We start from the raw sequence: 72,089 nt of genomic DNA on the forward strand, positions 1-72,089 counted from the left end.
TTATAGCATTATAATGCAGAAATAAATTACCTTAAATAGGTGGGATCCTGTATGAGCATCCACAGCACTAAACGGATCATCAAACAGATAGATGTCAGCATCTTGGTACAGAGCACGCGCAATTTGGACTCTTTGCTTCTGCCCACCACTCAAATTGATTCCTCTCTCACCTATGACTGTCTGATCCCCAAATGAGAGAATTTCCAGATCCTTCTTCAAGGAACATGCTTCAAGGACCCTCTCATACTTTTCTCTTTCCATCTCCTTACCAAACAATATGTTCTCTTCAATCTTTCCACTTTGTATCCAAGGTGACTGAGCAACATATGCCTTTGTCCCACACAACTTAACAGTCCCAGATATCTTGGGTACTTCTCCCAGGATACAGGAAAGCAAACTTGACTTGCCTGATCCGACAGTCCCACAAACGGCAACCCTCATGCCTTGTTGCACTTTCAAATTTATATCTTTTAATGTTGGATTTGAGGAAGATAAGTCCCAAGAGAAATTCCCATCAATAAGCTCTATAGCTGTATCAGAACTACCTCTTGGAAGCCTCTCTATCACATCAGACTGCAAGTCATCAAGACGAAGGTACGATGCAATTCGATCAAGGGACACTTTAGTTTGAACTATCATTGAGATTGTGTCAGGAAGATTATAGATGGGCTCCTGGAGAATTCTAATTGTTGCGAGTGCAGATAAGATCTTCCCCGACTCAAGTGGGATTCCCATCAACATACAAGCACCAAATGTGACCACAGACACAAATGTGGGGGCACCCCAAAAGAGAAATGAGGTCATTGCATTAGTGTAAAGGTACTTCTTCAACCACCCTGCCTCGGTCTTCCTGAGCTCCACGATTTTAGATAGAAACTTCATCTCCCATCCTTGAAGCTTGAGAATCCTCATGTTCCTTAAAATCTCAGACGTCATCTTCATCCTTTTGTCTTTTGATTTCATTATCTTGTCTTGAAAATTCTCTAGTAATGTCCCCAAAGGAACATTAGCCAACATAACAAGTATGGTTGCCACAAAAGCCGCAATTGAAGCAAGCCCAAGATTTTTATACAAAATTAACAATGCAATAATAATTTGAACAACAACCATCCAAAGGTCATGCATATACCAACTGAAGTCGCCGACCCTCTCAGCATCAACAGTCATGAAATTGATTATCTCCCCACTAGTGTGACCCTGCTTTGACTGGCTTGAAAGGGTCAGACCTTTATTATAGACCATTGCGATCAATACTGATCGGACCCCGATTCCAACCCGCTGCACCTTAAAGAACCAGTGCCTCTGAGAGAGGCATTCAACAAGTTTTGCAGAAAAAAACACTGAAACCAGAACATAGCCCTCATTCTCAAACTCCCGTCGCCCATTGAGGTATTGAACAAAAGTATCAATAAGATATGGTCCAACATAGGAAGACAATGTGTACATCATCACGAAAAGGGCTGTCAAAAGAAAATCTTTCCATGCCAAGGAGATTAATGACTTCACTAGCTTCAGTGTGGTCACTCCATTAATTGTACCACACTTTGCCTCAAGCTTATTTCTAAAACTTGCAAAGCCCACAACTACACTATCACTGGGATCAAGTTGAGGAACATCCTCAAGGTCTAAAGTCTTCTTATTGCCAACAGAAATTAAAGGACCCATCCAAGAGAAAGTAAGAATGCTGAAAAATCCAGCATTCGAATAAGGTGTTACATTTTCACCCCCCTTAGACTTATTTGACTCTGCTTTATTGCATGCACTAGAATCACCATTCAAAAGAGGCTCTTCAAGAAAGGCATTTCCACCCTCATTTTTCCCAAAAATTCCCACACAACATAGGAACAGACCAGTGACAACAGAGAAAACATCGGAAACTATATACTGAACTGGTAAATTGACATGTTTCCTATAAAGAACAACATCTATAACAAGGCCATAACAAGAAATAATGAGATAAAAACCCCACCAAACTCTCAACAAAATTGGGTACTTTTGTTCACCAGAATTAAACAACTGGATACGCAAATAAACACAGGCTGCACCCCAAGCAAGTGTCCTAATCGCAAAATCGAAAAGGGTCACTAACCCTTCATCAGACCAACCATTTCTACACCAATAAAAGTAACTCAACAAGCACAACACTAAACTAAACACAGAAATACCCAAACAACAAATTTGAGCTAGTTTATAGCACAAACACCAGGTGTTCTTAAACCTTTGCTTTGAAGCTTGCCTTTTACCCACCATAAATTTCTTGCATACCCATGAGACAAACAAAACGAATAACAAGACCAAGTGTAATGAGCCAGAAAACCCATGTAAGAAAACGGGTTTAATGAGAGAAGAAGTACCTGAGTACAACAGTGATGAGTAGTAATTTGAGAATAAACTTGGCAAACCGTTCTCTGTGGATTCAAGAAGCTCCATATTTAAATTTTGTCCAAGCTTCTGTGGGGTTTTAGACGAGATGGGTGTGAGTGTGCGCAATTAGATTCTATGTCAGAGTGAAAGATCTTCTTGTGAGTTCAATGATATATATACAGGATTGTTGTTCCAAAATGTGTGTGTGTGTGTGTGTGTGTGTGTGAGAGAGAGAGAGAGAGAGAGAGTCAAAGGTCGCTTTCCTTAGGCCGTAGGATTAAGATTACGTGGTGGGAAAGACTCAAAGTTCGGAGATTCCAGACGAATAAGCAGGCAATGAGACAAGTTGAGAGAGTCGAAGTCGAGACTTGAGACAAAAGAAAAGGTTGGGTGGCTTTCCATGATTGGAACTGTATGGCTGTATGTGTGTGTTATTTACTATTTTATAACTCTTGCTCTGGATTTTTCCTTTTCTACCATCTCTGCCAAAATCATGCTTATTTTGTCTGAAGTTACAACGAATGTTTTTATCTAATAATAAGAACCAAAGATGGCAAACTCATAAATATAAATTGTCAGAAAGTTTTTGCTTATTTCAAATAAAGCAAAGGTAAAAAACCAGCTTATAATCACTTTCTAAACTCAGTCTAAATGAAATTGTAACGTGAGGGGCATAGTGTGAGTCTATTCTAAGCTAGGGGTTTGTCGATTATGGCATTAGCTTATATTGTTTTTTAGCTAATTGTGTTTTACTTACGCATAAGGTTTTAAAAAGTTATACATAAGCAAATTAAATGAAAATAGCCTATAACTAAGCATCTCTAAGGGTGTGTTTGTTTGGAGATGAAACATGGTGGATGGAAATTCATTTAACACTCCTTTTTTTTTTTTTTTTTTTTTTTTAAAATTTGAGAAACACACACACATATATAGGGGAAGAGGGATAAAATAAGGGAATACACTCACACGCCAACACCAAAACTGCATGCAACAGTTAGTGTCACGGAGCAAGTGATAAACCCTTTCTCAATATCATACCTTACCGATATGGGATGACTCGACAACACTGAGTATCTTTTTTTATTTGAGAAACACACACACACACATATATAGGAGAAGGGGATGAGATAAGGGAATGCACTCACACGTCAACACCAAAACTGCATGCAACAGTTAGTGTAAGTGAGAATATTGATGTCATATCAAGTTGACATTTCTATTGTATAACAAAGATACAATGGTGCATTTGCATTAAGTAGGCACTTATATTTGTGCCAGGAAGAAAATGTGAATCATTAGGCATTCCAATTATACAATTGTGGTATAATGATGCCAGGTTAAAAAAAATAAAATTGAGTCTCTTATTCAATGGCAGTTCTAGAAATTTTTTTAGGGTGGTTGTGGGGCCAGAGAATTCGTAGCCCAGGTCCACTCTACATTAGGGCCCAAGGCCTAAGCCGAGGAGAGCTATTGCTGAGGACGCATAATGAAAGCCCAAAAAAGGCCCAAGGATATGGCCGAGGACGATCTTATGCTCAGCACCTCACAAAACGCCTGAAGAAAATGACAAACTCAGTACAGGGGCAGGACAAGGGAGAAAGCTGCTAACATCGTAGTACAGAATCCTGTATCTGACAGGCCCATACTCCAAACCATGCTATTTAATTTTTCCAACCACCCCCAACCACTCTAGGTATGGATTGATGGGACAGGTCTGCACCCCAGAAAGTAAAAACTTACACGTGGACACTAAAAGGGAGGTGAACACTAATATAAAAAGGAAAGAGAGCGAAGGGGAAAGGGATACCCCGGAGGGAGGGGAAAATCCTACAAAAGGGAGAAAGGGAAGGATACTGTGCTCCTCGGACTACTACGTCCGAGGACTTAAATCCTACCATCCGTAACAATGGAAGGCTGAGCTAGTCAAGCCAAGTCCACACATATATAAGCTTCCATAAAAATCACGACTAAACCGCTGACCTGTGACCAAGGTCCTGCCTTTCAAGCCCACTCTCTACAAATCATATTGTTAGGGCCCTTTGCATACGAGCCCAATGTCATTTTTGGGTCGTTAAATAATCGTGTCCCTACAGTGGTCATTAAAAACACTTAATTTAAAAAAAAAATTATATATATATATATATATATTAATAATAAAACTTGAATATATTAACTTCACAAAATAAAAACATATTCAAATACATAAAATTTTAAAATTTTCTTTCACAAGTTTTCATATTTTAAAATTGTTGTGTGATATGATAGTTTCACTATTAATATTATCAGCTACATCTTTTTCAATATACAAAACCAAGTAATTATTAAGTTATTGATCTTCTATTCAATTACTAATGCCTAAATAAGTACTAAGATAAACAAAATACATTATCTTTTTGAAAAAATATATCACATAAATCCAACAAATTCGGCTAAAGATTAAAACAAATACTAACAAACTAGCTATTTGAAAAGTGTGCATTTTTTATGTTAAAAAATAGCAATTTTAAAATATGCTAGCTGAAACACAATTTAAAAAATCACAATTAAACGATTGATTTGAGATTTTAGGCTAATATGTTTGTTTGAACCATTTTTGAGAAGTGTTATGTTCACAGCATTTTTGAAATAGTTTCACAACTAAACCTAGGTTGTAAGTTTTTACTGGTTCTAATTTGAACTTACCATTGAAATTATTTTCTATTCATCAGTAACAACCTATTATTTAGGATTGATACGAAAATATTGTGAAAATGTTGTGAAAATAACATTCCTTGCAATTTTTTTTTCAACATTCAACGGACAAGAATGAAAGTTCAATTAATGTATAAAACACAATTGAACGTTTAGACCCCCAATTATAAAATAACCAATTCAAGCTATATGACAAACAACTAGTGTGTGGAAAATGAACACAAGCTATAAACAGAATTGATAAACAATCTAAGCCAATTAAAATCACATCCACAACATAAAATAAAAGGTAAAGATTAAGGGAAGGAAGATGCAAACACAAGGACAACACACGATGTGTTATCGAAGAGGAAACCGAAGCTCTCGGCGTAAAACCTCTCCGCCGCCTTCCAAGTGGTAAGTAATCCACTAGAAAATGTAGTTGGGATACATGAACAACAATAGACCCTCCAAGCCTAATCTACCTAGTGTACCTAAGCCCTCCAAGCTTCTTGCTCCAACGAGGTTGCGCCGAACCTATTTCTTTTCTAGCTTCCCGGATTCCGCTACTTGACCATAGCATTAACCAATGTAGATTGGTTCCTTCCTAACTACTTCCCAGAACACCAAACAGCCCTCTCACAGTAATGGATATGGTGAGAAAAGGTTTTGGTAAAAAACCTCTCAAGGATTTAACAATGGAGAGGAAGAGAGTTGAGGAATTTGAAGAGTCTCTTATGTGAAGATTGTGGATGAATCAATCTTGTTTTACTCTAGGGTTTTGTCTCTCAAAATTCTCTTTGGAAGCTCTCTTTCTTTTGTGGGTATAAGGGATATTTATACTAAGGTGAGAATGGAATGTGAAAAGTCAGGTTTTTCAAAATAGGACTGGCTCGCGGCTTGACTGAGTCGCAAGATCCAGCCGCGAGATAACAGAACGGCCAGTTGTCCTATTTTGTCCTGTAGTGCTCTAGCTAGCATGATGCTTCAACTTCTGGCATGCCTGGCACGTGTACATCTTTTGGCGGCTTGCAGCCGCGAGTCACCCGCGAGATCCAGTCGCGAGTCTCTGTTTTCTTGCACACTCTTGAGCATTTCATCACACTATCTCACTCACTACCCTCACAACAATCCCACCTAAATACAGGGTTACTAATTGCTGAAATACAAGTAAATTTGACACGGAATAAAGCCAACAAGATGATTGATTAAATTCAACCTTACAAAAGTTTTTGGAGAGATTGAATTTTATTTTTAATGGGCTCAATTGTTATTAAGGGTGTTCAAGTGTTTTTTTTTAGGGTGGTCAAGTTTTTTTTTCTAGATAATTAAAAACTCAAAATTTTTTAAGTTATATTTTTAAAAAAAAAAATCAGAGTGGTCCTGTGACCACCCTGATTAACACTTGACGCCACCAATGCCCTTATTCTTGTGAAATTATGAATATTTTTTTCCTTGAAAATCATTCCTAATAGTTAGAGGTTATTGACCTATGTTGCTTCTTGTCATACATGTATGGGGAATAAATTATATCATTATATGCTAAAATAATTATCAAGGGCAAAATGATTTAATAGATATATAGAATATACTAACTACATGATAGTTGTTGTTTTTTTTTGGAGAAAGTACATGATAGTTGTTAGTATGGTCATCTTGCAACCATGCGCATGAAACGGACGCATGGGTTGCAAAATTTTCATATACATTCTATGTGAATCATATGTCAACTCAATTCCACATTATGTGCATGAGACGGACGCAAGAGATATATTCTTAGGTGACTCATTTTTACTCTTTTTCCTCCTTTTATTTTAGATGAATTGAATCATAAATTCAGGTTTTATAATGCCTAATTTAACTTATCTTACATTTCTACATGAACTGTCTTTAGGCTTTTTAGGGCTCATGTCAGGGGAGGCGGTGCATGGGCATTTTTCCCTTGAAAGATGTTATGCAAAGCAGTCCACTCTCCAAGCGTAGAAGAACATTTTCCCAACTACTGAGAATATATTTTACCAAGATAACATCCAACACATTCTCCAAAAAAAAAAAAAAAAAAAAATCCAACAGATATTCAAATTCAATTTCCAAACCCAAGTACCCAACCCAGAAACCATCCTTCTCACCTTCCCATTTCACACAAGCCCCTTCATTTCCTTGGCTTGATTCACATGGCTCAAATAACCCAAAAGCTGAAACTTTTTTCCAAAATAATCAAATGTAATTTCCTGGGCATAACCAACACAGCTCGGTTTGTGCATTCAATTGCAAATTCTGACAATTCCATCGAGTTTCAACACCAACCGACCATTTTTGTTCAAAACCTCCTCAAGTTTAGAAGGGACAAACTGGTGGAGATAATTGAGCAAGCTCTCGATCTCAATGCGAGCTTACGCTGACTGAGGACTTGGTCCTGAATGGGCTTCAACGACATTGTTCAGATTGGAGATAAGCTTGTGTATCTTTTTCAACTGGGTTTGTAGAAAGGGAGGATAAGGAAGTGGGGCATTCACTTGGGTGTAGTGTTTACAATGAGACTCTTGTCAATCTTCAGGAATCACAACGTTTCGAGGAGGTGCTCCAAGTGCTCAATGAAATGTCAAAGAGAAAGGTACTTGTCAATGAAGGGACGCATGGAATTTTGCTTAATAGATTTGCGGCTGCTCATAAAGTGGAGGAAACAATTGGTGTATTCAATAGGAGAAAAAGAGTTTGGATTGGAGAGTGACTTGGTTGCGTTTCAAAAGTTTTTAATGTCATTATATCGGTATAAGCATGTGGAAGCTGTTGAAACTTTGTTTCACTCGAACTGAAAGGAGTTTTGGTTGCAATAGCAAGACGTGGAATATCATTCTCAATGGCTGGTGCGTGTTGGGGAATGTATGAGGCAAAAAGGTTTTGGAATGAAATTATTGTATCTAAATGTGAGCCAGATATGTTTACACGTGAGACATTTATAAAAGCCTTGACAAAGAAAGGAAAATTAGGCACAGCAATTAAGTTGTTTTGATCCATGTGGAAGAATGATTTTTACCCATATTTGGTGATCTGCAATTGCATCATTGATGCACTTTTTTTCAAGAAGAGGATTCCAGAAGCTTTGCAAGTTTTTAAGGAAATGAAGAAGCAAGGTTATCCCGGCCCCCAAATGCAGCAACTTACAACTCATTAATTAAGAACCTTTACAAGATTCGGAGGATGGAAAAGGTTTATGAACTTTCGGATGAAATGGAATAGAAGAAAGGAAGATGTTTGCCAAATGCTATAACTCACGACTACTTGCCCAAGTCCTTGAAGAATCCAGAGGAAGTACCCGAGCTCTTGGAGAGGATTTAAAGAAATGGGAGTAGGATGACTGCTGACCCTTACAACTTGGTCTTGAAGTTGTATATGGATTGGGATAATCAGGGAAGAGTAAGGTATACATAGCAGGTGATGGAGAGAAATGGGTTGGGACAAGACCGACGATCTTATAGCATTATGATACATAGGTTTTATGGCAAGGGAAGAATACAAGGTGCTTTGCTCTTTTTCAATGCTATGACATTAAAGGGCATGGTGCCAGAACCAAGGACCAAAATATCGGTATATGACATGAACATTAAGTTGAAGGAGAGCAGGCAAAAAAGAGGAAACAATGTTAAGGAATAAGGATGGATGATTGTTTATGACTAGCATTTATGGGTCTCATCCTTTCCACCATTTGACAAAAGAGGTAATGCTTCCTCTGACTTTGAACTTCACGTGATTTGGTAAATACTTTCATAAGAAAGGAAAAAAATTAATTCCTTAAACATTTTAGACATGCCAGAGTTAGGCATCTGATGAAAACTATCTTTGGTGAAGCATTCTTAAGTGGTTAATACTTGAGAAATAACATAGACAAGATTATTACATTGAGCTTAATTGTCAATTGATCATGAATTTGCAATAGGAAGTAAATTTACTCTCCAGACTTCTTGCTAATTTTTTTCTAATATATGTTTATCAGGATTCTAACTGTTGTTGAAAATATGACCACAGTATGGAATAAGTACTGAATAAAAGCGCTATATGGAGAAAGTGCTTGATGATTTCCATGTAGAACCGTATACATGTCATTGTCTCATTAAGCTTTTGAAAATGTAAAAGGGTGTATATGGTTGAAATTTAGATCAATATCATGGCATGGATTCAACTTGAATATCTCAGTATCAAGCTTCATTGTATTCGGATCTGGGTATTAATTGTATTGATCTGGACCCTTACCAACAACCTGTTTTCCTTACTGCTTCTCCAAAAATAGCATCAAAAGTAATAAGATAAAGTTATATAGATAAAGCTATACAGAGCAAAGTATGGCGTGCGATTAACTGAAAAATGATGATTAAAAAACATGATTATAGGACAAGCCTCTCAATCCGCATGAGTTCTTTGGTAACACCCACCATAGTTGGTCTTATCTGCGATTCTATTTTTCTACATGTGAAGGCAAGGTCTACCACTGCTTGCAATTGTTGCTCTATGGTACTACCTCTCCCTTCCCCTGCCAAGATTGTAGGATCCACAATGCAACGACCTTGAGCACAATTTTGCATACATACTACTAAATCCTAATCCAACACACTCTTTTTTTGGTTTGGAAAGTCCACACATTCTCCATTATTCAATTGGGTAAAATCATTTGAATTTTGACCAGTTAAAAGTCCTAAAAGAAGTGCGCCAAAGCTATAAACATCAACTTTCTCTGTTACCTTACCTGTAGCAAAGTATTTTGGGGACATGTACCCTACACACCAAGACAAGATATCAACTTGAACGTGAGTTTCACCTTCGGGGACTGATATAGAAAGTTCGAAGTTGGATAAATTGGCAACATCATGTTGATCTAAGAAGATATTCCACATATCTATATACCTGTGGATGATGGGTCTAGAGAATACAGTATGGAGATATGAAATTGCATGAGCAATCTCCCTTGCAATCTTTAACCTGCTTACCCATGTTAATGGCTGATGTTGTTGACTGCCACCAGGGCCCTGAATTCGATTGGCAAGGCTACCATTTGCAGCAAATTCATGTACTAAAATGGGAGGTTGAGTCTCGAGGCAGCATCCTATAAGCTTTAGTACATTTTTGTGAGCGCTCATCTTTGCAGAAATCACTAGATCATTGATGATGTAGTTGGACAATCCCCGGCCTTCTATAATGTGTACACCGCCTTCAAATTTCCTAATTGAAACAAGTCGGCCGTAGAGAGAACCCTTGTACCATTTCCAGTATAACTCATCTTGGACTATAACAAGACGAGCATCATAGTTGTTGGTTGCCTGCTTGAGCTCTTCATCGGAGAAGCTACGAATGGGAATGGACTTGCCATTACAAATGGCAATCAGCTTTTCCAGTAGCATGCTTCCATTCTCAAAAAATGCTCTTTCTTTTTCCTTTCTATCATTAGTCATTCTAAATAAATATTCTTTTTTACCAACTTTGCACAGCTTGAACCTCATTTTATCCTCATAATTTCTCCTACAACGCCCCCACCAATCTTACCTTAAAATTTCGTCCATAGGTGGAGCTTTTATTATTAGCCTCGTTGTGACTTTTGGAGTTTTTAGAAGACCGCCACAGAGGGTCAATGGCCTACGCATTCAACACTTCACATGATGAATGCATGAGATCAACTCCTGTGTGGTGCTTGCCACCTTATAATTGAACTTAAACAACGGAATGTATAACACATGAAAACGTCCTAGTGCTTATGATGAATCAAACCTTACTACTTGTACTATCAGAGATATAATAGAAATATAAGAAACCAACTATGCTTTGAATTTATTTTATCAATGCACACAATCCAATGTTGCACTCGAATCAAATTACACATCAGACAACTATATACATTATGATGATCATACAGGCATTTAGCATGGTTTAGTTAGTTAATAGTTAATTCATGTGGTGTATTTGGATAACAAGATTTGATCTTGTGGAGTTGGATTTGAGTGATTAAATCCAATTACTTTGTTTGGATAGTTTTAAAAGATCTAGGATTTGGATTTGACCAAATCCAGGGGCAGCTTGATGCATTTGGGGGCCCAAGGCAAAAATTGATTATCTTATTTTAGATGCAAAATTTATACTAATTAATATGAACTGCGTAGAATTTTTTCTTTTTTTTAAGAAATTTTATAGATAGAAAAAGTTTGACAAAATTTTCCGTACTTGTTGTGACAGATTGATAGTGGTAAGTAAAAAAACGGTATTAGTGGTAAATTTAGATGAGAACTAGTAAAAGTTTGCAAACTCAACTCTTATTATTATTATTATTATTATTATTATTATTATTTAGAAATGCAACATTCACAATATTTTTTACAACAAATCCTAAGTTTTAAGTTGCTTTTTGTTTTCTATTTGAAAATATCACTATAATTATTTTTTTTGTCATCAATAACAACCTACTACTTAACATTAATTGTAAAAGTGTTGTGAAAAATATTGTGGACGTTGCATTTTTCTCTCTCTTTTATTTGTTTTTTATCTTGTAAAAAAATATTATTTTATTTATTGATTATAAAAAACCTTATTGGTTAAAATTTAGGGGCCTTTTTTTTACTTGGGGCCTTAAGCGACCGCTTTTTTTGCTCTAACATTCAGCCGGCACTAACCAAATCTACCAAGGAATATATATATATATATATATATATATATATATAAGCATATAGCATTTATTGTTACTACACTTCTGTTGAGCCACTTCTCCTGCCACATCATTATTTTTTTTTTCTTACTTATTTTTAAACTTTAATTATTTTTGAAAATATTAAATATATAAATAGATTGACTTTACAAATTTATCTTAAGCGTTTTTAACTTTACATTATCATCTATATTAATTTTGGTGCTATAAATAAATGATAAATTAGTGAAAAATCTATATCTATATATTACTAAAAGTTGAAGTGTGGCATTTATTGCTGCTGAGCTCCTGTTGCGCAACCTCATCGCCACATCATTAGCCACATAATTATTATTTATTATTTATTCCTTTTTTTTACAAATATATATATATATATATATATATAGATTATTGATTTTACATATTCATTTTTGTCGGTTTTAACATCTATATATATTTCTTTTTTATTTCCAATTTTCCTATAATTTTTTTTACATTCACTTATTTTTTAAATATTTACACTTTCTTCAACCTTTCTTCTTTCATTACCTTTTCATCTCCCCACTACCCTCTACTTTAATATTGCTATTCATATTTCCCTTCATCTTCTTTTATTTGTCTCTTCTTATCCCTTTTCTCTTACTATAAATTTGTCACTATTTTCTATTCTTTACATAGTTTTCTCTCACAAAAAGGTTCTCTCTCTCTCTCTCTCTCTCTCTCTCTCTCTCTCTCTCAATGTTTTGGTGGATTTTTATTTTTTTATTGCATCTCCGCTTTAGATTGATAAATTTTTGTGTTTTTAAGAACTCTAATTTAGGTTGATACGATTTAGTTTCGTGTTTTAAGTTATTATTATTATTATTATTATTATTATTATTATTTTGCTATTTGATTGTTAAATTTGATCCAATTACATTATAAAAAATTAAATATGGTAGAAAAAAATAAAATAGTATTCCATTACATACCATAATTTGGATAATTTAGTGTTTGTTGTTATATCTTTTAATTTTTCTTATTTTTTTCTTCTCTTCTATTTTACTCAATATTGAAATTCAACCACATCCTCCTTGTCATTAAATTATTTTTATTTTCTCTCTCTTTTTGTTTTAAAAAATAAAAAATGTAATTTATTATTGTGCTCATCAAATTGTACTAATTTTTTTTTTTTTAATTTACACTTTCTCCAACCTTTCTCCTTCTCTTTACCTTTTCATCTCCCCAAACATTCTACCTTGATATCACTCTTCCTCTTTCCTTTTTTCTTCCTTTATTTTATTTCTTTTTATTATCATCCTCTTAGTATAAATTTGTCATTCAATCTTCCATTCTTTACATAATTTTCTCTCACAAAAAGGTGGTTATTTCCTACTCTTTCTCCCTCAATTTTTTGGTGGATTTTTATTTTTATTTTTATTTTTCTTGCATCTCTATTTTAGCTTGATAAAGTTTTGTATTCTTTAGAACTCTATTTTGGTTGATGGGATTTAGTTTTGTGTTTTAAGTTTTTTTATTTTTATTTTTATTTTATGACTTTGATTGTTATATATTAGCATATTGCATTATAAATAATTAAAAATAGTATATAAGAATGTACTATTATTATATTACATAGAATTATTTGGATAAGTTAGTGTTTATTGTTATGTATTTTGTTTTTTTTTTCTCATATCATTTTATTTAAAATTTAAATTCAGCCACATCCACCATTAAAAAAAGAAAAAAGAAAAAAACCTTTAACATACTACTAACATAACTACATCTATAACTATTTAAGCCATCCATGATATCTATTTCTTATTAATAACCATAAAATTTACAACTAGCAAGGGAACATACAAAGTAATAAAGAATAAATGAAGGAAGAAAAAAAGAAATGAAATCAAATGTCAATTAATAATTGCTATTTGGAAAATAAAATGGTGGTAAGGAGGAGTAAGAAATAAAATAGAGATGACTACACAGAGGACATTAAAAACTTTATAGTGCAATCAAATGAACAATTAAATATAATAATACAAAAAAAAAAAAATCTTTATAAAGTCTAGGGACTAAATTAAAATATAATATTTTATTTAAAAAATTATCACACGCAACGCACGGGTCTACGACTAGTTATATCTAAAAGTTGAAGCGTAACATTTATTATTACTACAAATCTGTTGAGCCACCTCACCTGTGACATCATTATTTTTTAACTTTAATTTTTTTGAAAATATTAAATATATAAATATATTGACTTTACAAATTCATCTTAGGCATTTTATTTTTAGAAGAATCTTAGGCATTTTAACTTTACATATTCATCTACATTAATTTTGATGCTATAAATAAATGATAAATTAGTGAAAAATAAAAATAAAAATATTGTCTCTACATTTTTATCTTTGGCGATTTTAACTTTACATATAATTTTGTCTTTACATGTTCATACTTTAAAATAGACTTTTATAACTGAAAAATGAAATCAATCAAGAATAAATGTCTATAAAAAGGTATTCACAAGTCTTGCTTTATTTTTGATAGTGACAAAAATGCAACCTAACAACTGCACCATAGGAGTGGTCCAAACCAAGCACATTATAGATCTCCTACTAAAGGTTTGCACCCCCATTATCCTATTATTTGGAAAATGACAAGATAATCTGAACAATATAATGAAGAAAGTTTATATAGTTGAAGAAGATGGTCTTAATTTGTGCAGTTTCCTTTCACTATTTGTACATATGTTATTTAAAAAATAGCAACAGATTGTTATGTCTTTTTTATATGGCATTCCTAGGTACTTGAGTATTTTTTTAAGTTTACTAATATTTTATATTGCTCTCTATCATCCTATCTCATTAGTGTATTTTTTAAGATTTAAAAAAAAAAAATCAATTTTGTGTTTGATATTAGTTATTTATCTATTCATTATTCACAGGTTGGATTAGATTATGAAAGTATTTACACAATACTTCTTCCTTTTTCTAAAATTTTTCTCTACTTTTTTCCTCTTTGGTATTGTACTCTTGAATTAGATTATAATCATCATGTATAAAGCTACAAGCCTACAACCATCACTTTTACTTGGGATTAGCCACCTGTTTCTATTGTGTAACTTCAAAGTGCTGTTAAAAAAATTGAATTTGATTTTGCATTGGATATTTAGACTTGATCACATCACATTTTATGTTTTACATATTCAGGAGAAGGAGTTTGACTTTGATGTGAGTTCTATTTTTCTATTTCTGTTTTTATTTTGAATTGTAGTTTTGTCGAGTTTTATAAATTTTTGAGATATATTTTTTGGTTTTTCAGAATGTAGGGTAGGAAAATTTTGAATGATAAACAAAATGTTATACATAAATTTTATTTAAAAAAAATGAATTTTTCACTAACTTACTGATGATGATTTGATCGTCAGTTGATTATGATCGTCCAGATGGAAGTCGTTCCTTACCCAATCAATCCTCTGCAACCCGTGGACGAACAAAACTGAGTGATTCGCCGGCGTTGTGCCTGCAAAAAGGTCTCCGATGCCAAAGTCAGGAAGATTGACAAAGGAGAGCAATGAGAGTATTATGCTAGAATGTTTTCTTACCCCACCCCTTTTGGGGTTCAGTCTTTATATATGTGTGCTTGCAGTTCCTTTCTTCTAGCCGTTGGTGGAGTATTGATGGAGGCTTTAATTTAGCCTGGTAACGTTCTCGTTGAGTGTTAATGATGAGCGGCCATCCCCAACGGTCCGAAGGTTGATTAATGTCCTGTAACCGTTCCGCGAAGAGTGAGAACGAGTGTTCGGATCTTTGAGAGACGACGTTTTCCTCAGTGGACGATTTTGGTAAGATCGTCTTTATCTCGTATTGCATGGACGATTACCTTTTTTGTCGGGCTTATCAACTGCCCCCTATTCCATGGTCGTCCATTACTTGGACGATCATTGGAATATGAAAAGATTGTTATTTTTTGATTTATTTATTTTTCAGTAATGGCGCTTGGGGTTCTGCTCCGCATTGATTGCGTAGTGGCGGTTGTGGCTCCTCTCAGTGCCACGTGTTTGATTTCTACTGGTGGGAGTACCTCGTTTCCGGTGAGTGCCTTTTCAGTTTTTCCCGCAATTTCCAAGGCAGAAACCTTTGGTTTCTTTTGGCTTTTCTTTTTTTTTCATTTCCCCCCTCTTTGTGCAGTTGATCATCTCTTACGCGTATTTTGCTCCTCACCTCCTCAGTTTTCTCCCTAATTTCCAGGTACGCCCACCCTCATTTACGCTTCTATTTCCTTTTCGGTTTTTCCTTGTACTTGTGTCGCTTAAGTTTCCTTTTCTTTCTGCACTGGTTTCTCTGAGTAGTGGCGTTAGTTTTCCTTTTCTTTCTTCTTTAATGGTGGACACTTTCGAAGTTAGACGTAACTTCCCTTCCGTAGCTTTTCTACTTGCCCGCCTAGGTTCTTTGGTAGAGCTTTCCGGTGATCTATTAGGTGCGCCTTCCGCCGCCGGTTCGTACCCAGTAGTTGAGGAATTTGTTGATAGGGGTACCGGGTTAGGTCCGGCGTTGGGTGTTTTATACCCTCTTCTGTTGGAGTCCCAGGCTTGGTTTCGTTCTATTAGAGGGCACTTAAGAGAGGAAAATATGGGTTTAGAAGAAGGGTTGGGTGATTTGGAGAGAGGATCGTCCTCAAACGTGGCCGAGGGAGAGGCCGGGATCAGTGCTACGATCACTACTCCTTCCCGTGCTCCTTCGTCCTCCCATTCCCCTGCTCCATCGACGGCTCGTCGATTTCATGCCTTGAAAGAAAATTGCTCATTGAAAGTTGAGGTTTTTAGTAAATTTAAGGACAGATTCCAATTCCCAGAGGGAACTAAGGCTCGTCTGCCCAGGAAGGGTGAAAAGGCCTGTGCTTTCGCCCACGGAGAAGTTTGCTTCTATGAGGCTGCTTTTTCGTGTGGCCTCCGATTTCCCGTCCATCCATTCATAATGGAGCTTCTTTACCATTTTAACCTTGCGCCGGGGCAACTTATGCCTAACTCCTGGAGAATAGTGATTAGTTGTATGGTGATCTGGACGACCGTTGCCGACAGGGATATGATCTCAGTTAATGAGTTCGTCCACTTGTATCGTCTGAAGGAGTCTAGAGAGTTTGGGTACTATGAGTTCGTACCCTGGAGTAGGAAGGCTCGCCTGATAGCTGACCTTCCATCGTCCTTCCGCTATTGGAAATCGAGATATTTTTTTGTGTCTGGGGACGGTTGGGAAACGTTGCCTGATGATTTGTGGGGGAACGTCCCTAGGTTGCTGCGACGATGGGAGACCCCTTTGATTGGTGCGTGTATCCACTGTTGTTGGACCCTTTTCTTTTTTTCTTTTTTTTATTTTTATTTTTTATTTTAATGATCGTCCTTTACAGTGAAAGAACGTCCAGAGCTAGAGGCCAAGTTTGCTGAGCGAGTGCAGGCTGCCATCAGGTACGCAAGGACGATAGAAGATTTTGGTGAGTTGATTGATCCGCGCACCTTAGCTCGTCATTGTCTGGGCCCGGAGCCTTCCCTCTACGTACTTAGTACTCTTGATCGTGAGGAGAGAAAACGTAAGTTGCACTTTACGTCTTTTCTTCGTGTTATCTGAGTTCTTTTTTATTCGTCCTTTCATTTCTTTAATTCGTCCTTTCATTTCTTTAATTCGTCCTTTCATTTCTTTGTAGAAATGACGTCGAAATTCAACAAAGAGATGTATGACAAAATTAAGGGTAAAAAGAATGAGCCCTTATCCAGCATAGGCCAAAAGAGGCTCAGAATCACGGATAAAGAGAAGGAAAAAGAGGTGGTGGAGAGAGGGTCGTCCACACCTACGCTTGACCTGGACGAGGGTCTGGTTGCGTCTCTTGGGATTTCAATTGAGGAGGTCGCTCGTCCTTCAAAGAGGCAGAAGGCTGCTAGCAAAGGGAAAGGGAAGGTTGACGCCAGCGTTTGGTCGGACGCAGGGACGGCCATGGATCGTGCCACCGAACTTTTTACTCCTGGTGAAATGAGGGAAGTCACGAGCATTCCCTCACACGAGATGGTGAGCCGCCACGTCCACAAACTTGTGCAGGTGAATCTTTATATACCTTATCCTTTTCTTCGTTTTTATCTGCCTGACCATTTTCGTTTCATTGAGCTAATTTTTACTAACTCTGTGTTCGTCCATAGGTGTTGGGGGAGACCATGCACATCACCACTTAGTATCTAGCAAATGAAGAGAAGGCCGTCGTGGCCAACTCGAAGGTAGAAGCTCTGGAGGCTGAGGCTTCTGGCTTAAGGAAGGATCTGATCTCGACCATGGACTCTCTCAACGCTTCCAAGGAGCAAGTCCGTGTGCTGACGGAGCAATTGGACGTCGAGAGACAATCCGTGAAGCAGAAGGACGAACTTCTGGCGGCGGCTGCTCAGAAGATGAAGGTGGTAGTGGCCAAGGCCGTCACTGCTTTCCAGACGACTGAGGAATATAACACTATTCTCTTCCAGTGGTACTTTAAAGGATTTGAGCTGCTGCGGAGGTATTTGATCAAGCACGGAACTGCCGTGAGTCTCGATGATCTAGACTTTGAAGCCGTCGATAAGGAGATCGAGGAGGACGAGGCGGCTCAAGCAGGGGCTTCTACCGGCGATGATCCACCTCAGGCCACTCAGGACGATGACATTGTTCCTCCAGCATAATTTGCCTTAAGAAAATTTCTATTTTTTTTTTTTATGCACCAAGTCAAGAACAGTTGTTATTTGGATACCCCTCCTGTTTTTGGGGCCTCATATTTTGGTTCTAGAACAATTTAACTTTATGCTTGATTTTATAAACGTCTGTGTTTGCGTTCGCTCTTTTGGTTTTGGAAAAGTTTCCCATAATCTAACTTTTTGATCGTCCTGTTGATCAACTTGAAGGATTTGGCCTTCTTGTTCTTCTGTACAGACGTGATCATGTTGCGTAATGCATATGGCCATCAAGGAAATTTATTTCTTGATACGGCGTGCACCTACACAAGGAGCTTCTGTCGTCGTTAAGCTTTAACGCAATTTGTTTAGAGAATTTTCTCCGTCACTAATCTTTAGAGACGATGTACATCCAGTTAAGCTTTTCAGTGACGATGTTCATTTATTTGAGGAATTTTATCGTCGTTAAGTTTTTCAGGGACGATGTACATCCACTTAAGGAATTTTGTCGTCTTTAGGCCTTTAAATGGACGACGAACGTCCATTTAAGGAATTTTATCGTCGTTAAGCTTTTCAGGGACAACGTTCATCCATTTAAGGAGTTTTATCGTCGTTAAGCTTTTCAGGGACGATGTACATCCATTTAAGGAATTTTATCGTCTTTAAGCTTTTCAGGGACGATGTACATCCATTTAAGGAATTTTATCGTCGTTAAGCTTTTCAGGGACGATGTACATCCATTTAAGGAATTTTATCGTCTTTAAGCTTTTCAGGGACGATGTACATCCATTTAAGGAATTTTATCGTCTTTAAGCTTTTCTTTGAAAATTATGTCGAATGATTTGCTCAATGACACTCAAGGGATGTTGGATAATTCTCATAATTCGAACAATTGCTTACATAAGATAGAAGAATCAAATTGGTTTTACAATGAAGTTCATGGTTCCTTTTCGTAATACCTCTTTAGATGTTCGACGTTCCATGGACGAGGTAGTCTTTTTCCTTCTGAATCCTCCAGGTGGTAGCTGCCCTGACGCGAATATTGGACGACTCTGTAGGGTCCTTCCCAGGACGGTCCCAATTTACCATGTGCTGGGTCCTTTGTCGCGGGGGTGACTTTTTTAAGGACGAGGTCACCAATGTTGAATCTTCTCAGCTTCACTCTTTGATTATAGTATTCTGCTATCTTCTGTTGGTATTTTGCCATTCTTTCAGCTGCCTGATCTCTAATCTCGTCCAGGCTGTCTAAGTTTTCCTTCAATTGATCGTCATTGGTTTGCTCGTCGAAAAATTCCCTCCTCAAGCTTGTGAGACCAACTTCGACTGGTATGACTGCTTCTGTGCCGTATGTCAGACTGAACGGCGTTTCTCTAGTTGGTGTCCGTGCTGTCGTCCTATACGCCCATAAGGCGCTTGGCAGTTCTTCAGGCCACATTCCTTTTGCCCCCACTAACCGGGTCTTGATGATCTTCAGCAAGGTCCGGTTGGTTACTTTCGTCTGTCCATTGGCCTGGGGATGGCCTGGTGATGAATATTTATTTTTGATGCCCAAGCTCGAGCAAAATGACCTGAAGCTTTGGCTGTCAAATTGCCGACCGTTGTCTGATATGATCGTCCTTGGTATACCGAACCTGCAAACAATATTTTTCCAAACAAAACTTTGTACCTTTGCTTCCGTGATTGTTGCCAGAGCTTCTGCTTCCACCCATTTTGTGAAGTAGTCGATAGCGACGAGCAGAAACTTCACCTGTCTTTTTCCCTGAGGTAGGGGACCCATGATGTCGATCCCCCACTGTGCGAATGGCCAGGGAGACGATATTGTGGTCATTTTCTCCCCGGGGATTCTTTGAACATTCCCATATCTTTGGCAACTGTCACACGTCCTCACGAAGTCAGCTGCGTCTTGTTGCATTGTCGGCCAAAAGTAGCCAGCTCTTATGATGTTTCTGGCGAGGGACTTTGCCCCCGTGTGATCTCCGCAGATCCCACCATGCACTTCTTCAAGGATGTACCTAGCTTCCTCCTTTTCAACACATCTCAAATACGGTTGGGAGTAGCCTCTTTTGTACAGTTCGTCATTGAGCATCGTAAATCTGGCTGCTCGTCTCCTTACCTTTTTAGCCTCCTCCGGATCGTCTGGTAGTCGTCCATCTTGAAGGAAGGTGACTATTGGGCTCGTCCATCCCTGGTCGGTGTGGACGGAGGAAATCTGAAGTTCCAGTATGCTGGGATGGTTTTGTTCTTCTGTCTTCCAATCGAACCTCTTACCTGTGCTGCCCGTTGAGGCACTTCGGGCTACCTCATCAGCTTCTGTGTTCTGGTCCCTGGGGATCCGGACGAACTCTGCGTAATTGAAGGAACTGATCAATTGGTTCGTCAGCTTGAGGTATTTTTGCATCCTTGCCTCTTTTGCTTCGTACTCCTCTCTTACTTGTCCAATGACGAGTTGGGAGTCGCTCCTGAGCACAACATTCTCAGCTCCTAGTGCTCGAGCTACTCTCAATCCTGCCAGTAATGCCTCATATTCCGCTTCATTATTGGTCACCGGGAACTTAAGTTGAACTCCATACTTGACGACATTCTTTTCGGGAGAGGTGAGGACGATTCCAGCTCCACCACCGTGTTGAGTGGACGATCCGTCAGTATTAACCGTTCAGATGTTCTCTATGTTTTCAGGGACAGTGAACTCTGCTATAAAGTCTGCCAGTGCTTGTGCTTTTATCGCTACCCTTGGACGGTATTTTATATCGAACTGGCTGAGCTCGATTGCCCACTGCACCATCCTTCCTGCCGCTTCGGGTTTGTTCATCGCCTTTTTTATGGGCTGGTCCGTCATCACGACGATGGGATTGGCTTGAAAATATGGACGAAGTTTCCTTGAAGCCATGATCAGGGCGAATGTGATCTTCTCTATACGTGGGTACCGCGCCTCGGCGCCCTGGAAGGCCTGGCTAACGTAATACACAGGAAGTTGCAAACCGCCATCTTCTCTGACTAATGCCGCGCTGACAGCTGTGATTGAGACGGCTAAGTATAGGAATAGCTCTTCACCTTCTTTGGATGGGCTCAGGAGAGGCGGGTTGCTGAGATACCTTTTCAGTTCTTTGAACGCCGCTTCACATTCTTCCGTCCATGCAAACGCCTTCTTCAAAGTCTTGAAGAACGGGAGGCATTTGTCCGTTGCCTTCGAGACGAATCGATTGAGGGCTGCAATTCTCCCTGTCAGGGACTGTAATTCTTTGACCGTCCTGGGCGAAGACATTTCCAGGATGGCCCTGACCTTATCGGGATTTGCTTCAATCCCTCTCTGTGATACTACAAACCCGAGGAACTTTCCCGAGGAAACACCAAAGGCACACTTGGACGGGTTTAGTTTCATGCTATACCGTCTAAGAGTATCGAACGTTTCCCTGAGGTCGTCCAGATGGTTTTCTTCTTCCTTGCTCTTGACGAGCATGTCGTCAACATAAACTTCCACATTTCTCCCGATTTGTTTCTCGAACATCTGGTTTACCAACCTTTGATAGGTGGCTCCTGCATTTTTGAGCCCAAAAGGCATGACCCGATAGCAGTAAAGTCCCTGGCTGGTGATAAAAGCAGTCTTCTCCTGGTCTTTTTCAGCCATTTGTATCTGGTTATATCCTGAAAATGCGTCCATAAACGTGAGAAGTTTGTGCCCCGCTGTGGAGTCTACTAGCTGGTCGATCCTGGGCAGCGGGAAGCTATCTTTTGGGCATGCCTGGTTTAAGTCTGTGAAGTCGACGCACATCCTCCATTTCCCATTTGACTTTTTGACCATGACTACGTTGGCCAACCATTCTGGGTAATGGACTTCTCTGATGAATTTCGCTGCAAGCAGCTTATTTACCTCGTCCATCACTGCCTTATTTCGTTCGGGAGCAAAGACTCTCCTTTTCTGCTGGACAGGTTTCTTTTCCGGATCAACATTCAGATGATGCTGGATGAGGCTTGCTGGGATTCCTGGCATATCCTTGTGGCTCCAGGCGAAAATGTCGAGGTTGCTCTTCAGAAGGCTGACGATTTCGTCTTTCGTCTTTTGACTCATGCTCGTCCCTATTTGGGTCGTCCTGGGAGGGTTTCCGTCAGCCAGGTCTACAGTTTCAAGTTTCTCCATAACCTCTGGCGTCTTTTCCTCAATTGTCCACGTATGGTTTTCTTTTGAGGCCAGGACAGCATGGTAGCATTCCCTGGCCAGCACTTGATCTCCCTTAATCTCCCCGACTCCATGTTCTGTTGGGAACTTCACTTTTAAGCAGTAGGTGGAGATAGCAGCCTTCCAGCGATTAAGCATCGGTCTACCAATGATCACATTGTAGGACGAGGGTGAGTCTACTATTAGAAAATTGTGTTGGTTGGTTACCTGGAGGGGGTATGACCCGGCTGTCACCGTTAAGGTCGTGATTCCTCTGGGGTACACCCTGTCCCCGCTGAAACTGACTAGGGGAGACTCAAAAGGCCGAAGCCTTTTTGAGTCCAGCTTTAATTGTTGGAAAGCAGGGAGATAGATTATATCTGTTGAACTTCCGCTGTCGACCAGGACTCTTCGCGTGTTGAACCCCTCGATCATGATCATAATGACGAGCGGGTCATCATGGGGTTGCTTCACACTTCTGGCCTCTTCCTCAGAGAAATGCAAGTCTTCGCTGGTGCGTCTTTGTTTGGACGGTGGTACATTGTGGACGCTGTTTACCTGTCTTTGGTATGACTTCCTGAGAGACTTGAATGATCCTCCGGCGGTTGGTCCCCCAGCGATGGTCTTTATCTCCCCGAGGGCGTTCTGAGGTCTAAGTTGGGGACGATCTTCGTCTCTTCGTGTGCTCACGGGCTGGCTTTTCTGTCCGTACTTGCCGAAATCCCCCCTTTTTACATACTGTTGTAGCTTCCCATTGCGGATGAGCTCTTCAATCTGCTCTTTTAAGTCCCTGCAGTCTTCCGTGTAGTGCCCATGATCCTTATGGAAACGGCAGTATTTCCTCTTGTCACGTAATCCAGGTGCTGAATGGAGTGGCTTTGGCCACTTTAGGGATGGTTCGTCCCTTATCTCTGTTAGAATCTGATCTACTGGCATCACCAGCGGGGTGAACCTTGATGAACGATTGTTTTTATCGTCTCTCCTTCGGTTTCCATCGTCATTCCGTCTGTCAGCCCGTTCTCGTTTTAGCCCTCTTCGATCGTCCTCCTTTTCTTTCTTCTTTTCCCTATTCTTATCTGCCCCATCAATAGCTGCCAGGGCTTCCTCCGCGTTCATGTACTTCTGAGCCTTTAACAGTGCCTCGGCCATTGTCTTAGGGGGGTTCTTTGCCAAGGATGCCACAAAATCTCTGGACTTCAATCCTGCTTTGAAGGTTGTGAGATGTACCTTGTCATCTGTCTCGTCTATCTCCAACATTCCTCGGGTAAAGCGTGTCACGTAAGACCTCAGTGGTTCCTTCTCTCCTTGTTTGATAGTAAGCAAATGGTCAGCAGTTCTCTTAGGTCGCTGCCCCCCCACGAAGTGACGGACAAAGGAGTTGCTCAACTGCTCGAAATTGTCAATGGACGATGTTGGCAACTTGTTGAACCATTCTCGGGCTGATCCTTTGAGGGTTGTAGGGAATGAGCGACAGAAGATCTCGTCAGGGGGCTGTTGGAGGCCTAGGGTCGTCCTGAACGTATTCAAGTGATCCAAAGGGTCTTTCAGCCCGTCGAAAGGTTCCAGCTGGGGTAGACGAAATTTGGAGGGTACAGGGCATTCCTGGACGGCTATGGTAAAGGGCGAGTCCGTCTTCCGGACGATCCTCTCCAAATTTTGGTCAGTCTTTCCTTTTATGGCGTTTCTTAGTTCGTCCATCTCTTTCCTCATTTCTCTCAAGAGATCTGAGCTTGCTTCCTCCGGAGTGCTGGTTCGCCTTCTGTTGCTGTCTTCGTCGTCTCCCCTTTCTGCACGATTGCTTTCTCGTAGTAATCGTTGTTTCATTTCTTGGTTTTGTCTCGTGAGTTCTTCCACGGTTGCTGATAGCGACTAGATTTGTAGGGCCAGCGCAGCAGGATCTGGGTTTGTACCGGATTCCATTTGGACTAGGGACAGTTCACGTTTTGAATCGTCGTCCCCACAGATGGCGCCAAACTGATGATGATTTGATCGTCAGTTGATTATGATCGTCCAGATGGAAGTCGTTCCTTACCCAATCAATCCTCTGCAACCCGTGGACGAACGAAAGTGAGTGATTCGCCGGCGTTGTGCCTGCAAAAAGGTCTCCGATGCCAAAGTCAGGAAGATTGACAAAGGAGAGCAATGAGAGTATTATGCTAGAATGTTTTCTTACCCCACCCCTTTTGGGGTTCAGTCTTTATATATGTGTGCTTGCAGTTCCTTTCTTCTAGCCGTTGGTGGAGTATTGATGGAGGCTTTAATTTAGCCTGGTAACGTTCTCGTTGAGTGTTAATGATGAGCGGCCATCCCCAATGGTCCGAAGGTTGATTAATGTCCTGTAACCGTTCCGCGAAGGGTGGGAACGAGTGTTCGGATCTTTGAGAGACGACGTTTTCCTCACTGGACGATTTTGGTAAGATCGTCTTTATCTCGTATTGCATGGACGATTACCTTTTTTTGTCGGGCTTATCACTTACCTTTTGAATTCCTGAGAAAAATTGTTTTGCTTTCATTTTGGAACAACAGAAATTATATGTATTAATTACATTTGTGATTGTTCTTATAATAAGTGAAAATATGATCATGGAATATATTACTACTTACTAAATTAGTTCAAATTGCAAAAAAAAAGTTAATGAGACCAACCTAAAACAATTATTACGCACAATGCACGGGTGTGGAATTAATTCTCAACAAAACAAAAACAAAAACAAAAATAAATTACACGAACGAAAAGGCAACTGCTCATATTTCTACGAACGTCCAAATTACATGAACGATCAAGAGATAGGGGAAATTTATGAGTACAGAAATTTGCTCCGTCCAAACATACAATGGACTAAGAACATTCATTAAATGGGCATTAACTGCCCAACAACGCAACGAAAATAAACAGAAGAATGACTTTTGGACTCATAAAAGTTCATTCCTCACCGAGAAACTTTACGAACGCCGTAAAGGAGCACAATAAAGAGGTCCCAAACGGCTACAAGCAAAAGGCTATATAAAGCAATCCCAAGAAGATAGAAACACTTCCACCTTTTGACCAAAATACTATCTACATTTCTGCAATCCTATCACAGATAATCTGAAATTTCTAATTTAGGCATCAGAGAGTTTTTGGCTACCACCACCCTGGTGTCATTATGAAAGAGTTCTTTTCTAATTGTGTAGGTTGTGTTTGATCATCTTATCCATATAGACGAGGATCTATATACTGATGATTCCGTGCATCACCAAGTTTTATTAATAGTACTCACTCTAACAATAAGTTTGGAAATAATTTATTTGCAGTAGTTTATTTGTATAGTGTTTATTAAAATATATAATTTTTAGTAACTTTTATATTAAATGTTTGACAAAAAGTTAAAAGCTAATTTCTTTTCAAAACTCTAAAATGTATATTATTTCCAAAAAATTTTAGACAAAAACAAAAGGTAAAAAACAAATAAGCAAAACCCAAACCCACACCAAGTCCCTACATATGTCAAACAATATATATATATATATATATATATATATAAACAATTTTTACAATAACTTCATCCGACGGGACCTAAACAATACAATATGCTTTTGGAAAGCAATGGATATACAAAACACTTTACGTGGGTTTGGAAAGGAAATTTGAAAATGTTTTTGTATGATGAAAGAAAGATACTAACATAAGGAAGAACCTATTTTTTCTTTGTTTGGTTTTTAAGGGGAGGCAATATATAGGAAAATATATTTTTACTTTTATGTTATGTAAATTTGATATATTTCTCTTCTCCTTTTTTCCCTTTCTTTTTGTTTCATTTGCACACTAAAAAACACACACACACACACACTGTTGTACTTATTAGAGCTTGGTTAATTTTTGTATGATAATACAAATATATATGACATTTGAATGTCTTTTGTAAATTTTTTATGTTGTAATTTTGGCTCTGTAGGTTGATGGTCGATTGGGATTTACTACATCTGGGTTTCTAATTCGTGATGAACTTAGCTTAATTAGCTATTACGGGTAAGAGCTTTATGTTGCCTGTCTTCAGAAACCGAATGGATGCTTATGTTTCTGTTTCTGTTGCTGTGGATGTTGATGTTTGGAATTCCTGTTTGGAGTATAGCATTTCTAATATTGGGATAGAATTAAATGACTCTGCTTCAGTTAAGGTTTTACGTAGAGGCCTTAATCCTGCAGCTACTTATGAACACTTACTTGAAGATAGTAGGCTGCTCTATTCCCAGTTTTGCTCATGTCAATTTGCATTTGATAATTCTGTAGCTTATACATTGGCAGTGTTTTATAAGATCCATGGTGGCTTTCTTGGTTTGGTTGGAGGATCTTACTTCACCTTTTGGGCTTGCGTTAGCTGCAATTATACTTTCTTCGTGTACTGTCGTATTCGTCACTAAGTTTCTAAACCTTTACTCCAAAAGAAAAAAAAATTAACTATTAGAAAATGACAATCAAAATATCCATTGTAGCTTTTATATATATATATATATATATATATATATAAAAGACCATCATTCAACCTCTCAATCTTTAAAAAACTCGTGCATAAAATACTTTATATAGGGAGCAAAATTGCTATATATATCCTTTATTTTTAAAGTATGCAGTAAAACACTTATCTTTTCGAAGTATCTAGCAAAATACCTCTGTTTTTAGAATTCAATATTGCTAATGTCAAGTTCCAGCTATATTTTGCTACTTATATGTTTGTGAAAATTTACGTGGAACTCAACATTGCTAATGTTGAGTTTTACTTAAAAATACACATAGAACTCGATGTTGTGGATATCAAGTTTTACGTATAACAAAATCGATTTCCAAAATAAGAGCATTTTACTATATACTTTAAAGAGGGGGGTGTTTTGCTACATTCTTTAAAAATAAAGGGCATTTAGCCTTTTTCTCTTTATATAGGTACTCAAAGTTGGATTTTGAATGAAGGCTAAATTAGGGTTAAAAAATAAGTAAAAAAAAAAAAAAAAACATGATTTTTAGTTTCCATGACCTCACTCGAGTCCCACTTGAGTGAGGGACAAGCAAGCTTTGTGATTCTTTAATGATTTGATTGAGCGGGTTTGTTACGTGCATGAGCCGGTTTTTAGTAGCTTGCTTGAGCTAGCCTTCATTCTTGCTCAAGTGAGCTTCTTCATTTAGTAATCCTTTAAAATTGCTTAAAGATAGACCTTTACAAGGTTGCAAATACAATAACAAATTTGAATTCATTACAATTAGAGTCATGAAATAGGCTAATGCCAAAAATTTAATAGCATAACACCACTCCATAAAACCCAACACCAACTCCAAACACCACCCAAATGTCACTAATTCACCCATATCACCATATGCACATTCAAACTGATGCAGAAAATGTAAAACTTAAATAGTAAACATAAATAGCCTTTAACTGGATTGTTAATGAGTGCCCTAAGGGCACTCGTTAGCATTTCCCTTACTTAAATACTAAATAGTACCTTTATTAATGTAACCCACTTAATCAGAAAGGTAATCATCATAAATACTGTCATGTTCATTGGGTCCCCAATAGTCTTCATAATCAAACAGCGTTGAACCTTCGTGCTGGAAATTACTAATATGTGAAGCAAGCTTCAGTAACTGGTCATCACATTCATAACCTACACAATCCCTGGCATCCAAAAGCACAAGCTCCTTGCAGACCTGCAGAATCATCTCTAAACTCTCCCGATCAATGTTTGCTTTCCTCATATACAAATACTTAATGTTTGGAAGAAAGGTGACAATGGCTGATGCTGTATCCCTCTCAATATTGGCTCCAAAAGCACATAACCAATAAAAATTCTTACAATGACAGTTGATTTCTTCAAACACTCTCTCCATGTTACTAAGGTGACCGAGTCTCAGCTGCTCTAGATTTTTCCACTTACTTATGAGTTCTGGAATAACCGGGAAATACCTGTAACATAGATTCCCTGACAGAATCAGAGCCTTCAAGGCAGGGCACCTGGAAACAATGAAAGGCATCGATGTTTACAATAAGAGAAATTCATTCTTCAATAAATAATTAATAGTAAGCAAGAACCACTAGCTGATTTTCTAAATTATGATCTTCTAGCACTATATATTCATGCAAATTTAGGTTATTTGCATTTTATATGAATCCATCAAAATCATTCTTAACTCTTCTTGTCTATTATGATTCTTTGTGACATATAAGTGCGAGTGTGAACTCTGAAGAACATGCCTACCAACCTGTTAGAACTAAGAACTTAGAAGTACCTCCTTAACCTTTTGCACATCCATGAGACCGCATAGAGGAACAGTGAACTATAAGGGTGAGTAATAACTAAGACATTGTGAGCAGTTGACAACAGAAAAGGTATACAACTTACTCGTCTGCAATATATCTTAATGCCTCCTCAGTGCAGTCGTCAGGTAGCCAGACTGCAGTAGCATTTCCACGGCTTCGATTAATTATGGACTTAATAAATTCAGTTGTAATTCCATCATAAAAGTACCAAGACAAAGGACCACTTTCAATTTTTTGAAAATTAATGATTTGCCAGCATGAAGGATGAAGGCTTGCTTTGTACCATGACTGGCACACAAAGGGAGCGCCCAATAGTAGTGACTCTATCCCCACTCTTCTAAGCACATTCACCAAACAGTCCATGTTCAAATCCTCCCATTTTGGTACAGACATCTGTAATATAAGCCCAATCAAGATTATAAAAATTACTTATTTGCAGAATAAACTTCAAGTCAAAGGGGTGAAGTGCTAGCTTATAAATAATGTCTATGTGAGCACGGATTGATCACAATTGTATTATGTACTAGTTAAATTCAAATTCAATGGTTACTTAACAATACTACTTAAGGCTAGAGCTTTGTAACTTAATTACTTAGCACCTTCTAGTGTGTCTATGATATCCAGATTCAAATTTCCACTATCCCATTGTAAATATCATTAAAAAAAAAATAAAAAAAAGTAATACTACTTAAAGAACAATACACAATTTAATTAGAATAGGACAAATCTTAGAGTGATAAGAAGAAAGACCATTAACAATATGGTAATCTTTGAAAAAAGATACAAAGACATTCATATAATTAGAAATTATCTCAAATTTTTAATTTGACTTAGTTTAGATTTTCTTAGAATAGAAGGGAAGTCTAATTATTAATAAAGTAATTTGGTCTCCTTATCTACTAAGGAATAGGTAAGTCTTACATATAGATAGTGCTACAAAGGATTTGGGTTTTGGCCTAAGGGTGGGGAGAAAAGAAGACTCTTCAAAGAATTTGGTTTTCTTCAAATTGGTCTTTCGTCTGGATTTGATAATTTTTTCAATGAAGGAAAAGGAACATATAATATTTGAGCATGACTCCTTTAGTAATCGAGGCTAAAACTGGGTTTGCATTTGGATTGTTTGCTAAATAATTTGAGATCGAACACCAAAATTTTCAAAATGAGACTGAGACACAGAGTTTTGAGACATATATATATATATATATATATATATACTGAAATTCAATTCCAAGTTCTCATCAACTGAAAAAAAAAAAGAAGGAAAAAAAGAAAAAGAAAAAGAGAGAGAGATTGCAATTAAGTCATGCAAATAGAGATATACAAACCATATTCCAACTACAGCGACCAAATGTATTACCTATAACAAAGATATTAATCCATTGGATAACAAGCTACGATTTACCTGTAATTACAAATCTGAGATATATGACACTGAATGAAGTGATGAAGAAGAAGATAAAATGTTATGTTTATGCATATAGCGAGCTAGGGAACCTGGAACAAATTAATTTTCTTGGACAAATAATAATTGAACGTTGGTAATTCACTCCAAGTAATTTTCCAGTTATCAAAAACTTTAATAAAGATGAGAGCCTCATCATGAGATTGAGACCTACTTTAATAAAGATGGAAGACCTGCTGGAAGCTTTTCACATTACTTGAAACCCCGGCAGAGAATCAATTGGAAGGACGCATGCCTAGTCATATAACACGTGACACTGACACCCAAAGTCATTTAAAAAACAAGAGAAATGTTATGTCTACAATATTTTTATAATATTTTTACAACAAATCACAGGTGGTTAGTTGTTATTGGTTCAAATTTGAAACTAACACTAAGATTATTTTTTTGCTCTAATAATAACAACCAGTAACAACTTACCACTTAAAATTTGTTGTAAAAATATTGTAAACATATCATTTCTTAAAAAACAAAAGCTTGAATTGCAGCAATCAATAATAGCTTGCGAAATTTATGTTAGGTTTAGTGACTGTTTGGATCTGGCTGAAAAAGCCAGCGCTTGGTTTTGTTTTTTTTTTTTTTAATTTTGTATGCATGCATTTCTGGGTAGAAGACAAAGTTACTGTTCACGTACACAAAGTTACTGTTCACGTACCATTTACACACTGTTCATGAGACCCACAACCACTTTATTCAAAAAAAAAAATTTAAAAATGGGTCTCACAGTATTTATTTACACATTTAAAAATTATTTTACTACAGTGTTTTCAGTTTTTAGCAAAATAAACTGTATCCAAATAGACTCTTAATTTAAGAATTTAGTGGTGAAATAATAAAGTTAAATTACAAATTACATCATTAAAATTTTGAAATATTTGAATTTTACACCTTAAAATTTCAGTACTTAAATTTTATGTACAAGAGTTTGGAGATATTTGTAATTTACATCCTAAAATTTCCTAATTTTACTCCTTGAACTTTGGGCGTCAGTGCCACGTGTTATATGAGTAGGCATGCATCCTTCCAATTGATCCCGGGTCTCCCGTCTTTATTAAAGTAGATCTCAATCTCATGATGAATTGATGAGGCTCTCATGTCATCTTTATTAAAGATTTTGGTAAGTGGAAAACTACTTGGAGGAGTGAATTACCAACGTTCAATTATTATTTGGAAAATGTTTAGTAATACAAAAATTTTCACTTCTTATCACAACTGTGATGTAGTAGAATGTAATTAGTAAAGAAAAAAAAAATAATTTTATGCGTAAGTGATGATTAACTACTCATAATTTGCCATATCAGAATTTTGATAAAAAAATTGTGGAATAGTTAGTAGTCCTAGAAACTACTCTATTATTTGTCCAAGAAAATTTATTTGTTCTAGGTTCCCTAGCTCCCTATATACAAAAAAACATACTAATATTTTATCTTCTTCACTTCATTCAGTATCATATAAGATGTTTGCCTAATGCTTTAAGTTAAAAGTACTTGCTCAAGTCCTTGAAGAATCTAGAAAATGTGCTCGAGCTCTTGGAGACAATATAGAGAAATGGATGTAGGATGAATGCTGGCCCTTACAACTTGATCTTGAAGTTGTATATGGATTGGGATAATCAGGAAAGAGTGAGATATACATAGGAGGTGATGGAGAGAAATGAGTTGGGACAAGACCGACGATCGTATGGCATTATGAAAAATGTGCTTTATGGCAAGGGAATATGAAGAATACAAGGTGCTTTGCGCTTTTTCAATGCGATGACATTAAAGGGCATGGTGCCAGAACCAAGGACCAAAATATTGGTATTTGACATGAACATTAAGTTGAAGGAGAGCAGGTAAAAAAGAGGAAACAGTGTTAAGGAATAAGGATGGATGATTGTTTATGACCAACATTTGTGGGTCTCATCCTTCCCTCCATTTGACAAAAGAGGTAATGCTTCTCAGACTTCGAACTTCTCTGGATTTGGTAAATACTTTCATAAGAAAGGACAAAAATTAATTCCTTAAACATTTTAGACATGCTAGAGTTAGTGATGTAGAATAGATAGCACAAGTCTTCCTAGAGCCACAAAGGCACCGGAAGTCACGGTGCAAGATCAAAGGAGGTGCCAGTAGAGGCCATCAGAGTGACGATGTTAGAATTGTATGAAATTTGGCAGGTTGAAGAGAAACGACATTCTAATCCAGACTCAAGATTACTCAAGGGTCTCCCAAATTTAGGCAAATTCCTTCATTAAGACCCCAAAAACAAGGTTTTGATATTTTTAGTAATATTTGTTTTTCCTTAATAAACTTTATTTCAAAAGTCAAAATAAGATCATGTTTTTAGGACATCTCCTAGAGACAGCATTTTCAATTTTTGCAATTATCTCAATTTTGTTATTTTTGGCAAAAATAACTATTTTGACACCTAATTACGTGATTAGCTCAAATTAGGGTTTTTGGCCGTTTTCCTAGCCTCCCTAGGGTTTCTTTTTACTATTCAGAAGCTAATGTGTTTAGTTTTTTTTTTTTTTAATCAAAAAGCAATGTATTTGTTTTTTTGAAGCTTCTGCAACAACAGTTAGGCATGTAGTGAAAACTATCTTTGGTGAAGCCTTTCTTAAGTGGCTAATAATTGAGAAATAACATAGACAAGATTATTACATGGAGTTTAATTGTCAATTGATCATGAATTTGCAATTGGAAGTAAATTTTACTCTCTGGACTTCTTGCTAATTTTTGTCTAATATATGTTTATCAAGATTCTAACTGTTGTTGAAAATATGACCGCAGTATGGAGTAAGTATTGAATATAAGCGCTATATGGAGAAAGTGCCTGAAGATTTCCATGTAGAACTGTATACATGTTGTTTGTTTTTAAACCCCTTAAAACACCACCAGATTAACCTAGTTATTTTGCCAAGTGATTACTTAGTCAAATTATCAAATCTAGGTTAACATAAATATATCATATCATTGTAAAGTGCGGAAAATAAAGAACACAACGATATGATATCCTAAGAAAACCAAATCGGTAAAAAAACTTAGGGAGGATTTAACCTAACTATCCTCAAGGTAAAATTGAATTCACTATGAAAGAATTGAAGTTTACACAATAGCGACTTAGACCACTAACATCCTATTGCTATCTCGAGTAGGAAATTTACTACCACGACCACGTGACAGCTCCGAGTCCACGGACTACTTCTTTCTTGGATTCACAACAAGTACAAGCACTCCCGCTTGTGTATCTTTAAGCTCTTGAATCTGCAACTGAATTGATCACTAAACTCTCAACATCAATCTTGAGATTAGAAACCCTAAGTGTATGTGAAGGCAAACACCTCTAGATCTCACAAAAGATTCACACACACAGCATAAAGAGTAACCTCAAAACGTGGCTAGGATTTTCCCTTTTATACTTAAAACAAAACATAAAACCCTACACGTTAAATTGGGCTTAGGCTGAGTTGGAAAATTTTGTAGAAAAACAATCTGCATGAGCTTTGATCAATCGAGTCTAATTTTCAATCGATCGAGCCAGGCAGATTTATATAGTAAATCCTGCAAAACACTCGATTCCAACTTTACATATAAACACACTTTGAGCAAGTCTAAAACACGACTAAAACGCTTTGATTATGGTTTGCCAACATTACAAATTGAAGTTTTAATACATTAGTTCCTAATTCCTTAGAACCTAACACATGTCATTGTCTCATTAAGCCTTTGAAAATGTAAACGGGTGTGAATGGTTGAAATATAGATCAATATCATGGCATGGATTCAACTTGAATATCTCAATATCAAGCTTCATTGTGTTCGGGTTTGGCTACGAATTGTACTGATCTGGACCCTTACCAACAACCTTTTTTCCTTATTGCTTTCTCCAAATATAACATCAAAAGTAATAAGATAAATCTATATAGATAAAGATATACAGATAAAGCTATACAGAGCCAAGTAAGGTGTGCGACTAACTGAAAAATGATGATTATAAGACAAGCCTCTCAATCCACGAGTTCTTTGGTAACATCTACCATAGTTGCTCTTATCTCCGAGTCTCTACATGTGAAGGCAAGGTCTACCACTACTTGCAATTGTTGCTCTATAGTACTAGCTCTCCCTTCCCTTGCCAAGATTGTAGGATCCACAATGCAACGAACTTGAGCACCATTTTGCATACATACTACTAATCCAATACACTCTTTTTTTGGTTTGGAGGAGTCCACACATTCTCCAATATTCAATTGGGTAAAATCATTTGAATTCTGTCCTATTACAAGTTCTAAAAGTAGTGCGACAAAGCTATAAACATCAGCTTTCTCTGTTACCTTACCTGTAGCAAAATACTCGGGGAACATGTACCCTACACACCAAGACAAGATATCAACTTGAACGTGAGTTTCACCTTTAGGGACTGATATAGAAAATTAGAAGTTGGATAACTTGGCAACATCATGTTGATCTAAGAAGATATTCCGCATATCTATCCCTGTGGATGATGGGTCTAGAGAATGCAGTACAGAGAAATGAAATTACATGAGCAATCTCCCTTGCAATCTTTAACCTGCTTGCCCATGCTAAGGGCTGATGTTATTGACTGCCACGAGAGCCCTGAATTTGATTGGCAAGGTTACCATTCACAGCAAATTCATTTACTAAAATGGGAGGTCAAGTCTAAGCGTTAGTACAATGTTGTGAGTGCTCATCTTTGCAGAAATCACTTGATCATTGATGACATAGTTGGACAATTCCCGGCCTTCTGTAATGTGTACACCACCTTCAAATTTCCTAATGGAAACAAGTCGGCTGTCAAGAGAACCCTTGTACCATTTCCAGTACAACTCATTATGGACTATAACAAGACGAGCATCATAGTTGTTGGTTGCCTGCTTGAGCTCTTCATCAGAGAAGCTACAAATGGGAATGGACTTGCTATTACACTAGGCAATCAGCTTTTCCAGTGCCATGCTTCCATTCTCAAAAAATGCTCTCTTTTTCCTTTCAATCCTTGCTCATTCTAAAGAAATAATTTTTTTCACCAACTTTGCATAGCTTGAAGGTGGCGTAACATTTTATCCTTATAATTTCTCCTACCGCGTCCCCACCAAACTGCCTTGAAGATTTCGTCCATAGGTGGAGCTTTTTCTTATTAACCACTTGGCCCACTTTGGGACGATTGGACTTTATAGAAGACTGCTACAGGGGTCAATGGCCTACGCGTTCAACACTTCAGCATGAAATAAACTCCAGTTTTGATGCTTGCCACCTTATAATTGAACGATTCAAGTTCCACTAATGAACTAAACTACAAAATGTATAACATATGAACTCTTCCTAGTGCGTATGATGAATCAGACTTTACTACTTGCACTATCATAGTACAAATACAAGAAACCAACTTTACAGTAGAATTAAATTACATATCAAACTATACACATTATGATGATCATACACGCAAAATTTAACATGGCTTAATTCATCAATAGCATTTGCCACACTTGCATTGCTACTATTCCTTTCCCTTTTTTTATTCCTCTATCCCTATTCTTTTGATTCTTTCTACACTCAGTGAATTTAATGGCTATTTTTTCAATAAATTAACACGTAGTAGGCTGCATACCATGACCTCTTTTAAACCCCACAAAAAGTAGGAGGTTGTACACTATGTACGACCTTTAGAATGTTTCTATATCACGTATTCCTTACTTTGAACATAAATTAAACATTCATGCAATAATTCTAACATATAAACATCATCTATCAATTTCAAAATCAAGTTGCTTTTGAATTATAAAATTTGTAACTTTTATCTACAATCATATACCTTGCTTTCTATGCATCTACAATTCGAAAGGAGCATCACCTTGTCTTGGCAACAAACGAAATTTGTTCCTTTGAATCTTATTCCATTATTGAATGTTCGTTTCTTTGAATCTATCGAGATTCGCAAGTCTTGATCATCACTTTAGAAGCCTCTCTAAATCCTTTTTCCATCTCTTCGTAAATATCATCTCAAACTTGTTGGTGATTTTGGGGAAAACCAATGGAAAAGCAGAGAATGAAGTAGGTTTTGAGGCATGAACAAATTTGCTATCTTTAAGATGATATTTACCCACACTCGATTGAGTTTGCTATAAGGTTCAAGGCAAATCACCTTCAAGATACAACCAAACCCAAATTTTACAAGTAGCAATCTTGGAGTATCTAGTGAATTTCTCTCTTATAATGTATCACACTCACAAAATATGTTTGTGCTTTAAGTAAGCACTAGTCGCATACTCGCGCATTGCACGTGATAATTTTTTTAAGATGGTCTCATTAAATATTTTATTAATACTATAATTTTAGTTATTAACCATTAGTTTTTCATTAGTTTTTAAGTTAATAAAAACCTTAAATATACTTTTTTTTTTTTTTTTTACCTTTATACACACACACACACACATATAGTGTATCTTTACACATACCTTTAAGAAAATTCTATATATTCCACTTATTTGGATGTGTAAAATTATAAACTACTACTCCATAATGATAGTGGTTAATTAATTTTTTTTTAGTGATCTCATTTGTAATGCTTCTTACCATTATCATATATTTAATAACTGATGATTTGCATAACAAAGACAATAAATGAGAGGTAACATTGTTCGTTAGATTTTCGAAAGTAATAGTGTATAAAAATTATATATATATATATTATATAAATAAGGTTAAATGAAATGTCAAAAAATGGATTTTTAAATTTTCTAACTTTATTTCATATGTAATTTCTACTACTATCAGAGAAATTACATAGTTATGATTAATATGGTTTCCATAGTTAGAGTTTGATTAGTTTTAAATTTAAATTTAGTACTATGATTGTATTTAATTGTTGATTGTTGATTTAATTTGTTAAGTGAATTTAACGGTTTATGTTACTACACTATAAAGTTTTTAATGTTCTCCACACGGTAATCTCTATTTTATTTTTTACTTCTCCTTACAAACTCTTTGTTTTCCAATTAACGATTACTAATTGACGTTTGGTTTTTTTTTTTTTCTTTATCTACACTTTATTACTTTGTATTTGTTTTTTTCTCTACCATCTCTCTCTCTCTCTCTCTCTCTCTCTCCATTGGTAACCTATCGTTTTCCAAAATTTGATGATGATTCTATGACATTAAATATGCATTATTAGTTTTTTTTGTTTAATTTTTTTAATTTAGTGTTTTTAACTTCATTTTTTTTTTTTGTATTTCATTCTTCCTTTGATGCATTGGATGTGAGAATGAGTGTTTCCATAGCATTACTCCACTTAATGTGGACAATTTTATTTTTAATTTAGGCAAAATATTATATTTTAAATTTTTTAAAATAAAAAAGGAGTGGAAATTTAAATAATTTAATGATATATATGGGGGATGTGGCTGAATTTAAATGTTAAATAAAATGATATGAGAAAAAAAAATACATAACAATAAACACTAACTTATCCAAATAATTCTATGTAATATAATAATAGTACATTCTTATATACTATTTTTAATTATTTATAATGCTATATGAAAATATTTGACAATCAAAGTCATAAAAAATTAAAAAAAAAAAAAAAAAAAAAAAAAACTTAAAACACAAAACTAAATCCCATCAACCAAAATAGAGTTCTAAAGAATGCAAAACTTTATCAAGCTAAAATAGAGATGCAAGAAAAATAAAAATAAAAATCCACCAAAAAATTGAGGGAGAAAGAGTGGGAAATAACCACTTTTTTGTGAGAGAAAATTATACAAACAATGGAAGAGTGAATGAAAAATTTATACTAAGAGGATGATGATAATAAAATTTAAAAAAAAAACAAAATAAAGGAAGATAAAAATAAATAAATAAATAAATAAAGAGGAAGAGTGATATCAAGGTAGGATGTTTGGGGAGATGAAAAGGTAAAGAGAAGAAGAAAGGTTGGAGAAAGTGTAAATGTTAAAAAAAATAATTACAATTTGATGAGCATAATTTTCTTTTATTTGAATTTAAGTAAAATATTACATTTTTTATTTATTTTTAAACAAAAAGAGAGAGAAAATATAAATAATTTAATGATAAGGAGGATGTGGTTGAATTTCAATATTGAGTAAAATAGAAGAGAAGAAAAAAAAAATAAGAAAATTAAAAGATATAACAATAAACACTAAATTATCCAAATTATGCTATGTAATGGAATACTATTTTATTTTTATCTACTATCTTTAATTTTTTATAATGTAATCAATAAAATTTAACAATCAAAGAGCAAAATAATAATAATAATAACTTAAAACACAAAACTAAATTGTATCAACCTAAATTAGATTTCTTTAAAACACAAAAATTTATCAACCTAAAGCGGAGATGCAATAAAAAATAAAAATCCACCAAAACGTTGAGAGAGAGAGAGAGAGAGAGAGAGAGAGAACCTTTTTGTGAGAGAAAACTATGCAAAGAATGGAAAAGAGTAACAAATTTATAGTAAATGGGAAGGGATAAGAAGAGACAAATAAAGGAAGATGAAGAGAAAGATAAATAGTAATATTAAAGTAGAGGGTAGTATGAAAAGGTAAGGGAAGAAGAAAAGTTGAAGAAAGTGTAAATATTTAAAAAATAAGTGAATGTAAAAAAAATATAGGAAAATTGAAAATAAAAAAGAAATATATATAGATGTTAAAACTGATAAAGATGAATGTGTAAAGTCAATAATCTATTTATATATATATATATATATATTTTTTTTTGGAAAAAAAAAAGAATAAATAATAATTATGTTTCAAATGATGTGGTAATAAAGTGGCGCAACAGGAATTCAGCAGCAATAAATGCCATGTTTCAGCTTTTAGTAATATTAGTCGCTAACCCGTGCGATGCACGGGAAAACTACTAAAACTTAGTTCTAAAATAATATTATTTATTTATTTTTAAGAATGTTAAAAAATACATGAGTAATTATAGAAGTTCAAATCCCCATAAAAAGCTCAAATCTCTTAAAACAGTACACCAAAATGAAATATTTGATTGCTTTGTTCTACCCACATACAAAGTTAAAAACAACCTTTAACTTTGTATAACTTATTTTGTACCTTTAGTTAACAACCTTGAACTACTGTGCAGGGAGGACTTCCTCTTGCATGCTTTTGTGAGAAGAGACCTTTATTTCCTGAAAATCAAAAAAGAAAGAAATTTTTGAAATAAAGAAAACACAAAAAAAATATTGGAAGCAAAAGTTACTACTCACAATACCACTTGAGAATACACTTTGATCGTATATATAATTATTTAAGACATACATTTAGAGAAAGATCAAAACCCAATTAAAGAAACAAATGGATTGTAGAGAACCAAATCTAAGGTACATAAACTATCCTACAGTTGTATTATGACTATTTGATAATCCTTTTAGATTTTTAATGAGGCTCCTAATTCTCTATTTTATCAAATATGGGAATGATAGATAAGTTGAACAAAAAATAAATTTTAGGTCATATGTTTGCTTAAGTTTCAAATTAATTTTTCAATCTCTCTATTAATTCACTTGTAGAAAGTTTTGTAGACGAACTTCGTAAACAAAACTGACAGAACATCATACAAAAATATCAAGGCAAGGCAAACAACGGTTTCTATGAATTTAATTAAATAAAACTGTATCTTACCAAAGTTCAATCTGTTTCTTGAAAGAAAAAAAAAAAATACTCTTTTTAATAAACAAACTTAAGTTGTCATTAAGACTCTTGCTACAACAATTTCTCTATTTTTTTTTTTTCATATAAATAAAAAATATGCACCTCCTTATCTTATGCCACTTTGTTGATTACTAAAAATATTTGTTTTCTACCTTAAAGCATAAGAACCTATGCCATAACCATGTAAACAGAACCTATAAAAATAAATATGTTTAGATCCCACAAGGAGGAAAAGATAAAATTATACCTTCCAGATGCAAGCCTTGTCTTAAGAAATCTTTAAAATTAACTTTTCTTGAAGCTTCAAGCAAAGCTGAAACAGCAACGTAGAAAACATAAATAACCATAACTTCCATGTGTCAAAAAATTTGTTCAAGCATTACAACACAACAATTGATTTAACAAAAAGGATTAAAGTTAATATATTACCTCAATTGTTTTGAAATGAAGCACAAGAATGCCCTAATTGGAAAAGCCATTCCTAAACTGGCATAGGAATAAAACCATACATATTAATTCAATTGACATCTGTAAGGTACAAAGTACGTCTTCTTAGATGAATTAATTAGTATCAATACGAGGAGCATATAGGTTCTGATCAATAAAATCTATAAACATTTCCCCAAACCCTTCTTTGTTCTTAAAGGGAACAAATATGACAAAGAAATTGGATCCGAATAAAACAGGACACATAATTTTTTTAAATCAATTAAATTTCTTAATCAATTTTGATGCTGCATTACATGTCACTAAAACTATCAAAGTTCATATTTTAATGCATAACTTAATGGGAGATTAGGAGAAAGAGAAACAATAAAATTTGATAAAACAATACCTGCAGTTGTGTTAAGACGTATATCGTTAATTGAAGCCATCCTCATTTGCTTTGCTCCAGAATTCGTAGTCTTAATAATTGGGAATTGACATGCAAAAGCAAAATCTAATTTAAATCTGGCATTTCTTCAACTCAAATATTTGAAGGGGAGATAATACATGCCTCTAACTTCTGAAAAAGGAGATCGTTAAAAACTTAAAATAGGTAGAGATTTATAGGAAATTTACCTGAGAAGGGCTAGGGAGAAAAATTCAAAAGGTAAAAAAATAAAAAAATAATAAAAAAGAAGGAAAAAATTAAACGCAATAAACAACATAAATTCAAAGAACAGAGAAAGAACATAAGTTTAGAGAAAAGCGAGCGTACCTCGAAGAACAATAACAAACCCACCACATTGGCAAACAGAGAAGATCAATGGTTGAAGTTGTGACTATTGATTAATCTTATGATTCTTGCAAATGGGCAGTTGGATTTTATGGGTCGTTGGGGATAGAGACTGGAGTGAGAGAGAAAGGTCGCAATTGAAGAGCAAAGTTTTATGCGTGTGGCCGTGGGTTCGTAGGATTTTTAGTTTGGGGGCTTTTCAAAAATGCTTGTATGGAGAAATTCTCCTCAAAGAGTGTACTTAAGCGTGCAAATGCTTGTATGAAGTGGTTTTTTTTTTTTTTTTTTGGAAAGAAATATATAAGCGTGCAAATTTCGTAACTACCCCTGTTAGCAGGATGGTGCAATATCTTGCAAATCAGTAACGTACAGAGAGAGGGGTGCCCAGGGTGAAGAATCAGAAGCTTTTTATTTTTGTTTTTTTTTTTTTTCAGAGATATAAACTGAAACTTATTAGGGAAGGTGTAAAATTTATAACTACCCTCTGGAACAGTGCAATTGAACACAACGGTAGCAAAAAATAGTACTGAAACATTACTCTTATTTCACTAAATGAAAAGGCACAATTTTTTGGTGTTTTTAAATGTAAATGTGGCAGTAATTTGTGTAACCACGTGGCGTAATGAAGCATGGTCAACAAAAAGTCAAATATTTTGACTATTAGTTATTATATAGATATAGATGGGAAATGCTAAGAATCCAATTAAAAGAAGTTTTGACATTACTTTTATGGGAAATGAAAAAAGTTGTCAAAATATTAATTGCTTTTTTTTCTTTTCCCATAAAAACTTTCTATAACTGGATTCTTAACCAGTGTCCTAAGGGCACTCATTAGCATGACCCTATATAAATATAGATTAGAAAAAAAATTATCATTATTCTATAATTTCATAAATATGAACCCCTATTAATAAACAATGAAGAGTTGCCTTTCAAAAGGCACACTTAAAAAGTCATGCAAACACTGTAAAGCCTCTTAAAATGTTGCTTTGGCTGTCTTAATTGTTTCACTATCGTTTCAATTGCAAAATTTTGTAGAAAATTGTTTTTGCAACTATCTCGCTTCGCTCAAGCGAACCTCAAGTAACCATCGAGTGAGCTTAGGCTTAAGCCCACATATGCTTGCCTGTCCTCTGCTCAAGAGCCAAAACTCGCTGAGTGAGCTCACTAAAGTATCGATTTGCATTCTGTGTTTCCCAATCAACACTCTCAGTGTACTATAGCTTTGCCTTAGCAACCCTCAAGCTCACTCAAGCAAGCCGCTGAAAACATGGTTTTTTTTTTTTTCAATTTTTTACATCCAATGTAAGATCACTCACATATCACAACCCACAATTACTTTCACCAATATATAACAGATCATACATCAATTATGCTCATACATCAGACTGCCTGCAAAGTATGTAAAGATTATTTGTTGATTTCTGTTTCTTAAGTTTCTAATTGATTTCAACTGACAATCCAGTTAACTCAAACTTCCCTCCACTTACAGGTAACTCCGGAAGGTCTTAACTCTGATGGGCTGAACAAATTTTTGCCTGGTTGCAATGGTGTTCTACTTGTAAGTTATAAGCCATTTGTTCTATTATATTGAAGTATCACTATGTCTAAATTACTATTTGGCATCATTGTTTTAAAATCATGCTTTAAATTGCTCAACTCTTACATAACCTATCATTTGACAGGATAGCCTCAAACATAAGACATTCTCAAGAGAAAATTGTATGTAAGAATAAACTTACAGGATTCATTTCAAGCATAAAAGTTATAACTTATTTTCTCTAATAAATAAAAACCATTATCTGTCATTAACTGAAATGAACCATGTGTACATTTGTTCGAAGAAATAAGGGTACATTATTTTTTGGTAGAGTATACCTAAAACACACAGCAACCACTTAGGCCTTGTTTGGTTTAAAAAAATGGTCACTCATCATTCAATTTTCATCACCCATCACTTATCACTCAATTTTCATCACCCATCACTCATCACTCATCACTTAAAACACTCCACCCTGTTTGGCACCATTACTCACTTGTCATCACTCAATATTTTTTAATTATTTGTGGGTCCCATATCTGTACATTGTGCAGCTTTTACTTTTTTTTTTTTTTTTTTTTCCTTCAATCCCCAGTGATACCTTGCAATACCAGTGGCATGTGTGGGGCATACCGTACCTATATTACTCCCATTAGCATTTCTTAATGTATATTGAATTAAAATCTTTACCATTAATGACCCTACATATAATATCTCAGTTTTGAGGTAGTGAACAAGAACTCACCTGCAGATCCCGAATATCAACTTCTCCATTTGATGGCCAAGAATGATTTGGCTGATTCTCTTTTATCACAAGAGGTGGCTCACTTGGGATACAAGTGTATTGAAGAATTCTCTCTACTGATATAATTTTGTTCTCCATTTGGCAAAGAATCAAAATTACCCAGGCTTGTAACATGTTTAGGTTAAGTCCATATGCCACAGCTAAGCCTGCAATGCCTTCAGGACAAAAGGAAAAATATATATATTTGAGTTCCTTTAGCAATTAAAATCAAGCAGCGCAAGTAGAACTGTTAGTAAGACACCAAATGGGTATTATTTACCCGGAACAATGACTCCTTCTGGAATAGAGATCAAGAAAACTAAGAGGAAGAGAAAAGCAATAAAAGATAACATATCCAAGCGCAAGCACAACCATTCCCTTGCACTTGCAATATTGAACCTTGGCCGAGAATAAGCATCCATCAGTTTCATATTTATGTCCCTAAATCTTGTTTCTTCATCAAAGCTTCTAATAGTTGTTGAGCCTGAAATTGTTTCAGCAAAATGTAGTATCACTGGAGCTTTGCATACTCCAACTAATCTTGCTAGTTCTCGTGCTGAAGTTATGTAATATTTCTGCATAATTATACATTTGTGAGAACACCTCTCTCCACATAAAACTGATAGGATTACAATGTAAGATTACCATGGAATTTAGGTATGATGGATGCATATCTTAGTGGCTCTTCCATAGTTCTAACAAAAATTTCTAGAAATTATAGGGCATAAAGGGCACTGAAAAGTACACTACATTCATCTTGCAAGTTGGCAAACATCTATCTCTAGAAAAAACTGATATATTACTAACTGTCCCATAAGTTTCAGCCATTGGGAAATGGTTGATTTAATCATATAACCATAATATTCTAACAAAAACATTGTTCAACAAGTATTCATATATCTAGAAATTCAGTGAATTTTTATTTCCAATAAGACAGAAAAACTCTATAAAAAGGTTTGACATTTAATCTTGGAGAGCTTGTAGCTTGTACAAGCCTAAAATATAAAGAATGCGGTGTAAAGAACATATAGTGAGATCATTTATGTCATCCTAAATGTCAAGTGATTAAGCCATTTTCAGCATAAATGTAAGACAACATTATGACAAAGTCAGATGGTATACCTGATACCAGATACAGACTGCACTCACTGGGATAAAAATGATGAAAACCTGCCATGCAACTTGAGACATAACTGCAATAATCCCAAATAGCTGGATTGTTGAAAAGGCAAATGCCCCAACTTGAAATGGAACACTCAAATCCACTGCACTTTGGTCTGTAGAAACCTGCAATAACACAAAATTAATTTAGAAAATTTCTGTACCCCATTGTGTTTATCTGAAAGAATAAATGTGTGTGTGTGAGAGAGAGAGAGAGAGAGAGAGAGGAACTGCTCAAACTGAAAAGAGAGAGATAAAATTACAAACTATGGAAAAAAAAAGGAGCACCATACACATTATTTACACTTACTCGGTTGAGGATTCGTCCACTTGGAGTGGCATCAAAAAAAGACATGGGAGAACCAAAAATGCGTAAGTGCATTTTATTGAATAATTGATTGGCAGCCATGAATCCAGCTGCTGCAACAAGCATGGTTCTCACAAGGATGCAGAAAGAACTTCCAATGGCCAAAGAAACATAAACAATCATTAGAGTGGAGCTACCAACATCAGGCTTCATGCCCTGTGAGACAGGAGTTGCCCAGACTATCCAATAATTGCTTCCAATTTGAAGTAGCTGAAAGAGTACTTGTGCTAGCAATATAAATGGCACAAGAGTTTCTCCATACACCATAGTGATATATTTCCAATAGACTGAAAATCTAACTTTACCTTTCTCTCTCTCTTCTTCTTGGATAATCTGTCCTTTTGACAAAACTTTGTCATCTACTTTTGCATTTTGAGTATCTTCATTCCCTTGCTTCTGCACAACCACCACATTACCAATTTCCTTGCTCGTACTAATAATTCTAGAAACTAACCCAGCCTCTGTAGAATCAAGTGCCGACAGATCTTTCTTATGCGCTCCCACAAGTTCCATAAAATCAGTTCCTGAATTAAGAATGTCATTGTACTTTCCTGCTTGAGTAATCCTTCCTTCTTTCATGACCTTACAACAAGTTGAGTTCAAGGTAGTTAGCAGTTGAAACTCTATCCTTAAGCTTGAGTTCAAAAAGAAAAAGACAAAAAGAAGCTAAATGTGAATGGCTCATCAAGATAAGATCAGCAGCAGGTAAGAACTCCACTTGATGAGTAACATAAACCACTGTTTTTGAACTCAAAAGTCCCAGCAAACATTCCTACCATTTGGTTATCAGTAAATATACACCAAAAGGAGTTAATGCAACAACTACCAAAAAAATATGAACAAAGTGCAATGGTATTGCAAGACCTTTAAGTGGTTGACAAATTAAAAAAAGAAACTCAATTTACCCCAAATTTAAAAGAATTAAAATTGGCAAATGAATTAGTAATTATCTTAAAGAGGTGGGATCCTGTATGAACATCCACGGAACTAAATGGATCATCAAAGAAATAGATATCAGCATCTTGATATAGAGCACGTGCAATTTGGACTCTTTGCTTCTGCCCGCCACTCAAATTGATTCCTCTCTCGCCAATGACAGTCTGATCCCCAAATGATTAAATTTCCAGATCCTTCTTCTAGGAACATGCTTCAAGGACCCTCTATTACTTTTCCCTTTCCATCTCTTTGCCAAACAATATGTTCTCTTCAACCTTGCCACTTTGTATCCAAGGAGACTGAGCAACATAGGCCTTTGTCCCACACAACTTAACAGTCCCAGATATCTTGGGTACTTCTCCCAGAATACAGGAAAGCAAACTTGACTTGCCTGAGCCAATAGTCCCACAAATAGCAACCCTCATGCCTTGTTTCACTTCCAAAATTAATATCTTTTAATGTTGGATTAGAGGAAGGTAAATCCCAAGAGAAATTCCCGTCAATAATCTCTATTGTTGTATCAGAACTACTCAACTACCCCTTGGAAGCCTCTCTATAACATCAGACTGCAAGTCATCAAGACGAAGGAAAGATGCAATTCGATCAAGGGACACTTTCGTTTGAACTATCATTGAGATTGTCTCTGGAAAGTTACTGATAGACACCTGAAGAACCCCAAATGTTGCAAGTGCAGATAAGATCCTCCCTGACTCCAGTGGGATCCCCATCAACATACAAGCTCCAAAAGTGACCACCAATACAAATGTGGAGGCACCCGAGAAGACAAATGAGGATATAGCAGAAGTGTAAAGAAACTTATTCAACCACCCTGCCTCAGTCTTCCTGAGCTCCATGATTTTAGACAGAAACTTCATATCCCATCCTTGAAGCTTGAGAATCCGCATGTTGCTTAAAATCTCAGACGTTGCCTTCATCCTTCAATCTTTGGATTCCATTTTCTTGCCCTGAAATTTCTTTTGTAAACTTCCCAAAGGAAAATTAGCCAACAAAGTAAGTATGCCTGCAACATAAGCCGCAATTGAAGCAAGCCCAAGATTTTTATACAAAATTGATGATGCAATGGCAACTTGAACAAGAACAATCCAAGTTTCATGCATAAACCAACTGAAATTACCTATCCTTTGAGAATCAATAACCATTAGATTGATGATCTCTCCACTGGTGTGGACCTTTGACTGGCATGAAAGGGTCATCTCTTTATTATAGATCATTGTGACCAATACTGACTGGATCCTAATTTCAGTCTGCTGCACCCTAAAGGAGTTGTGCTCCTGTGTGAGACATTCCACAAGTTTTGCAGCAGAAAACATTGAAACCAGAACATAGACTTCATTTTGGCTGAAATCCCACCGCCCATTGAGGTATTGAACAAAAGTGTAGATCAGATATGGTCCAACATAAGAAGCCACTGTGTTCATAATCTCCAAAAAGGCTGTCAAAAGAATCTCTTTCCGTGCAGAGGAGACTAATGCCTTTGCTAGCTTCGTTGTGGTGACTCCATTAATTGTTCCACACTCAGCCTCAAGCTTATTTCTAAAATTTGCAAAGGCCCCAACTACACTATCACTCGGAGCAAGTTGAGGAACATCCTCAAGGTCTAATGTCTTCTTATTGCCAAGAGAAATTAAAGGAGCCATCCATGAGAAAGTAAGAATACTCAAAAAAACCAGCATTCGAATAAGGGGTTACAGTTTCACTGCCCTTAGACTTATTTGACTCTGCTTCATTACTTGCATTAGAATCAACAATCAAAAGAGGTTCTTTTAGGGCACCTAGACCCTCATTTTTCCCAATAAGCCCAACATAACAGAAGAACAAACCCATGACAACAGAGACAACATCGGAAACAAAATAGTGAACAGGTAAATTGACATGTTTCCTATAAAGAACATCTATAACAAGGCCACAACAAGAAGTAAAGAGATACAAACCCCACCAAACAATCAACAAACATGGGTACTTTGGTTCACCTGAATTAAACAATTGGGTACGCAAATAAACACTAACTGCACCCCAAGCAAGTGTTTTAAGAGCTAAATCCAAAAGTGTCACTAACTCTTCAATAGACCAACCATTTCTATACCAACAGTAATTCAATAAACATAACACAAGACTAAACAGAGAAACACCCAGACAACAAATTACAGTCTGTTTAAGGTACAAACACCTTGTTTCCTTAAACCTTTGGCTTGGACCTTCACTATTAACCACCTTGAATTTCTTGCACAGCCATGAGATAAACATGACAGTTAACAAAACCAGATGTAATGAAGCAGAAAGCCCACGTACGAAAACAGGTTTCAGAAGAAAATCAATACCTGGGTTCATGAATGAGTAGTAATGTGAGAACAAGGTTGTCATACCACCCTTTGAGGATTCAACAAATTGCATTACGGAGCTTTTGTGGGGTTTTCTGTCAGAAAAGATGGGCATGCAAAACTCTGATAGACTCTGTGTCAGAGTGAAAGATTTTCTCTTATATATAATTGAGTGTTTGTTGGGTCCTAGGATGACGTGGCCGGCAAGTCTCATAGGTCTAATAGTGCCACGAATGTGCAGCTACGTGAGACAAACAAAGGGGGGTGTATTTCCACTAAGGCGTGCACTCTCAAGTGGATTTGCTGGTGTCTGCTTCTTTTCAGTTCTTTATTAGCCAACCCAACTGGTATCAGTGTATACTATAAAATCAATTACTGAACTTTCAATTCTACCAAAACTTTTGTATAATTCTTGATTCTTGGACACTAGGACATGCGAAAAAATTAGAAACAATTTGACAAAAATTTTTCTCCCTTATTATTTATGACATGACCAACAGGGCCACCCTAGGCCAAGGCCACTTACGCCTAAGACCCCAACTAGAGAAGGCCTCCAAATTTTGGGGCAAAAATTGATATATATATATATATATATATAAATAAAAGATATAGGGAAAAAAATTAGCTTTATATTTTTTTTTCTACTTTTAAGAAGCCTTAAAAAACTGAGTAATGCTAGAGATAATGCAACTTTAAATACAAATATATGTGTCATTAATCACAAAAAATGATTCATATAGGAAAATACTAAAAATACTATAATTTTACTTCAAAGCCTTTATAAATTGATGTGACAATTAATATGATTTATGCATGCCAACAACTTATTAAATGCATTTTTGAATTATTTTTTATGATTGATAATATATCTTTGTAAGCCTCATATTTTAAAATTTATAATATCCCTAACATCGTTATTTTTTTTTTTTTAGAAACCCCTAACATCGTTTATTCAAATACTTATTTATTATCTTTTTGAAGTGTTAATAATGACTAATCACATTCATTACTAAATCGTTTGTAAGTTTTTTTTTTTTTTTTTTTAGAAAATTTTTTTATAGCTTTAAAATTCTTCCACAAAAAAAAAAAAAAAAAAAAAAAGCATATTACAAAATAAAAATAAAAGGAATGGATTTTTGTTATAAAAAAAAATAGATTGTTTTCAAGTTTTTTCCTTGTTAAACATAAAGTTTAAGGGTATTTTTAAACCACATAAAAGTTTAGTCCAAAGAAGGGAATCCTCTTATAAATAGTATATATTATGATATTAAATAATAGTTAAATATTATTTAAGTGATAATAAAAATGTCACATTCAAATATATCGCCTTAGGACATGCAGCTTACTAAATCAATTGCAACACGGATGAGAATGCATGCTACAAAACATAGGATCAAGTTTGGCCTCCAATTTTAGGTTGCCCCTGATGACCAATACACTAGGTATTTACTAGAACTGTGACTTTTTTAAAAGATTTAAAAGTGTTCATATGATAATTAATTCTTATTTCCAATAGATTATTTGTATAATGTTTATAAAAAATTATATGGTTTTTGATAACTTTTATGTATGTGTTACAAAAAGTTAAAAGTTAGTTTATTTTTAAAAAATTAAAATAAAAAAACAAAAGAAAAAACTTTTTTTTAATTAATTCACAAATGCACACTTAATGGTTATGTGATTAAAATATATGTGGATAATTATCATTCAATGGAATAAATTTAAAGTAACTCTAAGATTAGGTTGAAGTTGGGAGGAGAGAAAAGAAAAGAGAAAGGAAAAAAAAAAAAAAAAAAGGTAAAGAAATGGAAAATAAAATGCTCCCTTGTGTATGTTTGGAAATAAGTAGGAAATGATACAAGAAAGTTAACATAAAAATATATTTATCTTTCCTCTCTTTTTGGTTTGTGAAGCAGTGAAGGAAAGGAAAATTGAAAGAAAAATTAATGCTTTCTAAAATTAAAAAAAAAAAAAAAAAAAAAAAAAAAAAAAAACAGACAGACAAACAAACAACAACAACAACTTTTGGGCCCTAACAATATAGAGAAAGTGATGAAAGTTAAGAGCCTGTTTGGTTTAAGTGTTTCCGTAACTCAATTCTCAGTTTCCATAACTCATAACTCAAAAATGGTGGGACCCATAGCAAAAAGGTTGTTTGGCCAAACGATAACTCTGTTTCCATCACTCAATTCTCTGATTTTTGAGTTATGAGTTATGGAAACTGAAAACAACAAAAGGCTGTTTTCAGTTTCCATAACTCATAACTCAATGGCATTTCCGTAAATAAACACACATGAGGGACCCAAAGCCGCAACTTTTGACCACCTTTTGACTTTTTTTTTTTTTTCCTTTTTCTTTTTCTTTTCTGGGTTGGCGTTGCGTTGGCTGTTTGTCTTTTTTTCTTTTTTCTTTTTTTTTTCTTTTTTTAAGTACCTAGACTCACCAAACTTAGTGAAAAAAAAAAAAAAAAAAAAAAAAAAAAAAAAAAAAACCCAGACCGAACAACCAACCCAGGAGGGAAAAAAAAAAAAAAAAGAAGAAGAAGAAGCTGCTAGTGAAAAAAAAAAAAAAAAACACTGTACCGTGACAGGTGTGGGCCCTCCAAATAGTGTGAAAAATAGTGAGTGATGAAAACTGAGTGATGAAGGCAAACGGATGTGAAAAATTGAGTGATGAGTGATGAGTGATGAGTTATGAGTGATGAGTGATGAGTGATGGAAATTGAGTGACGAAAATTCCTTACCCAAACAGGCCCTAATCTTCCCTTCTTGATTTTTATGCTTCTCTCCACGTCCATCCAAATTGAGCGGATAACAAAAAGGGACCCGGGCTAATTTATTTCCTTAATCTTCTCAATTTTCTCTTTTCTCATATGAACCAATCAAAGGAAGCAAAAACTTTTCCTTCCTATTTCTTTCTCTTCCTTTCTTTTTTGCCTATTCCAAATACAACCTTAACTTATAAAATAGTATGTATTTGTCAATTTATGAAGCACTTAAGTTATAGTCCTTTAGACATCCATGAAACAACCTTTAGAAATGCTAAAAGGTATTCTCCCTGCCGTGGGAGTTCTCTCTCTCATGAGGCGTGAGGTTTTCTCTCCCTTGACATTAGTCTAAGGGTATTCTTTTTCTAGTTTGTACGTTAACATGGCAGATGAGGTTATTGATGGGTTGGGGAATATGAAGTTAACGTCTAAGGAGGAGGAAATTATTCCTATCTCTGATGAAGGACGAGTGGAGGCCATAGAAAGTTGTACTTTGAGTCTTCTTGGGAAATTCCTTACATGTAAATCCTTCAATAAAAGAGCGGCTAAGATCACTTTGAAGAAAGTGTGGGGTTTGGAGGACCGGATGCACATAATTGAGGAAGGGCCGAATCTATTCCAATTCAAGTTCCAATCGAAGTTTGATATGTCTAAAGTTCTCGATGGGGGTCCTTGGTCTTTTGATAATCAGCTTCTTTTACTCCAACGATGGAAGAGAGGGATGACAGTGGGGAACCTTAAGTTTGAATATGCTTCTCTTTGGGTTCAGATTTGGGGTGCACCGCTTGACATGATCTCTCCTCAAGTGGGAAAGGAAGTTGGAAGTCGGATTGGATTGGTGGAAGAGGTAGAAAGGAAGCAGCGTCAGGATTATTTTAATTTTTTTATGCGAGTCAGAGTTGCATTGCCGATAGCGAAACTGATTCGAAGGGGTGCTTTTATTGCTGGTTCAAATGGAGTCCGTACTTGGGTTAAATTTAAGTTTGAAAGATTATCCATGTTTTGCCATTACTGTGGCATGCTTGGTCATGATGTCAAGCACTGTGCCTCACACTTTGCAGCGGTTAAGAATGGAGGAGAGGTAGACTATCAGTATGGGGATTTTCTATGTGCAATGAGGGGTCGATCACGCTTTTCGCCAAATAAAAACACAGGTCCAAGTGCTGAATGGGATCAGACTTCAGGGGATGTGCAACACGATAGGACCAGTTCGATTGGAATTTGGAAAGATGCATGGTGAAACATCGGTGGAAGGAATGAAGGTTGGAAACCCTTCTGCGATGGATGAGGAAGAATCCGAGAATCAAGAACTTCAGTCTAAATTTCAGCAACTTGATAATGCTGACTTTGCAAGTGATGGACACGTGGTTGAGGGAAAGTGTGAGAGCATGACATCGGGGCAGAATTTCTAGGTGTCTAATTCAGTGCAAAGGGATGTTAGTGCTATGAAGACAGCTAGTTTACAAATTGAGGTGGATGAGGGACAGCATGACAAGTTGCATGAAGAAAATTTTGTATTAGAAACTGGTACTGTGGACCAAGTTTCGGGCCTGCATGGTTTAGGCCTCACAAAGCCCAAATCCACTTGGACTAGAAAAAACCGAATGGATTTTGGGCTTGTTGAGATTTCTAAGGCCTTTAAGTTGCCTACACTTGGGAAGAGAAATTCAAAGCTTGATGCAGGAGAGGGGACAGAGGCAGATTCAAACACAAGGATGGTGAAGCGTGGAAAAGGAGGACAATATGATATTGATTTTGATGATATATCAACGGGGGTGGAGATCCACCCTTGCCAGGAGCAATGAGGATCTTAAGTTGGAACTGCCAAGGGCTTGGGAACCCTTGGACAGGTTCTAGCCTTCGCAAAATTGTGAGGAAACAATCTCCCAATGTGTGTTTTCCTATGGAGACACGACTAGATAAGGATGGTTTTGAAAAATTGTATGGTGAATTGCCTTAGCCAAATAAAATCATTGTTAAGGAACTTGACTCGGGTGGAGGATTGGCTTTACTATGGAAAAATGATATTAGGATGGATTTGATCAATTTCACTGATAATCATGTGCTAACAAAAGTGAAGGAGGACGATGGTTTTGAGTGGTGGTTGACATGCTTTTATGGATGGCCGAAAGCATAGCAAAAACATAAGTCTTGGGAGTTACTAAACCATCATAAGGATTTTGTGGAGGATCCTTGGCTATGTATAGGAGATTTTAATGCTTTTCTCCAATCCTCTAAGAAGCTCAGTAAATGGCCAGCTCAAGCAAGCCAAGTTAAGGATTTCCAGGCTGCAATGGAGGAGTGTCACTTGTAGGATTTGGGTTTTAAGGGATACCCTTATACTTGGAATAATAAACGGCCAGGAGAGGCAAACACAAGAATCCGGTTAGACAGGGCTATTGTAATGACAGAATGGAGAGAAAAGTTCCAATTGAGTTCAGTGGTGCATTTGGCTCCTCATGCCTCGGATCACTTGCCAATTGTTCTTCACACACAAAAATTTGAGAAGCAAAGCTGACAAGGTAGAAGAGGATTTAAGTTTGAGGAATCATAGCTGCTTTGGGAAGAATGTGAGACTATTGTCAATGAAGCATGAACTATGGCTTATAATGGAGGGCACGGGTTGGTAGGTATTAAGCAGAAAATTCAGAGTTATGGTGACCAATTACGAGCTTGGGGATTTTCTAAGGCAAACCGAACAGTGAAGATATCAAATAGCTCCAAAAAATATTGGAAAATTTAAATATGGAGGTGACCACAAAGGCTTCGAAGACAGAATTTTTGGAGGTGAGCAAGGAGTTGGATGATTTATTGATGAAACAAAAGATTTTTTGGGCACAAAGATCTAGAATTTCTTAGCTTAAGCATGGAGATAAGAATACAAAACTTTTTCACTCTAAAGCATCATAACGGAGGAGGAGAAATTATATAGAGGGTGTAAAAAATTCTGATGGTGATTGGGTGGAGGAGGTGGATGATATTTCTCAGGTGGCAATAAATTATTTTTAGAACTTGTTTCATGCAGGTACTTGTACTTAGGTTGATGATTGTCTTAGCACAGTGGAGCATAAGGTGACCCCAGATATGCAATAGATATTGTCCAGTGCTTATACTGCTAATGAAATCAAGATAGCGGTGTTCCAAATGGGACAAATAAAGGCGTTTGGACCTGATGGTATGAATGCTCTTTTCTACCAAAAGTTTTGGCATATAGTGGGTGAAAATGTAGTTAATGCAGTGTTAGATTATTTACATTCTGGTGTTATGGGGCCTGATATAAACCACACTAATATTGTTCTAATACCTAAAATTAAATCTCCTAAGAGAATGTCTAATATTAGGCTAACTAGTCTGTGTAATATCATTTATAAAATTATTTCCAAAGTGTTGGCTAACAAGTTGAAACAGATTTTTCCATCTATTATATCTTCCACACAGAGTGCTTTTGTGCCAGGGAGGCTTATTACTGACAATGTGTTGGTGGCTTATGAAGTTTTACATTCTATGCATTCTCGGAAAAAAGGAAAAAAAGGATCATTGGCATTGAAGCTTGATATCAGTAAAGCATATGATCATGTTAAGTGGAATTTTCTGCAAGGCATAATGATTAAATTGGGTTTTCCAAAAAAATAGATTCAATGGGTGATGGGGTGTGTAACCACTCCCTCCTTTTCCATTCTCATTAATGGAAAAGAGTATGGCAATATCCGGCCATCTAGAGGAATCTAGCAAGGGGATCCCCTTTCTCCATATTTGTTCTTATTATGTGCAGAAGGATTCACTTCATTATTAGAGAAAGCAAAGTTGGATGGACGTATTAGGGGAGCTTCTATATGTCAAAGGGCGCCTAGAATATCAAATCTTATGTTTTTAGATGATTTAATAATTTTTTGTAGAGCCACTAGTGGAGAGGTTGGGGTGATTAATGAAGTTCTACAAACCTATGCCAATGCCTCTGGCCAATGCATTAATATGGAAAAATCTTCAGTCGATTCAACAATAACACTCAAGAAGGGGAAAAAGTAGAGATTGTGTCTATGTTAGGGGTGAAGGTAGTGGACAAATTTGAATCGTATTTGGGCTTGCCTACTCTAGTGGGGAGGGCAAAATATTAAACTTTTTCCTATCTTAAGGATAAAGTTTGGAAGCAATTACAAGGGTGGAAGGGCATGATGTTATCAAGAGTAGGCAAGGAAGTTTTAATAAAGGCAGTTATGCAAGCAATTCCTACATATGCTATGGGGGTTTTCCAGTTGCCGGTTAAATTGTGTGAGGAACTATATGTTTTGTGTGCTAAATTTTGGTGGGGACAAGTGGGAAATGAAGGAAAGAATCATTGGAAGAATTGGGGTAGCCTAACTCAACCAAAGGCTAATGGAGGGATGGGATTTCAGGATTTGAGGTTGTTTAATCATGCTATGCTAGCTAACCAAGGTTGGAGATTAATGCATGATCAAAATTATCTTTTCTTCAATTGTTTTAAAGCTAGATACTTCCCAAGATGCCACTTCTTGGATGTTGTTGTGTCTCCCAATAGTTCATATTTTTGGAGAAGTATTATGTCTGCCATGCCAATTTTGCGAAGCAGATCTTGTTGGCGTGTGGGAAATGGGGAATCTATAAAAGTTTTGATGGATAAATGGATTCCTAATTATCCATCAGATAGGGTGCTGCATCTGGTTCATTAGGGTGAGGAGGATTGGAGGGTTTCGAATCTTATTGATTCGGAATTACATGGGTGGAGGCGTGATATCATCATGGAAACAATTAATAGAAAGGATGCGAAGGCTACATGTAAAATTCCCTTGAGCCACAGGCGTGTGATTGATGTTGTGGTGTGGCTGCATAATAAGGAAGGAATCTACACAATCAGATCCGGCTATCACGTGGCTAGAAAAGTGTTTAGGGAATGGGCTGAAAGTTCAACAGGTTCTAGGCAGCAAATATGGAAAAAGCTATGGAAGGTTAGGGTGCCTAACAAAATGAAGGTCTTTGCTTGGAGAGCTTGTCATGAGACACTACCAACCCGTGTAAATTTGGCCAAAAGAAATATCATCAGGGAGAATTTATGCCTTTACTGTCAGAGAGTTCCAGAAACCGTGATTCATGCCCTTTGGGAATGTCCAACGACCTAAGATGTATGGGTTGGTAGTTCCACAATGATGTAGAAATGTACCACTAACTTTCATGATTTTATGCAGCTTTTTGAGGCATTGTTGAATAGATTGGATGCAACTGGGATGGAGCTTTTTATAGTTCAAGCATGGACTATGTGGAACTAGAGGCACACGATGGTGCATGGCAGACAAATGAAGGATCCATGTTGGCTGAAGAGACGAGCAACAAATTACCTAGAAGAGTACAGAAAGGCGCAGGAGTAGCTAGTACTTTCGAGCACAACACCAAGCAAACAACACTGGAAGCCTCCACCTCAGAATATGTTTAAGTTGAATTTTGATGCAACTATGTTCACGAAGCAGCAAAGTTCAAGGATTGGAGCAATAATCCAAAATGCACAGGGAGAAGTAATGGCTGGGATGTCAGCTAAAGGGCCCTATGTGAGAAATAGTGAAGAGGCAAAAGCTTTGGCGTGTCAAAATGCAGTGGTTTTTGCCATGGAAGCTAGATTTTCAAAGCTTGTAATTGAAGGCGACAATAGCATAGTGATGAGAACTATTTCGGGTTTGTCTTGCGATAATTCCCTACTTAGACATATATATGAGGATATTTGTGCTTATCTGAATGGAATGCAGCATGTTTCAATAAGTTGTATTAAGAGAGGAGGGAATATGGTGGCACATTCTTTAGCTAAGTATGCAAAAAATATTACTGATGTAGTCTATTGGGTAGAGGATTCACCACCACCTACGGTGGAGGCTTTGTACCAAGATTCTTTACATATTATAGTATGAATGAATGCTTTGTTTTCCCCAAAAAAAAAAATACATATATTTCTACCAACCACTACAAAGGATTTTTAAGAAAAATAAAGAAAAACTTTTAACTTTGAATAAAAAATAAATAAAAAAGGGTAAAATTCAAAATACATTTCTAAGATTTGGACTAACACCAAGAACTACTAAAACTTTTTTAAAAATATCCAATTTGCTCCATAATAAGAAACAATACTTAATACCATTTGAAAGTTTTATACTTTTCTAAGTCTTCTACTTCCTTCTGACAAGTTGTCTTGACATCATTAGTCTCACAATGGTTACATTATGAAAATTCTATCACAAGAGTGTCTAGGTAGTCAATGGTAAACAAATTGGAACTAGAGATGGACAAGGAAGCAAGAATAAAGGAATTTTTAACTAGTTTCAAGTGACTCTTGTGCTTAGGGAGCAAACTAGATATTTTTTTAAAAATTTGGTACGACTTGACACTAACCCAAAATCTCAGGGGTAATTTTTGTTTTTTATCCCCAAAAATTAAAGTTTTGAATTTGAATAATGCATTCAAAGTAGAACAAAGTTTCTCTCCAAACTAGTTTGGAGAGAAACCCTACAAACTCATCACATATATTTATATTGAGTGTGAATTTTGAAAATCTAACCGTTGGATTTCATGTTCCTTGTGTTCTTAACATGCATATCAAATTTCGTTTAAATTGGATATTATTTACTATTTGATCAATTAACTTATTTTTTATATACAATTTTAGATTACAAAAACTTGAAATTATAACATTTATTTGATGACATAGCAATTGATCTTTGATTTTCTTGAAATTTTGTAAGTATTAAGGATGTAATAAGAACATGTAATCCAACGGTTAGATTTTCAAAATTCACACTCAATATAAATATACATGATGAGTTTGTAGGGTTTCTCTCCAAACTAGTTTGGAGAGAAACTTTGTTCTTCAAAGTATAGCATGCCTTTGTGTTGGCATGCCCGTTTGTCAAGATTGATCTATCAAAATTTTAGGCTTTCAAAATCATATATTATATCTAATATCTAATAAAACATGTTAAGCTAAAAACCTTGTAACTCAATGGTATTAGAATCGAGATTATTTGTCAATTCAATTTTTTTTCTCCTTTGTCATATAATCTCTTTTCTAATATGAAGGTATAGATAAAGAGATTTCTTCCTCTTATTCTATTGGTAAATGTTTTATCTATTTCAATATTGAACGCGTTAGTTCTGACATGTTCCAAATTCTTTTAAATCTAGAAGTTCTTTTACTTTTCTTTTTGTAACAATGTTGTTGTTGTTGTTGCTTTCTTTCTTTCTTTTTCTTTTTTTTTATTGTTTCCAACTTCACTTTCACTCACCATTAGAAACTGAAAAAATTATTTCATATTAATAATGCGTTAAAAGATCTTCATATTCAAGATAACTAGTTCTTATATATATAGTTAATTATTTCATTTCTTTTCTCAACAAAAAATATTTTGGATCTTTACAGAGATGCCTTCAATAGTTTAAGATTTCTTTAACATTTTCATATTTCTGTATATTTGCAGTTGACTTCTTGTTAAAGGTCATTATATATTATGATTCATATAATAAGAGATGGCACCATGACTGTTCATTCCATCTAGTGTAATTTTATTAACTAAATTCTTCAAAGTTTTTTTAGTCTTTTATTATTATTACTGTTATTAAAAATCAAAATCAAAGTTTTTTTAGTCTTTTATTATTATTATTGTCAATAAAAACCAAAATCAAAGTTTTCATAGTCTTTTCTTTTTTAATTATTGTTATTAAAAATCAAAATAAAAGTTTTCTTAGTCTTTCACTCTTTCTTTATTATTATTGATATTAAAAATCTAAATCAAAGTTTTCCTAGTCTTTTATTATTATTAAAAAAATAATAAAAATAAAAATAAAAACCTATCGTTATCAAATTGATTTATATTATTATTTCACATTCGGTGATCTCCATTAAAGGGATAATTGCCTTTATAGGTGAAGAGAAAGCAAAGATGACGAAAAGGCTAGTTGTTTTTCTTTTTCTTTTTTTTTTTATCTGCCAAAAAGGTTAGTTCTTACTAGCTGACAGACTTTAATAAAATATCTGTACTCTCACAAATTTTAATAAAATAACCTCATTACTGTGAGCTAGTATTTATTTATTTATTTATTTTTCTGATGGGATTTTATGAGCTAGTATTAGTAGTTACTTTGCCCTAAAAGCATTGTATCAAAACAAGTGGAACATATACAGTCGCCTCAAAAAAAAAAAAAGTGGAACATATATAGTATATTCCACTCTTTTTGTTTTTTCTTTTTTTTTTTTTTGAGAGAGAATTTTACTATAACTTATTATAGAGTAATTTTATGTAATCCGGAATATAGTGAATAGTGCTTCTTTCTTTCACAATCATGGTGGGATATGCTCATTAAATTCATAGTAAGATCTATCATGAATATGAAAAGATAAAATATCATTTTATTATATTTTAAAATTACCTAAGTATTTTTCCTTATAATATATCATTTTTTTTTTTAATGTATGTGTGTGAAACTCCCTTCTAAAAACTTGAATCTTAACTCTTGCTCCCCCACAAGCACTTTTACCAGAAAGTGACCAACGCTAAGAGCATCCCCATCAGTTTGTACATAAATATGCAAAATGAAAAAAATAGGTTTTAAATGTGTACAATGAAATTTTTTTTTGCACATACTGATGAGATGCTCTGAGGGTGCACAAACATAGTATACACCATTGGATGCTGCTGAATTGTCTCTCAAGGTTTTCAACATTAATGGTGATTGCATATGGTCATTACTGGTGATTTGAGAACTAGTTATGCCTTGGTTCCAGCTGAAGGGGCCGGATTTGTCAAATTTCAGCCTTTGCATCAACCTCTATCATGGACTCATGTGGGCTCATAGATGCTCCAATTCGAAGCCCACTTGTACGTAGCCTCCCATGGGAATTATATCAGATTAGACTCGTGTCATCTTCAAGGCCGAGGGTACCACATAGCATGAAAATTTAAGACTGATCAATTTCATTATATATAATATGAATATCCCCATCAAATGTTAAGACACACCCCAACAACCCCCCCCCCCCCCCCCCAAAACCCAAAAAAAAAAAACTGAGCATCAAATATTCAGTGTGCCAAGCTGTTTCCAAAATGACCAACCCCACAATCATATAAACATAGACATCCAAGACAAGTAAATCATCTAATTTAGTTTGGTTTCTTTTATTTCCCCTAAATTCCTAATGAAGACAATTTACGATGGGAACAATCCATAGTTAATTTTTGGGATAAAACCCTTTTTGGTCCCTACATTTTCACACGATTCTCACTTTTGTTTCTAACTCTTTTTTTTTTTCACCGTTTTTAGTCCATATCCTGGAAAACGCTTATCATTTTCATTCCTACCGTTACATTAGAGACGGAACTTGCACAACTGGCAGATGGCTTAAGTTAAGAACATTAAAATAATGCCACATAAACTACATGGCTTTCCACGTCAACATCTAAATTAAAAAAAAAAATTAAAAACAGAAATAAAAACCAAAAATTACATTAATTGAAATCTAAATGTGTCTTGAACAAAAATACAAACCCAGATCTAAAAACACAAAATTAAAATCTAAAAATCACAAACCCAGCAACATATATTCCTTGTCAACCAAACACAAACCCAAACCCAAACATCAGTAAGAAATGGGTACAAGGAGCTGACTATAATGGATTTCTTCAAAATTCGTCTTCTCTGAAGACTCGAACCAACCCCAAAACGACGACGCTCTCGAACCGAACCTGGACCTAAATCCAAACCCAAATCCGGACTCGGACTCCACCGTGATTTGAAGTTTCGTGGATTGATCAAAATGATCGCATTGAAATTGAAGTCAGTGATCTAGACCTACCAGTGCGATGTAGAGAATTTGGGTCCGGGTTGAAGAAAGAAACATCGATGATACGAGAAGTCACGTCATGCGCCGTCATGGATTTCCTGGCTTCGCTCAACGCTGGCGCTTCCATCCTTCAGGAATTGCTCGAGTTGGTCAGTCACGCCATCAACAATATAGGCTCCTCCGTATGGAAATCGACAACAGAGATCGTCACTCATGGTGAGGACAAGCTCTTCGTAGCCATTGTCGTCGGCTCTGATTCTGATTCCGATTCCAATAACGGTAGGCGATTGAGTAGTAGTAGTTAGGTTTGGATTTGGGTTTGTGTTTGGAATTGGGTTTTCTAAAGATGGATTGCAGGTTTTTTGAAGATGGATTGCTGGGTTTGTGTGTGTATTCTTACTGATGTTTGGGTTTATGTTTGTTGTTTTTGTGTTTAGTTGACAAGAAAAATCAGTTGCTGGGTTTGTGTTTGTTGCTTTTGTGTTTGGTTGACTAGGAAGATTTGTTGCTGGGTTTGGTGTTTCTGGGTTTGTGATTTTTGGATTTTAATTTTGTGTTCCTAGATCTGGGTTTGTGTCCTTGTTCAAGACACACTTAGATATCAATTAATGTAATTTTTTATTTTTATTTCTGTTTTAATTTTTTTTTTTAATTTAAATGCTGACGTGGAAAGCCACGTGGTTTATTTGGCATTATTTTAATGTTCTTAACTTAAGCCGTCTGCCAGCTGTGCAAGTTCCATCTTTGATGTAACGGCAAGGACGAAAATGATAAGCGGTTTCCAAGATAAGGACTAAAAACGGTGAAAAAAAAAAGTTAGGGACCAAAGTGAGAATCGTGTGAAAATGTAAGGACGAAAAAAGGTTTTATCCCTTAATTTTTATAACATTTTTTAGAAACATTTTATAAAAAAAAGATAAAAGTAATTAATTTTTTTTTACAGTTTTTATATTTTCCATAAAATTTTGTATCAAAATTTTCTTTAAATTATCTATTAACAAATGTTAAATTCTAAGAAATTATGAAATAATGTATTAGAACTTCAATATGTATATGTTGGCAAACCATGATCAAAACGTTTAGTCTAGATTTAGGCTGCTCAAAGTGTGTATATGTGTAAAGTTGGAATCTAGTAACTGCAAGAAATTATTATTCAATTTCTGCAAGGCTCAATTGATCGAAAATTAGACTTGATCGATTGAAACTTGTGCAGATTGTTTTTCTATAGAATTTCCCAACTTAGCTCAAGCCCATATGACATGTAGGATTTTATGTTTTACCTTAAATATAAAAGGAAAAACCCTAGTCATGTTTTAGAGATTGTTGATATGCTGTGTGTATGAATCTCTTGTGAGATCTAGAAGTATTTTCCTTCATACACACTTAGATTTATCAAGATCAAGATTGATGTTGAGAGCTTGGTGATCGCTTCAGTTGCTGTTAAAGGAGCTTAAAGAAAAACACAAGTGGGAGTACTTGTGGTTGTAGTGGATCAAGGAAAGAAGTAGTCCGTGGATTTAGAGTTGTCACGTGGTCGTGGTAATAAGTTTTCTACTCGAGGTAGTAATAGGATGTTAGTGGTCTAAGTCGCTATTGTAAAACTTCAATTCTTTCATAGTGGATCTGTTTTACCTTGAGAATAGTTAGGTTAAATCTTCCTTAGATTTTTTACCAGTTTGGTTTTCCTGCATTATCATATCATTGTGTTTTTTATTTTCTGCATTGTTTACTTGATATGATTTACTTGTGTTTACCTAGGTTTGAATAATTTACCTAAGTAATCACTTGACTAAATAACTAGGTTAAACAACTTGTGTTTTAAGGGGTCTAAAAACATACAACAAATACCCTAAAAACACCTATTAACCAAACTTATTTATAATTTTTTTTGAGATAAAAATCATATTCTATCATAATCTTACCATTTACAATTTAACCATTAATGTGTTGTACTTGAATACTTTACTATAATAAATTAAGGCTTTTTGATAACATTTAAAACAAAAATTTAGTTACAAAATTGGTTGTAATCCAAGATAACAACCTTACTCAATATCTTTTTATTGGAGGTGAATTTTGACAAATCAACCATTGAATTACATTTTCTTTTTATATCTTTCATGCTTGTAAAATTTCTAGATAATTAAAGATCAATAGCTATGCCATCATTAAATTATTAAAATTACAGGTTCTTGTAGTTTAAAATTATACATAATCTAACTGTTGAATTGTATATTCTTTATACTCTTAATACACATTTCAAATTTTGTGTCAATCGAATATTATTTATTATATGATTTATAAGACTATATTTTATGCATAATTTTAAATTACAAAAACTTATAATTTTGACAATTTACTGATGACATTACTATTAATTTTTAATTTTTAAAAAATTTTGCAAGTATAGAGGATATAAAAAGAAAATGTAATTTAATAGTTGATTAGTCAAAATTCATTTCTAATAAAAAGATATTGAATAATGTTGTTGTTTTGAGTTACAGCCAATTTTGCAGCTAAATTTTGTCCTACTTTTTATTTCTTTTTTTTTTCTTTTCTTTTGGAATGTTTTTTGTGCTAATCAGGACGTGATCTTCAACAACGTGCTAATCAGAATATTTTCATCAACCAAGAAGTTGATTTTTTATCGAGTTGGTGCATAACTTTCTAAGCAATCAATCAAATTTCAAACAAGAAAATTTGGCTCAAATCACCAAAAATTCTACGTTCACATATATCAAGTCAGACCAAGAGGATAGTGGACAAAGTATTCTTCAGACATAATTATGCTTTCTTGAAAAAACGAATTTGGGACTTGTCATGACATGTGATACCACAGAACTATAATATAAATATTATCTTGAATCACCATGACATTTGGGACTCATTTCAATGATGATAAAATGAATTATGGCCATACTACCTGTGCGTTTAGCTTCTGCTTAAAAAGTCACCATTTCAATGATGGTAGAGGACCTTTGTTCTTCTAGACTAAAACACACTACCTGTGCATTTAGCTTCTGCTTAAAAAGTCAGTTTATTTTACTATTCAGTTTATTTTTGCTATTATTCATAGGTCCCATTGCACTTTTTCGTACTATTTATGGGACTCACTGTACTATATCAAATAACTTTTACCTTTATCTACAGTACTTTCAGCAAAAAGTTTTTAGTTTCAGTAAAATAAGCGGATCCCAAACAGATTCTAGAACATTGATAACCGGACTAGACAACCACCTCATCGAATATTTATAATCGTGAGTGTCATGATGATCCCAACCAAACGATGAAATTATTTTTTGCTAAACAACCAAATGAAGAAATTAGGCACAAGATAACAACTACACATTTATAAAGTCTTCACCTTATTTACTAAACATAAAACAAAATGGACACAAAGGATTCTTAAAGATAATTACATCAAATAAATCCAAAACTGATTTCAATAATTTAATTGCCCAAAATCTCTAAAGTATCAATGAAAACAAAAAAAAGCACACACAAATACTAAATACTAGAAGTCTTTATCTTATTCAAAGATTCACAAGTTCCTCTCATGCGCCACAACTTCAGCAAAAAAATCCCAAATTTTTTTATTTCTCATAATTTGAAACCGAAAGGGACATAAAGGGAGTATTCTTGACAACTCAGTAAGCAATCAATTTCCTAACCAGCAAGATCAAGTATAATACAAGATATAATAAGTTTTTTTCAGATTAAAAAAAAAAAAAAAAAGATATAATAAGTTTTTCATAGTGTAAATTTGAAAATAAGTAATTTCACATCAAACCACTTTCAAAATTCTTCCATTTTTCTCCTCTCAACCAAATATCCTCACATACCAATTTCTTTCTTCCATTTTCCATCTCCCAATTATTGCCCTAACCAAATAAGTCTTAAAAAGAGTACTTTATGGTCTGCTAGGTAGCATATTTCAAATAACAATATTCAGTGTTTAAAAACTGAAAATTATGATTAAAAAAATGTGTTTGGTAAGGATTTTTTTATTGAGAGTGTTTAAGTTATAATTCTTAAATTAAGGTATTTGAAAAAATGTATTTTCAGAACTCATTCATATCAGTTTTTAGTTTTCAAATAACTTTGCTGAATGTCTTTTTTGTAAATAAATTGAAAATCATGGGACCCATTGACAAAATCAAACTCTCTCTCAGCTTCAACTTTTTCTTTTTCTTTTCTCTCTTCTTAAACAAAATAGTATCCTTTTACCATACAAACAATCATCACTTTTTATGTATAAAAAAAACACATACACATCCCAAACATACAATTATATTTTTTAACATTTTAAAATATATTATTTGAAATATAGTATCAAACACATTTTTTGAATTATAAGTATTTTTAACACATATTTTCATAACACTTTTTAAACCATAATTTTTGTATCATTTTAAATATGAAACCACGCTTAACCTTGCAAAAATAAGGGCTTTTTTTTTCTTTTTTCTTTTTTCTTTTTTTTGTGGAGGGAAAGGACTTATACTTTGTAAGTGCTCATGCATTCAAATTGTATCTTGTACTCATTTCGTTCTGCTTAGTTAAGTGGCACACTTTTTTCTCATATATATATATATATATATATATATAAAACGAAACAAAAAAGAAAATGTGGCACACTTTCAACGACAAATTTTTTGCTAAATAAAGCATGACTTGTTTCTCCTTATATAGATTTTTATTGGAAAGGAGTACTTATATAGTTTTTCAAAGGATTGCCTTTTCTGCCTGAGGCTGGGTGGGGTGTACCTGGACTCTGGCATAGCAATGCGACATTTTTTCAAATTGACATTACAATAAAGGTCCAACATTCAAAAGCTTAGTCTAAACATGCGCTAGAAAAAACTGATTCAATGATTGAGATATATTGACCAAGACCTTAATAATTGAATAATTGGCCTGTACCTGTACTATCATTTTTAGCTTTCTCCCCAAGCCATTAAAGATTGTTGAACTGTGATAAAATAAGGAAGAAGTTAATGTTGACTGATGAATCACAAGATGCGACTAGTCTAAGTCTTTTTGGCATAAAGCTTTTTTTTTTTTTTTTTTTTGAAGATTCTCTCATTATATAAATTTATTGTAAATTAAGAGTTGTTTTCTATTAAAAAAAAACAAAGTTGGACTACAATTCTATTTAGTATCTTTTTATTTGATGTGAATTTTGACAATTCTACTATTGAATTACATTTTTTTTCTTATATTTATTGTGTTCGCAAACTCTCTAAAATATCAAAGATTTATAATTATCTCATCAATTAAATATTTACGTGGGGTCAAAGAATTTATGACCCCGGCCCACTTTATATTAAGGCCCAAGGCTTGGGCCGAGGAGAGATATTGCCGAGGACGTACAATGGAAGTCCAGAACGGCCTAAGGATATGGCCGAGGACGACCTTGTACGCGGTATCCCATTGTACCCCTAAAAGGAAGGGCGAGCACAGTACAGGAGTGGCTCAAGTAAAAGGTTGCCAATACTGCAATAAAGCACTCTGTACCTGACAGGACCATGCTCTTCAACTTTTACAACCACCCTCAACCACTCTAGGTATAGGCTGATAGGACAAGTCTTAAACCCCAAAAAATTGAGCTTACACGTGGACACTGGAGAGAGGTTAAATGCCAGTATAAAAAGTAAAGAGAGGCAATACATGAGTGGGGGGGACAATCAGTCTCCCAAACCATGGAGTCCTAGAAAAAGGAGGATAATAAGAGCACAAAGCTCCATACACTCCTCGGATCAGGTTCAGTGACCAGAACCACCCAAAACCACTGTCCGGTGACTAAGGTCTAGCCTTTCAAACTCACGCTCTACAAATTATATTGTTTGGGCTTTTGATGTACAAACCCAATACTATCTTGGGGACGTTACAAATTGAGTCCTTACAATTGGCTCCGTCTGTGGGAAAGGCTTGTGCGTTGGCCTAGGCAGTGGAACAAGAAAGTCCTTCCATCACTTCCAGCAACCCGTTGTTGTGTCTTAACATAAAATTCCACTAGGGGCTGCGCTTCAAAACGTTAGTAACGCGGACGGCACTAGGGGCTTCCGACGTCAGATCAACGCCCCACACCTTGGCTGAGGAGTTAACTCCCTCAAACTTAAAAAACTAAGTTTTTTACAGAACCAAGGTATTGCATGGTCCTCGGACTCAAACTTATGGGGAAACCAACTACTTAAAAAGTTAAGTTTTGGACAGAACCAAGGTATTGCATGGTTCTCGGACTCAAACCTATGGGGAAACCAACTACTTAAAAAGCTAAGTTTTGGATAGAACCAAGGTATTGCATGGTCCTCGGACTCAAGCCTATGGGGGAACCAACTACTTAAAAAACTAAGTTTTGGACAGAACCAAGACATTGCATGGTCCTCGAACTCAAGCTTATAGAGAAACCAACTACTTAAAAGACTAAGTTTTTGACAGAATCAAGGTATTGCATGGTCCTCAAACTCAAACCTATGGAGAGACCAACTACTTAAAAGACCAAGTTTTGGACAGAACCAAGGCATTGCATGGTCCTCGGAATCAAGTCTATGGGGAAACCAACTACTTAAAAAATTAAGTTTTAGACAGAACTAAGGTATTGCATGGTCCTCGGACTCAAGCCTATAGGGAAACTTAGACAGAACCAAGGTATTGCATGGTCCTTGGACTCAAGCCTATAGGGAAACTAACTACTTAAAAAACTAAGTTTTGGACAGAACCAAAGCATTGCATGGTCCTCGGACTCAAGCCTATGGGGAAACCAACTACTTAAAAGACTAAGTTTTTACAGAACCAAGGTATTGCATAGTCCTTGAACTCAAGCCTATGAGGAAACCAACTACTTAAAAGACCAAGTTTTTGACAGAACCAAGGTATTGCATGGTCCTCGAACTCAAGTCTATGGGGAAACCAACTACTTAAAAAATTAAGTTTTAGACAGAACCAAGGCATTGCATGGTCCTCGGACACAAGCCTATAGGGAAACTAACTACTTAAAAAACTAAGTTTTGGACAGAACCAAGGCATTGCATAGTCCTCGGACTCAAGCTTATGGGGAAACCAACAACTTAAAAGACTAAGTTTTTGACAGAACCAAGGTATTGCATGGTCCTCGAACTCAAGCCTATGAGGAAACCAACTACTTAAAAGACCAAGTTTTGGACAGAACCAAGGCATTGCATGATCCTCGGACTCAAGTCTAGGGGAAACCAACTACTTAAAAAATTAAGTTTTAGACAGAACCAAGGCATTGCATGGTCCTCGGACTCAAGCCTATAGGGAAACTAACTACTTAAAAAACTAAGTTTTGGACAGAACCAATGCATTGTATGGTCCTCGGACTCAAGCCTATGGGGAAACCAACTACTTAAAAAATTAAGTTTTGGACAGAACCAAAGCATTGCATGGTCCTCGGATTCAAGCTTAAAAAGCTAAGTTTTGGACAGAACCAAGATATTGCATAGTCCTCGGACTCAAGCCTATGGGGAATCCAACTACTTAAAGGAAATCTGGGTACCAAATTGGGCCTATCAATACATATGACATCTCGGACGATGCCCATATCTCTACTGAAGTATGTTCAGATACCAATTCGACGCCTTATGGGCGCAAGTAAGTTAGAATGCCAGGATAAGATCCCAAATATATCATGTGCACAACCATTCATACATATTAAGATAAATAGTTCAAAAAAAAAAAAATCATGAGATCTGTAACAACAGTAAGTATCGGCGAGGGCAGTTGACATGTAATTTAAAAGAAGAAGGAAGAAAAGAATTTCATATATGTGTCCAATAGGTTTAACTATAAGCAAACTGTAAAGTTTTCAAAACAAAAGGAAAACTAGATAAAAATTAAACTAAAAGCAAACACAAAGGCTGGCCAGGGCTTCTACTTCTTCGGTTTCATTTTGGCTACATCTTGGGAAGGCCGAGCAGGATTAACTTCGGAGCCCTGGGAGACATCCCCTTGTTGGGAAGGTTGCGCAGGATCAGTTTCGATGCCCTTGGGGTCCTTAGTAAGGGGAATTGCCTGTAGGGGCTGAGCAAGGATGGCTGGCTCCTCGGCACTGGAGATCTGAGCATTGACTATAGGTTCATCACCCTCTTTGGGCGTCTCGGGGGTCAGACCTACAGGTGCTTCCATCACATCATGAGGCTTTCCTCCTTCAGTCGACTTGCCGGAGGGCACGATGATCTGAGCAGCTTCTGACGGAACAGCCCCGGCCTCCTATGGATCACGCATAGCCTCGGAGTCGGTGGAGGCAGTCTCACAGATGGCTGGAGGGTAAAATACGCTCTCTGCCTTCCATAAGTCAGATGAAGCCTCCACTCCAGCTTGTTTGAGGGCCTCTTTCCAAACATGAGAGCAGTATAGCCTGTATACACCCGGGATTTGAGCTTTAAGGGAGGCTTGGGTTTTAGCTACTCCTGTCTCGTAACCCTTCTCCTCGGCCTTGTCTCTAGCAGCTTTGGCCTCGTTTCTGGCAAACTCAGCCTCCTGCTTGGCTCTCACAGCTTCGTCCTGAGCATACTCCGCCACGCCCTTAGCGTTGTCTGCCATGATCAATTTCTTTTTTAAGTCACTGATCTGCTCCTTAGCTATCTGCAGCTACTCCTCGGAAGCGAGTAGGTGCTCTGTCTGTTCCTTGGCTTACTTTTGGGCACCAATTAAACCCGCCAAGGCACTATGCCTATCTCGAGTAGCATTCTTCAAGTCCTCCCTAGCTTTCGCGAGGTCAGCCTTAGTAGCTTTGAGGGTCCACACAACGTCTATGCGTTTGGTGCGTTCACCCTCGGCGGCCTTACTCTGCCTATTGACTTCTTCCTCCATCCTATAGGTGGCCTGGAATGCCTGCTAATTGAGATAAACACATCATGAATGAAAGTCCAGGAGCAAGAGTTAGTAGAGTTTTAGGTTTCAAAACTCCTACCATACCCAAGTACCTCTTCGCACCGAGGAAAACCTCCTGCATCCTTATGTTCTTCAACCTTTTCACATCGGTAGGAAGCAGCATGGTTCTTCCTAATGCGTCAGCCACATAACCGCCCTCGCTGTCTCCAAGGTCCGTCATGGACGCGGTTTCCAACAATGGCTCCCGGTGGAGCATGGGGGCAGGAAGCCAAGCATTCGGTGTGGATTGGGCTTTGATCCCTTTTCCTTTGCTTTGGGCGGATTGGGCCTCGGTCCCTTTCCACTTGCTTTGGTGCCCAATCTTTAGTTGTTTTTGGGCTTGCAGGGCTTCATCTCTCTCTTGAGAGGATTGAGACTTTCCCCCTTCGATGGGCTCCTTCCTCTTGGGACTCTTCTTTCTCTTCGAGTCGGTGGGCTCCGACCGAGGAGGTAGAGCTGATTAAGGAGGAGCAGGAAGTTTGGGAAGGGGAGATTGTGGCTGCGACTTAGTAGACGAGGACCTATTCTAGATGGGCTGAGGTTGAGGCGGGGGAGTAGGAACACTGGATTGTGGTTTTCCCTGTGCACCCTTCCCTGGTTGACCCTCGAGGAGGTCAAGTAAGCTGGTCAGGGGCTTTTTCTTCAGACCCATCTCGACTCGGGAGGATGTTCCCACTGACGACAATTCCTCTTCGGACAAGGTTGGTTCACCTAGGTCACTAGAAGGATCCTCGGATGGGTTGGCTTGATCAAATGCCTCAAATCCCTCCTCGGACAAACCCAACTCACCCTTGTCTTCCACTGCCTGGTGAGATGGGGAAGAATCCACTAATGGGATGCCCTCTGGGATAGGAGATCCTTCGAAGATCAAAAACCCTTGTTCGACTACGGTGATTTTCGGAAGCTGAGGATGGTTAGCGTTGATCATATGCTTCTGGTCGGCAAATGACTTCTAAAGGGGAGGGGACCCTAAGATTTTGTGAGCGGCTCGGACTTGACCGTCCTCGTCATTTACAAAAATTGCCGCTTGAAGAACAGTCTCCAAATCTACCTGGTTAACCAGATGAAAGTGTCAATGAAAGGCGTTTGGGTTTGCAAACAAAAAAAAAAAAAAAAAAATACATGTACAGGGTTAGTAACTGAACCACATCAAATCAAAATGGCGCAAAGGACTAACACCCTTCTACTCTCTATGCCACACCTGGTTCGCCCTCTACTGTTGGGCATGGAAGGCCATCATGTCATTCCCTAGATACGATAAGAAAGTCCTTATTCAACCCCTTGTTAGAATCGGGGAGGCACTAGATTAGCCGAACTCCATCATCTCTCGTCTTCATGTAGTAGGTTTTGCCTTTTAATTTTTGGAGATTGTAGCACCAATTCACGTCATGATGGGTTAGTCTTGAAGATTTAAGTGTACATATGAGAACTAATACTTATTTCCAATAGATTATTTGTATAATGTTTATAAAAAAATATATATATGGTTTTTGATAACTTTTATATATGTGTTACAAAAGGTTAGTTTATTTTTAAAAAAATTGAAATAAAAAACAAAAGGAATAGCTCTAAGTTTAGAATCAACAATCAAAAGTTATCACAAATGCACACTTAATGGTTATGTGAATAAAATATAAGTGTATGATTATCATTCAATGGATTAAATTTAAAGTTACTCTAAGATTAGGTTGAAGTTGGTGGGAGAGAAAAGGAAAGAGAAAGAAACAAAAAAGGTAAAGAAATGGAAAAGAAAATGCTCCCCTTGTGTATGTTTGGAAATGAATAGGAAATGAGATAAGAAAGTTAAAAGAAAAATATAGGATAAACTACATATTTGGTCTCTAATCTATTCGTTATATGTCAATTTTATCCTTAAGCTTTTAAATGTGTCAATTTAGTCTCTAACTTTTTGGTAATGTGTTTAAATGATCCCTACCATTAAATAATAGATGAAAAATACTAACATGACTAACAGCTCAAATACAATATTATTTTTATGCTGCCTAAGATGCCACATGAACTACTAACTCAGCAAGTAAAATCCTAACTAATCTAATATTTGACAGGCAACCCAGTTAAGCCCCACTCCCAGTCATCACCAATGTTGTCATTTTCTCTCACATTCCATCTCTTCCCGATTCGGCCTAGAAAATTCTATGAAAGTAGCATATTGGGGCGTTGTGGGTTGTTAAAGAATGTTGTGCAGATTTGTAGTGCTATCAAAGAAGGAAAAGAAGCGAACAATTTAAGTTTATCTTCATGGGTGTGATGTGTATGATCTCACACCCATGATTTGCTATGTA

At 35.9% G+C, this 72,089-nt stretch overlaps 3 protein-coding genes, 1 long non-coding RNA gene and 3 pseudogenes across 7 annotated transcripts in view; 1 reads left to right on the plus strand and 6 right to left on the minus strand.

Moving 5' to 3' along the window:
• LOC115954967 (ABC transporter C family member 3-like) overlaps window positions 1-2,726 on the minus strand; it is a 6,735-nt gene extending 4,009 nt beyond the window's left edge. Inside the window, exon 1 of one of the 2 annotated variants that reach the window (XM_031072980.1) lies at window positions 31-2,430. In XM_031072980.1, the coding sequence (XP_030928840.1) occupies window positions 31-2,430 (2,400 nt within the window). Of the gene's footprint in view, window positions 1-30 lie in introns of both variants that reach the window. The other variant, XM_031072981.1, reaches the window with a different exon arrangement.
• A 3,945-nt stretch (window positions 2,727-6,671) lies between these two features.
• On the plus strand, window positions 6,672-9,231 carry LOC115957948 (annotated as a pseudogene).
• Window positions 9,232-9,437: 206 nt separating this feature from the next.
• On the minus strand, window positions 9,438-10,478 carry LOC115956168 (non-functional pseudokinase ZED1-like). The gene has a single exon (XM_031074622.1). It carries the CDS (start codon window positions 10,476-10,478, stop codon window positions 9,630-9,632), a length of 849 nt encoding a protein of 282 aa, XP_030930482.1. The 3' UTR covers window positions 9,438-9,629.
• A 17,219-nt stretch (window positions 10,479-27,697) lies between these two features.
• Window positions 27,698-30,479, minus strand: LOC115957949 (F-box/LRR-repeat protein At3g48880-like). Of its 3 annotated transcripts, none has more exons than XR_004084426.1 (3): window positions 30,208-30,403; window positions 28,748-29,198; window positions 27,698-28,499 (listed from the first exon to the last, which is right to left on the minus strand). XR_004084426.1 is itself a non-coding variant. In XM_031076302.1 (3 exons), exons 2-3 carry the CDS (start codon window positions 29,196-29,198, stop codon window positions 28,010-28,012), a joined length of 801 nt encoding a protein of 266 aa, XP_030932162.1. In that variant the 5' UTR covers window positions 30,422-30,479; the 3' UTR covers window positions 27,698-28,009. The 3 variants fall into 3 exon arrangements, 2 of the variants coding, with proteins under 2 accessions (XP_030932162.1, XP_030932160.1); XM_031076302.1 differs by lacking the exon at window positions 30,208-30,403 and adding an exon at window positions 30,422-30,479 and having other exon boundaries at window positions 28,888-29,198; XM_031076300.1 differs by having other exon boundaries at window positions 28,888-29,198; window positions 30,208-30,387.
• A 3,779-nt stretch (window positions 30,480-34,258) lies between these two features.
• On the minus strand, window positions 34,259-35,385 carry LOC115956169 (annotated as a pseudogene).
• A 3,904-nt stretch (window positions 35,386-39,289) lies between these two features.
• Window positions 39,290-40,857, minus strand: LOC115954604. Its single transcript, XR_004083931.1, has 4 exons — window positions 40,782-40,857; window positions 40,376-40,432; window positions 40,194-40,259; window positions 39,290-39,423 (listed from the first exon to the last, which is right to left on the minus strand). It is a non-coding gene; the product is annotated as an uncharacterized LOC115954604 (long non-coding RNA).
• Window positions 40,858-43,289: 2,432 nt separating this feature from the next.
• LOC115956170 lies at window positions 43,290-48,365 on the minus strand (annotated as a pseudogene).
• Window positions 48,366-72,089: the final 23,724 nt, after the last annotated feature.

Source organism: Quercus lobata, chromosome 8 (assembly GCF_001633185.2).
Source record: "Quercus lobata isolate SW786 chromosome 8, ValleyOak3.0 Primary Assembly, whole genome shotgun sequence".
In the NCBI taxonomy this organism is placed as follows: domain Eukaryota; kingdom Viridiplantae; phylum Streptophyta; class Magnoliopsida; order Fagales; family Fagaceae; genus Quercus; species Quercus lobata.

Bases quoted from the DNA above. Each gene is read 5' to 3' on its own strand.
- LOC115956168 (XM_031074622.1), bottom strand. From the start codon at position 10,478: ATGACTAATGATAGAAAGGAAAAAGAAAGAGCATTTTTTGAGAATGGA.
- LOC115957949 (XM_031076302.1), bottom strand. From the start codon at position 29,198: ATGTCTGTACCAAAATGGGAGGATTTGAACATGGACTGTTTGGTGAAT. The intron at 28,500-28,887 runs GTAAGTTGTATA...CATTGTTTCCAG, and splicing joins TTAAGATATATTGCAGACGA to GTGCCCTGCCTTGAAGGCTC.